This window comes from Delphinapterus leucas, chromosome 1, assembly GCF_059928025.1.
Source record: "Delphinapterus leucas isolate spDelLeu-1000000601 "Yukka" chromosome 1, BTC_Dleu_Yukka2, whole genome shotgun sequence".
In the NCBI taxonomy this organism is placed as follows: Eukaryota; Metazoa; Chordata; class Mammalia; order Artiodactyla; family Monodontidae; genus Delphinapterus; species Delphinapterus leucas.
In genome coordinates, this window is record NC_143129.1 from 168,199,741 (window position 1) to 168,271,829 (window position 72,089).

Here is a 72,089-nt window from a genome sequence, read left to right on the forward strand (position 1 = left end):
ACAGGAGGAAAATCAGGAGGTATGCTGTGCTCGAATCCAAGTGAAGAAAGTATATCAAGGAGATCACATGCCATTTATAGGTTAAATAAAGGCTGAGAATTAACAATGTGAGGTCACTAGTGACCTTGACAAGATCAGTTCCACCGGAAAGCAGAGGATGAAAGCCTGATTGGAGTGGTGTAGAGAGAATGAAGAAGAAATGGAGCCAGTGAGTAACAGCTTCCTCTTTGGGGTCTTGATGCAAAGAGGAATAGAGAAACGGGTGGTAACTGAAGGAAGAAATGGGAGAAACAGCGGCACATTTTTACGCTGATGGGAATGATCCAATAGAGGTGAAATTGGGATGTGGAAGAGGGAGGTTTGATGGAGCCATGTTCCTGAGTTGCTGAGAGACAAAGGTCTGGTGCACAAATGAAGGGACTCTTTCTAGACAGAAACATGCATAGTCCCAAGGGCATTAGTTCGCAAACTAAGCTTCATCAGAATCACCTGGAGCACTTATAAAAGCACAGATTGCTGGGCCCCACCCTCAGAATTTGATTCAGTAGGTCTTAAGTGGGACCCAAGAATTTACATTTCTGACAAGTTCTCCGGTGGTGCTGATACAGCTGGCCCAGAGACCAGGCTTTAAGAAACATCGATCTACAATTATGTGAGGTGAGGTAAGTACATGTAGTGGAAGGAGTAGGTTATGTCTCGTTCTGATTGCTTTATTTTTTCTCAGTCAAGTAAAGTCATTGAGAGTAAAGGTGGAATACAAGGTGTTGGAGGTTTGAGGAAAGGAAGAAGGTATGAAATGGTTGTAAGGAGGAAACTGAACAAATGGGGCAAATGTTGATGATCCCCCTCCTGAGGTTGCTGATCATGAATTTAAGACACTGGTTGAATGTTTTCTCCAACCACTCTGAACTGCAGAGGTGCGGGTAGATGCAGAGTTATATGTAACCAGGATTGTGGTTTGTCAATTAAAATAGATGAAGAGAAAGGGGCAAGGGGATGATGGTGAAGACAAGGTGGGAGGGGGATTATGATGGACCATGGATTTCATCTGGGAAAGAAGACAGGTGCGGTAAGGTGAGGTAAAATGAAAAGGTGATGATACACTTTTCTCAAAAGTGAGTGCTTCCCTCTCAAAGCCTTACCCAGCTTGTCTTCATCACTCACCTCTCTGAATTGATTAGCGTGACTCTTCCAGCCTCATTTATCTTGTGTTACTTTTCTCTATAGTACTCATCACACCTGACAAATGTGCCTGTCTCTCCACCAGAATTGACGTCCCATTGAAGGCAGGAGCTCTTAGCTTTCTGCTACCGCCCCGGTGCCTAGAATTCTGCCTGGCATTTAGCAGCGCTCCCCTATCCACTCCTGGCCAGCTTACTCTTCCCGCACGCCCAGGACATGTCCTATACTTCTGCAGCAAAATGCCTTGATTTGGAATGACATGCCTCTAAAAACAGAGTGCCTAGAAACTCTTCACACTGAAGAGAAACAGAAACTCTTCACATTGAAAGGCTTTGGGGAAACAGAAGTCTGGAAAAGTTTGGGTCCCAGTGCTTAAGAAGAACAAGATGAAAAGGTCAGGGTTCTGCCAGGTAGCTGTTGATGACAGAGACCTAGGCCCTTGGGGCACTGCTCACTCCAGGATCCTAGAAGGCCAGCCATATTAAGTTGTTACAGAAGACCTGGGTCCTTCTCAAGCAGACCAAAACAGAAATTCATGGAATTGTGATGGGGGGAGGAGGGGACACTGTAGATGGTCTTGTATTATTCCATTTTTGTAAAATAACTTAGAATTATATGGGTTACTTTCAGGAATACACACATGCTATATACTATATACTGAATTTACATGTATCATAAAGCAATTTTTTAAAAGGTTTAGAAGGACAGCAAAGTGTTATACCAAGATATATATATTGTTTTATTCTATATGTAACCGTCTGGACTGGTGGTTTTGTTTTAATTAGAAAAGCACTAGTAGTTAAAATGAATTTAAATCCCTGCAAAAATCATACATCAAGTGGCTTCAGAGGTCATTTCCTCTTTCCAATGAGGAAGTATGTGCACAGAGTATTTCCCTGACTTGCCCAATCAGACATCTCAATGATGGAGCAGAGTACCTAGGAGAGCGGAAACTGCGAAGGAAGATAAAGAGGCAAGGAGCTCGTGGTTTCCACTGATTAAGAAAAAGCTAGGAAGGAAGATCCAATATTGAAATAGCAATCTGCTGGGTAGATGCCCCTCTTCTCTTCCTACCCTGTATTTCCCCAACTCTAAACCATATTACAGTGTAATCCTTAAATTCTGAGGACAAGAATATTATTCATTTCCCTTTCCCCCAGTGCCCAATAGCACCAACAGGGGCTCACAAAACACAGAATGAATGAACAGATGGGAAAAGCACATGAATACACTAACACGAAAAACTGGACAAAGCAGCAAAATAGGGAGTTTCTTCAGGGAGCTTCCCCTTAAAAGGCAACTCCAAAGTAACTTTCTTTTTTGAGCACGTGAACGTTGCCTATGGCCAGCAGGTGGGGCCACAGTAACAGTTTTACAAACTTTAGCCAGCCACGCGGTCGATCATTATTTTAAAAGGTAGAAGAGAGCAACAAGCCACGCATGGCACTAATGTCATCTTTGCCCTGCGAGCAGGATAGCGTGAAATTCCAGTTCCCCGTCCCATAGGAGACCTAGCTCACCTATGAAGGTAAAGGGTTTGGCACTGGGAGAGGCTTTTGCGCAGGTGCAAAGGCAATGGCGACACAGTCTTAAACCCACATTTTTCGCGGTAAAATAGGGCAGGGGAAAAGCACACAAAATGAACGGGTATGCTGAGCCCCCCCCCAAGCTGCAGCGGGCTAGAGTTGACGGGGTCGCGGGAGTATGGAGAGAATCACGTTAGCAGGACAGAGGTTTGCCTCCCTGCGGGTCACGATGCAGTGGCCACCATACACGGCCGCCGACGTGCTCGCGCCGTCCAGTCACCGAGCCCAGCTGCTGGACGGGACAGGGCAGGCGGGGCCACCCTAAACTCTCCAGTAGGCGGGGCTACAGAGCCAGATCAGGAAACCTGTAAGCAGGTTTGTGGGACCTTCTCCAACCCACTTAGTCTCGCTATGGATGGCTTACCCCACAGCCATGTCAGCTTTCCACGTGCAAAAAACCCTGCAGCTGAAATTAAGTATTAGTTTCAAAGAATGGCTTCTCAGGGGTAAGGAGTTCCACCAGCTGCCCAGAAACCACTAGCAGTGAGTGATACAGTCTTAAGTAGCAATACTACCCAAGGCAAAAAACAAAAATGATTGTAAACTGGCTTTATCATATCTGAATCCTAGGGACACTTTTACTCACTTTCATTTTCAGAAGGAAGGGTCCTACATTCATGACACAAGATTACTTCTCCAGAAAAATTGTTTTTCAAATAAAAGCGGCAATATTCAAGTGCTATCTGCTCCCTAATGAAAAACAGAAAACTTCAGTATATGACCATTTATTTTTTCACAGGTAGAAAAAGCTCTGAACCCCTAAAACAGTTTAGATGCGTTGGAAACCAGGCCAACATTTTGGGTCTCTATTTACAAGGCTAAAGATAGAAATTATGGAAGGGTGCAAACCAACCTACATTCATTGGACCTCACTCTAGGTGAAGTATTATGCCAGGTGAAAAGCCCTCTCCACAACTCCAGAAGACTGGTATAAAAGCTCAACAAAAGTGGAGGAAGAGATGAAGTGGTTAGGTGTTTTGATTAGGCTAAATAATTCTTCACCTACAGGAGTAATAAAAACTCCACTTTAATAATCTGTTGCTATTTAAAATGTTGCTTTAAAAAAGAAATCAACGATTGGTTTCTAAATATTCTCCAATAAAAGGAACCTTTGTTCCTTTTGAAAAATGGGGCTGGGGCACTAAAAATACAAGACTAGCCAAGAACATCTTACAGAAGGGCTCCAAAAAACATTGGGGGCATGTCAAAAAGACAAAGGAGCCAACTTGAAGGAGGTCCCAGTGGCCAAAGGTGGGACAATCTGAGCAAGAAATTAAATGATAGCATTGACCTATGGAATAAAATACAAAGTCCATACTGATATCACTGAATAAATAAAATGGGGAGAAGGGACAGCTCCTCCTTATAGCAGAATTCTAATTAGTATGAATGTAGAAGAAATAATAGACATAATGAATTAACATTAGGCAAACGCCACAGCAGTACTTGTTCCGGGGAATAACAATTCAAAGACGTCAAAATTAGTGAACCAAAGATTGATGGTTTAAAATTATATTCCTCCACAAGTTACTTATTCATTACAAAGGGAAACAATAACTTTACAGTGGAGAAATACAGCAAATACTACCTTAATGTGATCAAAGTTAACATCACCAGTAATAATACATATGGACATCATGTACCCTGATATAATGCACTAAGAAGGCCATATGATTTTTGCAGTATTCTTACAAAAAAATAATTTCAATAGTGAGAAAGTATTAGACAAATTCAACTCGAGGGGCACTCCATAAACAACTGGTCAGTACTCTCCAAAAGTGTCAAAATCATAAAAGATGAACACTGAAGAACTTGCAGTCTACAGACTAGAGACAACTAACCATACTGTGGGATCCTGGACTGGATGCTGAGCTAGAAAAGAGACATTCCTTGAACAACCGGCACAATCCAAATATGGTCTATAGATTAGTTAATAGTACTGTATCAATATTTACTGTTTTTGAAAATCATTCCATGGTATGTAAAATGTTAACATTTGGGGGAAGCTGAGTGAAGGGTGTATGAGAACTCTTCACACCATTTCTGCAAAATAAGTTTTTAAATGGAACATGTTGGGGGAAGGTAGCCCATCAAGTGTAACTAAGATTAAATCTAGTGAATTAAATCTAGCAACTTATACATTTTTTGATATTAAAGGTTTAAAAAATGCTTTGAATTTAACACTGATGGCACGTTGTGAGACTGTTCAGTTTCCCCTCATATTCAATAAAGGAGAACAGTAAACAAGCATGGCTATCCAAAGTCTTACATTCACAAATGACAGAACAAAGCATTAAGGGCAAACAGTCAAAAGTCAACACTTTCCACTGGCAAAGTTGTTGTTAGCAAATAAGAGAACTAGTTGAGCTGCATTTTGGGATCTTCACCAAACCAACTTCTGGACCAACTCTTTAAGAGTGAATATTATCTAATTTTTTTATACATTACAAGGCCAGTATGGTTTTTAAAAAAATACACAAATCCAACACCCTGCCTCCCTCAACACTCACTCAGGGACAGCTGGGTGAGCAGCCTTTTTAAGGGCTCCAAATTCCTTTCAGCTTGTCCTCAAAGCCATACCAGTAGTTTCTATGTGATGTAAAATAAAGACTGGGAAGGACTGGCTTAAATACTGAGGCACTAACATTTCAAACTGTAAAAAAGCATATTGAATAATCTCATATCCAACTTGAATACAAGGTAGGAAAATCTAGGTAAAACTGATTTTGAATTTGCTTTTCTCCGGATATTTTTTTCTCTTTCAAAGGTGAAATACTAAACCTCCATCAAGCCCATGGGAGTCCTGTAGAAGTCACAGAAGTTTCAGCTAAAATTGAAAGCAATAAATGCTACATTTCCAATTCAAAATTGCGCATCTTCAAACCGATGAAAGCACAAAGAACTCCCCAATCTGGGGGAAATATACTTCAAAAAGCTTAGCAAATAGGAATATCTAGGTATATTGTGCGATGCTTCAGATAGGCAGAGTAAAGTTCTCAACTCAAAGTGTCAACAATAATGCTAATTACAAAATCAACATTTATTAATTTTATCGCACCCTTGATTTAGTAGCCTGGGCTGTGTAGAATAGGATGAATAAGTAATCTGTGGGCAAAACAGGGTCCAACAGTATTATAATCCATTTTCAGAACCCTTTCTTACTACAGAAGTTTTTACACATTTAACTAAATCTCCAAAATTGGGACATCTTAAGGGCTAAAAATCTTTAAGGCAGAGAAGCTCCAAACCTTAGGAAATAAACAAGGATGAATCAATTACCATTATGGTTATATGGTTCACAAAGATTCAAGCCCATTGGAATTTCTTATTCTTGGACCACATGGAATCCTGCCTAAATAAGTCATATTTCAGATTAAACACTTAAAACCTCGATACTGGGCTCTACCTACTCTGCACGTAAGATATGTGGCCAGGTTTCCTCAAGGTCATTAGCACAATGCCTGGCACCTAATAAGCACTCACGATCAAATATTTGTTGAACAATTTAGCATAGCAGTGGCTCTACCTTCTCAGGGAAATATCCAGAAATAAAGCATTATGAATGTTGGCCCATCTTGCTTTGCAGAGGTCATGGTTATCCAACCCTGGGTACCAAAGCAAGCCTGAACTATTCCATCTCAGTGAACTTTCTAAAAATGGTTGCTGTCTCACCTCTTAAAACTCCTTATACTCCAAAGCTTTCATAAAATATAGCAGATTCAAATAATACTAATAAATGGTACTAGAAGTGATGCTCAACAGGATCTCACGTTTATTGAGAAGTGATTAATGGTAAAAAGAAAGGCAATGCCCTTTCCTCATTGGCTGAACAAGAAACTGAAGAAACATTCACTACACGTTTTACAATATTTTTCTCTTCCAAAATGCATTTCTGTAAACAAGTTTTTACCACTGTTCTTAGCTTTGAAATCAAATTAATCCTGACTTAATCAGTATAATGTACAAGAACAGAACATTTCTTAGGACTCCTAGTATTTTACTTTGAATAACAAAGGGTCAGAGAAAATGAACCACCCTTAAAGACACAACCTTGGGTAACACTGTTAAATTCTCCAAGACAAAAATTCTTCATAAAAATGTTCTTCCAGTTCAGAAGGGAAAAAACAAATTCCCACTTTCTGGGGTGGATGCCGAAAACCTTCAACACTCAAGTGTTCTCCAAGTGCAAATGTCAAAATGGGGGGAGGAAAGGGTTTAAAAATTAGAGAAAACTGTATGCACTTACGGACTTTAAAATCCGAAAAACATAGTAAAAAGACAAAAAAACAAAGCATTATGCTCTGAAATCACAACCAAAGCCAAAATAAAAGGGACATTTTTCACCTAAACTACCTAGAGGGATTTTTTGTTTAGTTTTTTCTTTTTCTTTTTTTTTTCATTTTCCAGTTAAGTCCTATGTCTTTTGTGAAATTCCAATACTTAAACTGCAAGTCTGCAATCGTCTCTGAAGTCAATGAAATTAAGAAAAAAGTCCTAATTCTCTTGAAGGTCAATTTTTTTCCTCTTAGGATATGCAGATGCAACCGTTGCTGCAGTCTGTGCAGAACTGCCTCTTATTTCCCACGACCTTGACGTTCCTATAAGTTAAAAAAAAATTGAAATGGTTAGTTAAAACTTATCTGAACATGTTTAAGAATTACAACTTCATAGAATAACTCAACAGAAATTTAATTATTTGTGCTAAATAGAATATTCCCCACAAATAAAAACTGATTTTTACTTCTTATATTTTAAACCAAAGTACTTGCACTCAAGCACCCCAATTAATACAAAATTATTTTTCTTTGACTTTAAAATTCTTAACTGACTAAACACATTTGTTTTCCTATTATAGTTGGTTTACGCTAATATGTGTCAGTCCCCCCAAAATATGGGCCTAAGTAACTCAAACATATATCTATCAACGGCCTGCAGCAGGGAAGCCGCATAAGCCCTAACAGTACTAGAGTCATCCCGTATTAGTCCCAAGGCCTTAACCATATTCATAGGCCTTAATTTCCTTCTTTTTAAATAAAGTGAGGATATGTATCTGGGCTGTGGGAGAATTAATGAGTCGACATATAGAAAGCTCTTAGTTCATAGCAGGCAAGAAAATCATCCTTTTCCCCTAGGGAGAGTTTAAAATACACTCAGAAGTGGATTTTGAAAACTGAATGCAATACTTACATTTTCCCTGAAATAGATCTAAATGCTCCTTCCTTATTAAGAATCATTCTTTATAAGCCTTTCCTAAATGTACCCCCACAGACCTGAACTTAAGACTCGATTCATCAAGCCACATGAATAGAGTCATTTGCTCCCATTCACCTTATGATAACTATGGTTCTGAAGTTAAACATGATTCCTATTAAAAAAGAACAGCAACTACTACTTATGGGCGTCCATGTTCCAGGCACTGTACATAATGATCTTGATAACCACCTTACAAGGACTATACTATTCCTGCTTTAGAGATAAGAAAACTAAAGCTCAAAAAAGTTAACTGACCAAGGTTACCTAAGAACCAAGATTCAAATCCATGGCTATATGGCTCTTTACCTACACCATGTCATTACAAATATTTACGTAAAAGTCAACGAAGTTAAGTGAGGCTCTGTGATGAACTGACTACCACCACTAAACTACTCCAAGGATATAAAAACAGTAAATTTCAGAAGGAACAGTTATCTTTTTGTGATGTCCCACTTCACATATCTGGAATTCAGAGATAAACTCACCAACATACAAGGATCTGGGATACTTTCAAAATAAGTCATTTTGAAACTTCAACCTTTATAAAATTAATTTAATAAAACAATTCACCCACACACTGTTTCTGGAAATCAAACTCAATTCAAGAGTAAGAAAAAGAAATTCAATCCAACATAAAAGGGACCTCAAAAGTTTTGATGTTCCTGGGCTGCAGTACTGACCCTCTCCTTTCTATAACTCTCCCAAAGTTTTGATAATTAATATTGTTTATAATAGGAAAATCACAACTAAAAAAAAAAACCAAAACCCTCTGGCATTGACCAAAATGAAACTTACAAAAGCACCTAGATTCTCATATCAATCTTTTTTTAAAAAATTGTAGTTGATTTACAATGTTGTGTTAGTTTCAGGTATACAGCAAAGTGATTCAGTTATACATACATATACATATTCTTTTTCAGATTCCTTTCTGTTACAGGTTATTACAAGATACTGAATATACAGTTCCCCCCGTGCTGTGATAGGAGTAGGTTCTCCTATCAATCATAAACTCATCTACCTCGTTCAGTCTTTCTTAATTTGGATGGATACTATTTATCTAACCTCTCTTCTATTGCTAATCAAAATCTACCTTTAGTTTCAGGAAATATGGACTCTTTTCTTCGTGTTTCTTGATTATATCTCATTCCCATGCTTTTAAAAGCCAAGAATGCCTGGCCTTCTGGCCCTGGGGTACACTTCAAAACCCCTTCCTTCTCTGAGACTTCCTCAACCACTGCAGTTTTCAAGGTGCTTCTAAATCTGCATCCACAATTGAAAATCAAATTGTATTGACTTATTTCATATAAAATTAGTCCCAACTCAACCAAAAGCTCCTAGAAAGCAAAGAACAGTTCTTTAGCTAAGCTCACTCACAAACTTATTCATGAGTTTAGCAGTGGATAACAGGCTACAGTTGACTTTTATGTAAAATTCTGGTTCTCATCACAAGAAAAAAAAATGGTGATGGATGTTAACTAAACTTATTGTGGTAAGCATTTCACAATAAACACATATATCAAATCATTATGTTGTAGTACACCTTTAACAATGTTGTATGTCAATTGTATCTCAATAAAAATGGGAGAAATCGCTAGAGGCAACTTCTGTTACCAGTTTCTTGTGTCCTTCCTGAGTTATTTTAAGCATATAAAAGCTTATTACATCTTTTGTTTTTTCTTTTCACAAGTAGCATACAAAACACACTTCATTTTGCTTTTTTTCCTGTCACTTAATATGTCTTGCAGATTATTAAATTTTAGCACATACAGATCTGTTTTTTTTATGGGTCTGGGAGCACCCTCCTTGCTCTGAATTCAAGAATTGAAGATCTAGGGCTTCCCTGGTGGCGCAGTGGTTAAGAATCCGCCTGTCAATGCAGGGGACACAGGTTCAAGCCCTGGTCCGGGAAGATCCCACATGCCATGGAGCAACTAAGCCCGTGCACCACAACTACTGAAGCTCATGAGCCTAGAGCCCGTGCTCCGCAACAAGAGAAGCCACCAAAATGAGAAGCTCACGCACCACAATGAAGAGTAGCCCCTGCTTGCCAGACTAGAGAAAGCCCATGTGCAGCAACAAAGACGGACGGACGGAGAGACGGACGGATGGAAGGAAGGAATTGAAGATCTAAAAGAGAAGCAGTTCTCAAAGACATTATGATGAATGAAAGAAGCCTCAGACAAAAGAATACACACTGTATTGATTCCGATTATGTGAAGTTTTATAACGGAAAATGAATCTACGGTGGGGACAAAATTAGAACAGTAGTTGTCTGGGGTGGGGTGGGGGTGGAAATTTCTAGGATGGTAATGTTCTATATCTTCATTGGGGTTTGGGTTACACAGATGGGTACATTTGTCAGCACTCAGCAAATATACACTTAAAATCTGTGCGTTTTATTTAACTCAAAAAATACGTAAAACAAATACTGAGCTCTAGTTAATGATACGCATGCTGAAATGTTTAGGGGTGAAGTATACTGATAATGACAATTTCTTTGAAATACATCAAAAAATAAAACGGACTGGCAGAAAAACAAAAAAAACTGGAGAAAAAATTCTGCCTATTATCTCATTTTAATGTAATGTAACCCCAGGAATACAAATAAACTTACATGCTCCAAATTGTACCATTAAATTAGAAAACCTAGACTTTGCCAAATCCATTTTTCCCTAAGAAACACACTTATGGGAATTCCCTGGCGGTCCGGTGGTTAGGACTCCACGCTTCCACTGCAGGGGGGGCACTGGTTCTACTCCTGATCAGAGGACCTTAGTTCCCCACACGCCACGCAGCTCGTCAAAACAAACAAACAAATAGAAATACACACTTGTAAGTTCATCACAATGCTTAGTAACAGCATTTAAAATATTTAGTCAAAAGAAATGCAAAATAGCACTGTGAAATTGCACTTATTAAGTCATCTCATTTTTAAACACGAAGTTTGTTCCTCTATAATGTGATACTAAATCCACCTGTGTTCAATTTTGCCTCAAACGTAACATAAAACTATTCCTGGGGCTTCCCTGGTGGTGCAGTGGTTAAGAATCCGCCTGCCAATGCAGGGGACACAGGTTTGAGCCCTGGTCTGGGAAGATCCCACATGCCGCGCAGCAATTAAGCTGGTGCACCACGGCTACTGAGCCTGCGCTCTAGAGCCCCCGAACCACAACTACCGAAGCCCATGCGACTAGAGTCCGTGCTCCACAACGAGAAGCCACCGCAATGAGAAGCCCGCGCACCACAACGAAGAGCAGCCCCCGCTAGCCGCAACTAGAGAAAGCCCGCGCGCAGCAGCGAAGACCCAATGCAGCCAAAAATTAAATAAATACATAAATTCATAAAAAAAGAAAAAACGAGGGCTTCCCTGGTGGCACAGTGGTTGAGAGTCTGCCTGCCGATGCAGGGGACATGGGTTCGTGCCCCGGTCCGGGAAGATCCCACATGCCGCAGAGCAGCTGGGCCCGTGAGCCTGCGCGTCCGGAGCCTGTGCTCCACAACGGGAGAGGCCACAACAGTGAGAGGCCCGCGTACCGCAAAAAAAAAAAAAAAAAAAAAAATTCCTGAATCTTAGCTACACAATTATACCAAGAGGGCAAGTACCACCTGTGCCCTAATGTAAACCTGTGTGACAGAAGCTTAAATTATGGAAATTACATGCAAACAACAAATGGCACTAGCTGCCTTAATCTCCTGATCAACATCAAGAAAATATTACATTGATACAATTCAGCAAGCTGATTAAACTGCTCTTCTATTTCCAGATACAATTTTGATGTGTACACAAAAAATAAGCTTATATATTTACAGATGATAAAGATAATATCCATCTTCTCAGAGATTATAAAGATACTTAAGCATTCACATCATACCATCTTGAAAAGTAAAATGAATTTGGCACCAATAATAAAACTGTAAACGATTCACAAGATTTTAAATACTAGCTATTTTAAACATTTTTATTAAAAAAGAAAAAAAAAAAAGGGACTTCCCTGGTGATGCAGTGGATAAGACTCCACACTCCCAAAGCAGGTGGCCCAGGTTCGATCCCTGGTCAAGAACTAAATCCCACATGCATGCCACAACTAAGGAACCCACAAGCCTCAACTAAGGAGCCAGCAAGCTGCAACTAAGGAACCCACGTGCCAAAACTAAGACCCGGCACAACCAAATAAACAAATATTAAAAAAAATAAAAACCAAACAAAAAGAACACTTGGGAGAATTCCCCAGAGGTCCAGTGGTTAGGACTCTGAGCTTCCACTGCAGGGGGCACAAGTTCAACCCCTGGTCAGGGAACTAAGATCCCAAAAGCCACGCAAGCACAGCCAAAAAAAAAAAATAATTGGTTGAAAACGGGAATGAATCAGAGGATCCTGCTTGAAGGGCCTGCCATTGCCCAATTTGAGCATTACACAGCCTTAATGATAAGTAAACAACTATCGCAGTAATATCTTAATTGGGCAAGAACTGGCAATGGATGCTAAATCTAAAGGGTGAAAATTTGATGAGAATAACTGATTCACTTTGTTATAAAGCAGAAACTAACACACCACTGTAAAGCAATTATACTGCAATAAAGATGTTTAAAAAAATGTGATGAGGAAAAAGATATTTATATAGAGTCTCAAACTATTTTCCCACTTATTAAAAGGAAAATAGTACCTTTAAGTGGAGAACCAGGATACCTTAAATAAGTGATCAAAGTAAACATTACTAATAACGGCATAAACAGACCATCTTATACTTCCTACTGTGATGCACTGAGGACACAAAGTCACTTATGTAGTATTCCTGCCAGAAAAGCATAATCTGAATATACACAATGAGGAAAGGAAACCTCAGACAAGCAGCGACATCTACAAAAATAAATAGCATATACTCTTCAAAAATGTCGTATCATAAACAAACAAAAGGGATGAATGGGTGGGATGTTGGTGTGTGAGTATGTGTGTATAACAGCAGATTAAGAGACTTAAAAGACATAAAACTGAAAGATCCTGGACTGGACCCTGGACCCCCCACCACCACCACCAAAAAATTGCTACCAAGGACATTAAGACAACTGGTAAAAATATGAGTAAGATCTGTAGATCAGATAATCATATTGTGTCAATGTTAAATTTCCCGTTTTTGAAAACTGCATCGTGCTCATAAATGCATGTTCTTGTTCTTAGGAACTACACAGCAAAATATTTAGGAGAAAAGGTCATGATGTCTTGGAACTTACTCTCAAATGGTTCAGAAAAAAATTTCACACACATCTCCGAAGAGAAGATGCAGCAAATGTAGCAAAATATTACACTGGTAAATCTGGGTGAAGAGTATGTGGGAGTCCTTTGCACTATTCTTTAAATTTCTCCAAGTCTGAAATTATTTCAAAGTAAAAAGTTAATAAATTGGGGGATAATTCATTTAATTCTTCTGCAAAAATTGGCTGCATTAAAAAGTTATATTTGGGACTTCCCTGGTGGTGCAATGGTTAAGAATCCACTGCCAATGCAGGAGACACAGGTTCGATCCCTGGTTCAGGAAGATCCCACATGCCATGGAGCAACTAAGCCCATGTGCCACAACTAGTGAGCCTGCGCTCTAGAACTCACAAGCCAGAACTACTGAGCCCGCACACCACAACTACTGAAGCCCGAGCGCTCTAGGGCCCGTGTGCTGCAACTACTAAGCCCGCATGCTGCAACCACCGAAGCCCGCATGCCTAGAGCCCATGCTCCGCTAGAAGAGAAGCCACCGCAATGAGAAGCCCACACACTGCAACAAAGAGTAGCCCCTGCCTGCCGCAACTAGAGAAAGCCCGCTTGCAGCAACGAAGACCCTACACATCCAAAAATAAAAATAAAAAGTTATGTTTAACAACTCATGAAACTTAGAAATGTGTTTATTTCCTCATACCTACACTAAAATCACCAAACATGAGGGTATTTTAGCAAAAGAAAAAATCTGCCTATCAGCTTTTTACAAGTCTTTTAAAATGAGAAAAAAAATGACACAGAGAAGATTCTAACACAAGCACCGTTATTTTAACCACTTTGGGACATTAAAACCTTTTAGGTTTCCATAAAAGACTTCTCTTACAGCAGGTCTTTTCTTTCACTTTTGTGACTATTTCCTATTACCACTGGGAATTCCACTAAATTGCTTTGACAATTTATGGTCGAAAGACTTCACTTGTCAGATGTATTTATTAACATTTCTAATTAACCAGTCCTACCTTGGTAATATTTAATAAAGAAAAAGCTGGGGTTGGGAGGGTGGGGGACAGAAGAATGATGACAAGATACACAATAAAAGGAAAGAGCAGAACACATAAAAAAAAGCTGGGACCTCCAATGGGTCCAAGTCCCAGCTGGAACTGCCATAAACACAACATGCATTTGTGTCTTGTTGGACACTCCAGCTTTTATACATGAAGATGCTACTAACCCACCGTAGCAGGGGAAGTGGTGCAGCAAACTGGCTTTCCCCGTGGTGGTGGTGTCATGTTGCAGCCTACCTACCACCTTTTTTAACCTAGTGCTATGTTCAAGGAAGCTACAGTGAGATTTGTGGTAGGAACAGGCTGGGCTGGCTAGTCTAGGTTAAGCTCCTGCATAAGATCCTCAAGCACAAACACACAATTAATCATAAAGTCCCAGTTAACCAAAAAACAGACCAAATGCTAAAAGGAAGGGAAGAAGCATTCCTAAAGCTTGAGGATACTGTGATGGTAATAAAGAAAAAAGGAAAACAGCAGAGCAAGATTTTACTGAATTCACACCTCATCACAAAATTCTCACTAGGACATTCATCCTAATCTTTAAATCAGTCCACAATCTCATTGTTCATTGTAGAGACTAAAAAATTTTTTTACAAAATAAAAATAAATTTAAAGATATTAACTAAGAATGTATAAACCAGGGGAAGAAGTTTCTAGGCCTCAATATCTGGTCTGTCACTTAAATAACTAGAGGTTAATATTCACACCATTCACCCATCACATCTTAGTCCCTCCTCACCTTATATCTATAACTATAAAATGCAAAAGTTCATCTCTAGAGGAAATATCCTAAAAGCCACAAGGTGGCAATGTTACTTAAAGTCTGCACATTTGAAATCTCTTCCTACGATATAAATCTGCTTAATTTTTCCTCCATTTAGCTTAATATCCTTTCTCATTTCTACTACCACCCCTCTCCCCACTTTGAAGTGGGCCATAAAACACAACAGGCACACATATATTTATTTGTCGGATAGAATTTTATTAACTTTAAAATCTGATGTCTACCCCTCAGATAAAATCCACTTAATAGTCCTCAAGTAAGTTTTCTTATATCCCCATGGTCCCTGATAGAAAAGAACACAAATTTCAGGGTCCCTGGCTGAAAATAAGACAATGCTTACATAGGTTAACATGAAAAAATAGGATTATACTAATATGACTTTCAATGCTTTATATGGCTTATGAAGTCAATCTTTTTTTGGGGGGCACTGTGCTGTGAGGCCTGTGACATCTTAGTTCCCTGACCAGGGATTGAACCCGGAGCCACGTCAGTGAAAGCGCGGAGTCCTAACCACTGAACTGCCAGTGAACTCCTTGATCAATCATAACAGTCTCTGATGCTATGAATATGAGTTATACACACACACACAAACACACATATATTCCCTCCCTTTTAAGATTTTCTAGGTGCAGAAATGGACACTTACTTGAAATAAATTTCTGGGAACTGGCATAGGAGCACTAGGATGAAGTAAATGCATTTAACTAATAACCTTTCCTACCATCAAATTCTTTTCCAAGATTGTTAGTAGCTGAACTCCTATATACATTTCACTAACAAGGTCAGAAGTAAAAGCCTGGATAATCTACTGTTTTCAGGCCCTGAATCATAAGTCTTAACTAGTAACAGAAGAAACGGTAAGACAGATACATTAAAATTTTTTCAGTTATTCTTTGAATCACTCCTTGGCTCTCCAGTAAGAATTACATTTGAACAAAAACTAATTTCACAATAAAATCAATTTCTGAAAACACTTCAGAATACAATTAAACAAATAAGGTTTTTTAATAGCTTGTCAGTCAAACTCCCCCCCCACTCCCAGCATTTGACAGTAGGTTCAGAAAGAATGAAGCAATCACTGAATATGCTTTCCAGATATCTGATAAATGATATAACCTCCAGTTCCACCTTCAAAAATTTCCAGTCGAACCATCCTCAACACCTCCATCAATACCTCTCTAGTCCAAGCTACTGTACCCTCTCAATACGACTTTGCCACAGACTCCTTTTAACTGATCGCCCTTTCAGTCTTGTGCCCTCCTCAGTCTATTCCAAGGGTGGGACCCCAAAATGGAAACTCAGTAGCATTATTAAGTACCATGCCAAAAGTTACTGAAGAATGTGATGACTGATCTGAAATAAATGAAGGTGTATTTATGTGTATATATACATTTATATGCCTGAGATTATGGATCACAACAATCACTCATAAAAGACCTGTATGCAAGTACTTCACTTGTATATATACATTTAATCCTAATAACCCAGTAAGTTTTTTCCCCCATTTTCATAAAATACTGAGGCTCAAAAGTTTACTTACTCAAATCACTGATAGTGGCAGATATGACACCATCTTCTGAGCTCCTAGCCTTTTCAATACTATGCTAACAAGGAAACAGAATCTAGGATTCATGCTTATTAATAATATCTACCTAATGTATATATACACCTAAACTTTTTTAAAGGCCCATCATACGTAATATACTTAATAGAATAACAGAATCCCTTCCCACATCCCAAAAAACTAATTACCTTTAAAAATCAGTTAACGGGCTTCCCTGGTGGCACAGTGGTTAAGAATCTGCCTGCCATGGGCTTCCCTGGTGGCGCAGTGGTTGAGATTCCACCTGCCGATGCAGGGAACACAGGTTTGAGCCCTGGTCCGGGAAGATCCCACATGCCGTGGAGCAACTAAGCCCACGTGCCACAACTACTGAGCCCACATGTCACAACTACTGAAGCCCACGCGCCTAGAGCCTGTGCTCCGCAACAAGGGAAGCCACTGCAATGAGAGGCCCGCGCACCGCAACGAAGAGTAGCCCCCACTCGCCACAACTAGAGAAAACCCGCACACAGCAACAGAGACCCAATGCAGCCAAAAATAAATAAAATAAAATATATAAATTAAAAAAAAACAACTCGGTTAACATCTTCGGGCAACTTCAGGATGGTTAGTGGCCACTAAATCTTATTGCTTAAAATTAACAACTCAAAAAAAAAAATTAACAACTCTAAACAATTAATGTGCTCACAAAAAGATACAATAAAATAATGTAAAACTTAAAACATTAAAGCCTCTTAGAAGTAGCCATAATGTCTCTGAGGAGTAGATTATAACAAGTAACACGGAGGATATTCAGCCAAAGACATCTGCACCTTTTAATGAACAAACAATACAGGCAATTCACTAGAGGCTCATAATATTGATAGCTGATGAAAAACACTACTCAAAAGACCCTTTCAGCCTTAAGGTAGGCCACAGTATAAAAAGTTACAGCCAGACTTATCAGACACATTGTGAATTCTAACATTACTTCTAAAGATGAAGTCTTTTCTGACCCAGAAATATGGCAGTTTCATATGGTTCTGATTAATATTTAATAAAAATGAACTCAACATCTCAAAAAAAAAAGATGAAGTCTTGAGACTAGCAGGCAGAGACTGGAAGGAGGACTACACAGCAAAGGAAGAAACTTACAGGAAAAATAAGCATGAGGAATTTGAGGTGGGGGACATACAAAACACTAGCTAATGACATTTATAATTTAAATACAAGAGAATCACCTACAGGGCTGATAAAATGCAGATTCCAAAGCCTCAACTCCAAAGGTGCCCACTCAGTAGGTGAGGAAACACAAGAACCTGCAATGTAAGTAACTCTCAGATGGTAACCTGTACAAACTGGGAAACTTCTCTTCAACTGCTTCTAATCCTTTTAAGAACTACCTAGGGAGCTTACTAAATAAAATTTCAGTTTAGTAAATCTGGGGGTAAACCTAGTTATCAGTATTTTTGTAAATACTTTCCAGGTGACTCAAAGTTTGCTTTAAATTGTTGTTACCATTTTTTTTGGAATTTATACTCTGAAGCTCTCACACCACGTCCACCCTGCTCCCCTCCCCGGGGACCCCTTTGCAGGCTTACGGACTGCAAGTAAGGTAACATTTGTCATAAATGATTTTGAATTACCCAAGAACTTGTCTAGGGTTCTAGTTCTGCCACTAAAATGAGGTAATCTTGCAGTCTGTGTACAAAAAGAGTTAGGTAGCCTAAAACCTTCCCATTCGATTTTATAACCTTAACCATCCACAGTAATTATTCAGAACCATTTGTGTTCTCCCTTACTCTTGCTGCCTGTCATTAGCAGCAACTCTCTCAGAAGGTTAGGTAGAGTAGATCCAATCTGCTCCCTTTTGATGCTTGTGATGAGGGAGTTTTAAACCTAAGTGCTTAAATGAAGGTTTAAGTTTCAACCAATTATGCTCTCCTCATATAGCCAACGAAGAGTTGACTAACTACAGGCATTAGTAGATAATAGAACATTGCAGTTAGTTATTTTAAATGATAAATGTGAAGATGCAGCAAGGCCTAAGAACAGAAAAGCTTTGGGGCAAAATGAATTCCAGCTCTTCTACAACCTAGCTAGTGATCTTAACAAAATTACTCCTTTCTGAATCTCAGTTCCCTAACTGTAAAATGAAGATAATCTTGGGGACTCCCTGGCGGTCCCGTGGTTAGGACTTGGAAGCTTCCACTGCAGGGGGCCCCGAGTTTGTCAGGGAACTAAGATCCCGCAAGCCAAGCAGCGGGGCCAAAAAAAAAAAAAGAAGAAAAAAGAAAATAATCTTATTCTACAGGATTGTTACAAGGGATCAGAGATAAGATATGGAAAGCGCCTTATGTATAAATGCAAAAAATGGCTAAATATGGGTAAATACCTGAAGTATTAAGGGGGAAAAGCAGGATAAAATACTACATAGAATATGATTATAACTGTATAAACCACTAACTTGTGTCGGAAAATAAGCCAAAATGATGAGCGGTTTTGTCAGGGTAGAGGAACTATGAGTGAGTTTTCTTTTACTGTCTACACATTTTATAATTTGGTTATTACAATGAAAAACAAATGCACACGGAAAATTTGCAAAATGCTAATATAAAATTTGCACGTTGCAAATTTTTTTTAACATGCAAACAGTTTAAAAGCTCTATATGCTATCTATACCCTGATTGCGCAAAAGGTCCACATGAAGTCAAAAGCTTACATATAAGTCTACCTTTTCTAAATGGCTTCACATATTACACAAGTGATCTGTCCAAATTTTTAGCTTTGACACATGTAGCAGAGTATTAAATACCTCATAAGAACCACCAGGTATTACAACAGCAGTAAATGCAAATGAGTTGGAAAGAGCAACTGCCTGCCTCTTCCCGCTCCCCACATACCCAACAGCTTAAACTTGAAGGTTTATAGCCATTTTCTTCCTTCATCTTTCTTTCCACAATCTTTTCCTATATACATCCTTCTAGACCCAACTCAAAGACGGTCTTCCAAAAAAATGACTCAACTCTGGTCTTGCTATTCTTTTCTTCTGTACTTGGTCTCATCCTGTAAAATGAGCACTTTTTTGTTTTTTTTTTTGGTGGTACGCTGGCTTCTCACTGTTGCGGCCTCTCCCGTTGCAGAGCACAGGCTCCGGACGCGCAGGCTCAGCGGCCATGGCTCACGGGCCCAGCCGCTCCGCGGCATGTGGGATCTTCCCGGACCAGGGCACGAACCTGTGTCCCCTGCATCGGCAGGTGGACTCTCAACCACTGCTCCACCAGGGAAGCCCAAAATGAGCACTTTAATACCCACTATACTATACTGTTTCACTTATATTTCCTCCCTATGGCTAACTGGAGTTAAATCAGTTCAATTAGCAATTGCTTATTCAGCAAGGGATGAAAAGCATTAGGGCACACTATTGAGCTAGTTGTTAGTCTATACTGTCTAGTTGTTATAACTAGAAAAATTTGCTTTGGAGGTGGTGGCAGCAGGATGCAAATTTAAATTGAATTACCTGTTTCTGTGGAGAAAGGCAGAAAGGATGATCTGAGCCTACCACACTCTTCTTCCTCATTTGCAGACTTGCAGATTTCAATGGTGAAGAAAGAGATCTTTTGTTTTCCCTAATTCAGGGAACAGAGCTTTTCCTCCTCTACATGAAACTCCTATATAGTGCAGGTGTCAGTCCTTTATCATACAGTTCCTTAAACTAAGGCAGTCAAAGCCAATGCTGTAGCATCGCCAGCTGCTGTGAGATGTTTTTCTAATCCCTCCCTTCCTCCAAGACTAAATAACCAATACACCTAAATGAGATGCTGAAGCTGCAGATTCCTTACATTTCTTCAATTTCAAAATAGATTCCCCCACCCCCAACTCCACCTCCATGCACCATTATTCCATTTTTTGAAAAATTCCTGTCATCCAGTGGATTCCAAATTATGCTTCATAGAGGAGATGCTTCGAAGATCACCCAGGGAAAAAAAGAGAGCTGAGCGTGTGAAATTAGCCATTCATGGGGCTCTGAGTAAGGTTTTGTTTGGAGGAGAAAAAAACAATTCCACTTTTTAAAAGTTTGAAAACTGTCATAGGACTAATCTTTACTTCTGGCAGGTAAGCAGAATGGTTCACATCTGAGTAATTCTTGATTTAAACTATTCAGAGTAAATACTAAATGATTCTAGAATCGCTAACTACCCCTTGTCCCAAAATGTTTAAGTCTGGAAAAACAGCAGTCCCCTCTGGATCAATCTTTAGCCATAGCAAAAACAGAATACTGACATTTTTAATACCCAACTGCATTTCAGACATTGTTATATGGTCTAATTCACCAAAACAGCCCGTACTAACTAAACAGAAGCTGGTCTTACTTCATTAAATCCCTGAAAGACTTGGAACAGACAGCTTAGAAAACTTCACAGGTTGTGAAGGGCTGGAGCACTATAGAAACAACAAATGCACAGTCTGTTGAATGATGTATGGAGACCAAAACCTTCAAACCCCTAACAAAGCACTCTCATGTTACTTTTATTCAGATAGTTGTTGGCATTTGCAGTCATCTGCTACCTCTCTACAGTCTCTGAATAAGCTGATTATACCCCACTGCTTGAAATTCTACTCAAGATATAGCCCTTTCCTTGTTCTCTTTCTAAAGCTCCAAATACTCCCTCTCAAACCCTTTCACTTGGTCCCTCTTTAATCCATCCTTTAAATTGTGTTATTGCTGGGGGTTCTTTCTTTGGCCCTCTTCTCTCAATGCATGTTGGCTCTGGAACCGCACTGAAGTAGAACATCAGCTCTGCTTTCTTAGTTTGGGCAACTGTGCAAAAAGAATGTACTCTTTTCTGTGCTTCAGTGCCTTCATCTGTAAAACTGAGATAGCTGTACATACCTCACAATGGTAGAATTAAATGAAAACGTACATAAAAATATGTATTCAGGGACTTCCCTGGTAGTGCAGTGGTTAAGAATCCACCTGCCAATGCAGGGAACATGAGTTCGATCCCTGTCCCGGGAAGATCCCACATGCCGAAGAGCAACTAAAGCCCGTGTGCCACAACTACTGAGCCCACGTGCCACAACTACTGAAGCCCGTGCGCCTAGAGCCCATGCTCCGCAACAAGAAAAGCCACCACAATGAGAAGCCCGCGCAGCACAACAAGGAGTAGTCCCCGCTCACCACAACTAGAGAAAGCCCACATGCAGCAATGCAGACCCAATGCAGCCAAAAACAAATATTTATTTTTTAAAAAATGTATTCAGGACAGGTGCATATTAGACACTACAGAATGAGCAATAATTTCAGCCATTATTTTTATTACCAATATTCTTGAAGAATCTTAAACTCATCCATGCCTTTACCTATACTGAGAGCTGGAAACTCCCAAATTTCTATCAACAGATCTTTCCTGAGCTCCAGATCCTACCATCACCTTTCTGTCCTACAAGCACCCCAAATACTATTTCCAAAAGCCAACACATCTCCAAACCCTAACCTGCTGCTCATCCCACATTCTCTAAATTTTTTTTTTAAGTAACTAATCAGCAAATATTTCTACCACATTTTTCAACTGTAACTTCCCCATTCCCACTATCTTGATACAGGCTCTGTCTTTCTCCCAACTATTGTAAAAGACTCTCCTTTGGTATTTGAGTCACCTACACCTCTCTCTCCTCATTTAATAGATGACTTCAGGTAAGTTGCTAACCTGAGTTTCCATTTTCCTACCTATAAATATGGGATACTGCCTCCGGGAGTTGGTGTGGGGATTAAAGTAAAACTATGAAAGTACCTAACGAAGTCAGTGCTCAGTAAGTATTTCATCCTTCCCATCCTCTAAACTGTCACTCTACACTGACTATCCTCCCTTACAATCTAAAAACGTAAGTACAGGATAAAAATCCAAAGCCCTTCTTATACTAGGCCCAACCAACCTCTCCAGCTTTATCACTTATTCTTTCCATATTAAACTTCTCATTTCACAAGACCCAGTTTTCTATCTGGCAAACTCCACATATCACACCGTGGTCCATGGGCTTTGGGACTAGAGAGAGACTATGGCTTTGGGTGGAGTTCCAACATATTTTCATTTACTGATACTAATGACTTAAAGACAAAAGTGAAATAACAAAGACATATGTCAGAACTTCACTGGCTTGTCAATTTGAGCAACTTCCTTGCTAAACTGGATAATAATTTTCAAATTCTGGAAGACTAATTCTTCAAATTTTGTTTTATTCAAAATATGTCAGGGATAGAGACATGACACACTTAAGTTTAATCTGCATTAAGGGAATTCCCTGAGTGGTTAGAACTCCGCTCTTCCACTGCAGGGGGCACGGGCTCAATCCCTGGTCGGGGAACTAAGATCCCACATGCCTTGTGGTAAATCTACATTAATATTTTCTCCATCCCTTTAAGTCTAGACAATCAAGAAAAATCAAGTCCTGACTTGTATATAACATTTGCCAATTTCCGTGGTGTCAATAACATGGCTGACCTCAAACTACCAGTGGAATACAGGAATACAGTGGGGCTGAGAAGACATGTGCAAAAGCACAATATTATATACTGATACAAACATAATAACTTTAAGAGTGATGAATTTAAATATTACAGTTTAATGGTAATCATAATGGTATTCTAAGTTTATGCAGTTTAACTGTAACATATTACTAACTGTAGTATACAATGTAATTCAATGTAAATAGAAAGGCATTTAAAACACCTTTTAATACAATGTATTTAATTTTTTTTTTTTTTTTGCGGTACGCGGGCCTCTCACTGTTGTGGCTTCTCCCGTTGCGGAGCACAGGCTCCAGACGCGCAGGCTCAGCGGCCATGGCTCACAGGCCCAGCCGCTCCGCGGCATGTGGGATCTTCCCGGACCGGGGCACGAACCCGTGTCCCCTGCATCGGCAGGCGGACTCTCAACCACTGCGCCACCAGGGAAGCCCGTATTTAATTTTTAAGTTTATGCAATTTGACTGTGCTTAACAACTAGCTTGCTAAAATTCTTGAAAGCTAAACAACTGGCTCACAATTAGCTAGCTCTAGCACATTATTGGACTTGGACATTGAATTACCAACTCCACCACTTGTTAGCTATGAGACCTTGTATAAATAACCTCTTTGAGCCTGCTTCCTCATCTAAAATATGAGAATGATACATTAGATGAGATAGCTAAACTTTTATGTATACCATGTGCCAAGCACTGTGCTATCATTTAAGTGCTGATTACCCAATTACTCATTCTATTTGATATAGATCAAATGTTCTTTCCCCCATGAAGGCTTTCTTAATTTCCCCAAATTTATCACTTCTCCAGAAAGCCAAAATATTTCTTCATCCCTCTATTACAGCTCTGATCTCGTATTTTATCCATTTTGTTGTCCACCTAACAACACTGTCTGGTCCTAAGCCAAAGATGGTGCCTTGTTTATCTGTTCTATCCTAGCAATTAACACAAACATTTGGGGGCTTCCCTGGTGGTCCGCCTGCCAATGCAGGAGACATGGGTTCAAGCCCTGGTCCGGGAAGATCCCACATGCCACGGAGCAACTAAGGCCCATGGGCCACAACTACTAAGCCTGTGCTCTAGAGCCTGCGAGCCACAACTACTGAGCCTGTAGGCCACAACTACTGAAGCCCACATGCCTAGAGCACGGGCTCCCAACAAGAGAAGCCACCACGATGAGAAGCCTTCGCACCACAATGAAGAGTAGTAGCCCCCGCTCGCCACAACCAGAGAAAAGTCCACGTGCAGCAAAGACCCAATGCAGCCAAAAATAAAATTAAATTTAAAAAAACCACAAAACATTTGTTGAAAGATGGATACAAACAAAGGGCATGCTTCAAAGAGATCCAAATTCAGTGTCACCTATTCTCTTTTGGTCCTCCTTTAACAAGGCTACAGAAAGGCATTTTATCCACAAAGCAAGGAAGGTGGTGAGTAATACAAATAGAATTCCCTCAATCCTACTGGCAGAAAAACAAGTAAATTTATCTGCAAGACAGAAGACGACATAGACGGCCTTAGAATTTTACAAAACGTTCAGGTTTGCCATCCTGATTAAAACAGGATGCCCACTCACTAGCTCTGAAGAAGCAATTTAAAACAGTGGTGGAGTGGAGTAATGTTAAATGGAAAGAACAATACTGCATGGTCATTTATTTCCTAAAGATTTAATAGTAAGAAAACAATATATTTGGCTAAAGTGATGTTTCTTTCTTTTCTGATTTTTGTATCACTAAAACTTGGATATTTAAAATTTTTTTCTGAAGTTGAAAATGGAGCCAAGATGATTACCTCAAACATTTATAAACAAGGGACTAAATGCCCAAATTAAAGGGTTAGAAGGAAAAAGATGGCTGTAAGGAAAAAAAAAAAACTTCCTTATATAAGAGAAATATTACTTATGCCAACACTATAGGAAAACTAGATTTTTTTTTTAAAGGGAACATTTCTCAAGTAATCACTTCTATGTTCCTTTGCTAAGACTTTATTACATTTTAGGTAATAATTTTTTTCATTAATACACAGTAAATATATTAATAACTACCCAAATACCTAATCTATACTACGATTCACTGAGAATCCACAAATCCTATCTGTCATCTATCTCCTTCTGTTCTCAAGTCCTTTCTTATGTTTTATATGTAATTAGTATTTAGGTCAGAAATTACAGAACACAAACAAAAATAAGGTCTTACTAAAAACACCTGTTTTGTACCATCAATTCCTCTCCATGAACCTCAAATGTTATCCTGGGCCACCTAATCCTCTTTTACTCCTCAGTTTCTCTGATCTAAACTACCCCATGTGTGAATCTTCTCTACAATTTACCTAATAAAAGTTCTTTTAGTCTCTTCTTGAAACCCTCCTGTGACTAAGACTCCATTTTTAGAAAGTTCCCCCTTTACAAAAATCTCCCTCCCTATAACCTTTACCTATTGGTTCCAGTGCTGTCACTAGCATGAAAAATCATTTGATGACAGCTATCATATTCCCCCTTATAAATCATCTCTACTAAGCTAAACACTACGATGAGAAATAAGATAACATGTATAAAGCACAGTGCAGGAAGAAGTGAGCTATATATATATATACAGTAATGATACCTATTATTACGAAGTACTGGTTCACCTTTACAAGTTTCCCATTGCCTTTCACTGAAGCTTACATCAAGGACCTCCGCCATCCTAACTCAAATTAGATCTTACTCCTCATTCTCTTAAACTCTAGTACTTTATTTTAAGCCAACTTTGTATCTCTCTCAGTAGATTCCTTCTATATCCAACTAACTGCATAAACATTTCATTTAACTCCCTTTTCCTAATCTAATCTCCAAACTTCTCTTCCTGGAAACCCATTCCACAAACTCCAATTAGACTTGTTCTTGAACTGTACAGGAATTCCTATTCCAACTTATTACTTCTACAGTGTTATTATCGATACAGATTTGGGCTGTTCTGAACCATGTTCACTCTTCTCAAAACACCTCTGGCTATCTTCTATACATCTTCCAAGGCTCAGCTCAGAGATCACTTCTTGCAGGATTCTTCTATGATCAATCAACCCACACCCCAAGCTGGGTTAGGCAATCTTCAAGCTTCCAAACTGGCACCTTGTGCATACCTTGAGAAAACACTTTTCATTTTGTATTGTTACTTGTCACTAATATAAGGCTCCCTGACAAATACATTTGTGGTTTCTCTGTAGTATCTAGCACACAGTAAAGTTGTTCCAAGAAAAGATAAATAGCTTCATCTCAATTCTTAAACACCATAATAAATTTTCAGTATGTCCAAACACACTCCAAGTCACCATTTTTAGGTCTTCTGCCTGAAAATCAGAATAATCCTAAAGGTAAAGAAATCCTGAGTTCTTTTTCCCATCTTGCAAGATGGCAGGTGAAAAGGCTGAGAAGCCAGATACTAAGGAAGAAATACCTGAAGCCAAGAAGGCTGATGCTGGTGGCAAGGTTAAAAAGGTGAAGCAGGTTAAGAAGGGGAAGCCCCAATGCAGCCAAAACCCTGTCCTGGTCAGAGGAATTGGCAGATATTCCCGATCGGCTACGTATTCCAGAAAGGCCTTGTACTAGAGGAAGTATTCAGCAGCTAAATCCAAGGTTGAAAAGAAAAAGAAGGTGAAGGTTCTTGCTACTGTCACAAAACCAGCTGGTGGTGACAAGAATAGTGGTACCTGGGTGGTTACACTTCACAAAATGCCTAGGTATTATCCTACTGAAGATGTGCCTCAAAAGCTGTTGAGTCACGGCAAAAAACCCTTCAGTAAGCATGTGAGAAAACTGCACGCTAGCATCACTCCTGGGACCATTCTGATTATCCTCATTGGGTGCCACAGAGGCAAGAGGGTCATTTTCCTGAAGCAGCTGAGCAGTGGCTTGCTACTTGTGACCGGGCCTCTGTCCCTCAATCAAGTTCCTCTGCGGAGAACACACCAGAAATTTGTCATTGCCACTTCCACCAAAACTGCTATCAGTGGTGTGAAAATCCCAGAACATCTCACTGATGCCTACTTCCAAGAAGAAAGTGCGTAAGCCCGGGCACCAGGAAGGTGAGATCTTCGACACAGAGAGAAATACGAGATTACAGAGCAGCGGAAGGTTGATCAGAAAGCTGTGGACTCACAAATTCTGCAAAGAATCAAAGCTGTTCCTCCAAAAAAAACCAAAAACAAACAAACAAAAAAAAAGCTGTTCCTCAACTCCAGGGTTACCTCCCCTCTGTGTTCGCTCTTACAAACGGAATTTATCCTCACAAAGTAGTGTTCTAAACTTCTTACAAAGAACCTAATTAAATAATTCAGTCAAAAAAAAAATCCTGCTATTCTCACTTAATAGCAATGAAATTTTTAAAAATATACACCTTAAGCTGTTGTCACTATAGTAATATTTACTCTAGATCTGTCTCTCCTCAATCTCCCCTTAGCTTTCCAGTTATTCAGAAAAATCTTTACTCAAGTGCCTGATCGAGTCTAATGTTGGGCTAGACATTAAGAGAATTACACAGCCCTTAGTCTCCCCTACTAGACTATCTTATTTTTACCTTGAGTTAAAAAGCTAGAAAGATAAGACAAAACTAAACCAACTAGGGACTTCCCTGGTGGCACAGTGGATAGGACTCTGCACTCCTAATGCGGGGGGCCCGGGTTCAGGGAACTAAACCCACATGCATGCTGCAACTAAGAGTTCGCATGCCACAAATGAGGAGCCCGCGTGTGGCAAACTAAGGAGCCCTGGAGCCACAACTAAGGAGCCTGCCTGCTGCAACTAAGACCGGGAACAACCAAATAAATAAATATTGTGGGGGGGGGGGGACTAAACCAACTATTTTATGAGGTTTCTTTAAAAAAAAAAAAAATCACTATTGCAGGGAGTACCTCTCCCTTTATGCCCCACTATTCCAAAGCTGAGACAGAGAAAAAGATTAACTGACTGCCATCATCTTCTGAATAGCTGACAGTAATACTCAACGACAACAAAAAAATTTTAAGAAAAAAGCTCATATGGCAATATAGCACAGGCAAGACCTTCAAAAAGCATATATCCTGGGCTTCCCTGGTGGCGCAATGGTTGAGAGTCCGCCTGCCGATGCAGGGGACACGGGTTCGTGCCCCGGTCCGGGAAGATCCCACATGCTGCGCAGCGGCTGGGCCCGTGAGAAATGGCCGCTGAGCCTGCACGTCCGGAGCCTGTGCTCCGCAACTGGAGAGGCTACAACAGTGAGAGGCCCGAGTACCGCAAAAAAAAAAAAAAAAAAAAAAGCATATATCCTTTGACACAGCACTTAAGGATAGGTATTATTTACAACTGTTATTTTAGCTGGAAAAAAAATTATGAAGAAGCTATTCAGTAACGGGGACTGGTAAATTACAATAAATTTTTGATAGAATACTATGAAGCCATCAAAAGTGATGTCACAGCTATATACACTAATATGCATAAGACAGATAACTAGTAAGAACCTGCTGTATAAAAGAATTAAATAAAATTTTTTTTAAAAAGTGATGTCACAGGGCTTCCCTGGTGGCTCAGCGGTTAAGAATCCACCTGCCAATGCAAGGGACACAGGTTTGAGCCCTGGTCTGGGAAGATCCCACATGCCGCGGAGCAACTAAGTCCGTGCACCACAACTACTGAGGCTGCGCTCTAGAGCCCGTGAGCCACAACTACTGAAGCCCACACACCTAGAGCCCATGCTCCTCAACAAGAGAAGCCACTGCAACGAGAAGCCTGCACACGGCAAGGAAGAGTAGCCCCCGCTCGCCACAACCAGAGAAAAGCCCGCGCGCAGCAACGCAGACCCAATGCAAACAAAAATAAAATAAATTTTTAAAAAGTGATGTCACAGAATAACAATTAGAGGAAAGTTCTAAATAAATGCAGAAAGCAGTTTACAAAATAGTATCTAAAGTATACAACGAAGTAAATGAAGTCACTAAAATTTGCTGGAAGTGTCAAGCCAGACAGATCCAAAATATCCAAGCCAGACAGATCTTGAAGGTTCTATGGGATTGAATTAGATCATGTGACAGAACAAGGCAAAAATGGCTGTAGTTCTGCTTCAGTGTGTTCTGCCAAGAAACATGCCCAATCACGGAACTTTAGAACAGCTGTGACATCATTTTCAGGATGAAGTTTTAAGTATTTCCCTACTGACTGAGTTTCCATTTGGCTGGAAGATTTTTTTCAATCTTGTAAATAATACCAAGGCACATATACAAACACCCCACTTAAGGGAGTCAGTGCTTCAATGAGCTATCAGTCCCATTATCATGAAACTTGTTTTGTCTTGGAAGCCTAATAAAAACTGGAAGAACAGTTTACAGTCAGTTATGTAAGGATGTTAAAGGGTAACAGTGGGCAACACAGGAGTAAGGCAATACTGACTGAAAGGGTAGCTGGGTTTGGAAGCAATCATAGGGACCTTCCTGAAACCCCAGCAAGCTCTTCTTAAAGAAAGTAAACTAAAAAGTAATCTGACACAAGTATAATTGAAGCTTTTAAGTTTTTACCTTTGGTGGTTTGTTCACCAGCCTCAGAACAATTAGGATACTCATTCATCAAAAGTCTTTACAGAACGGTTTTAAGAGCCATTAGTTAGCTTAACAAAGACCCTAAACCTTGATTATTATTACACTCACTGAAAACACAAGGCTAGTCAATGAATCTTACACCTACTTATGAAGTTTTATCATTCACTGAACCACTCAAGTGAATACAGATATATACTTGATTAAAAGTGCACACAAATTAACAATCCTCAGACTTGCTACTTCACTTTTAAACACAAGCTTTCCCACTAGTTCTAACAAATACAAATTTATCTTAGCGGCTATGCTGCACATTCCAAAAAATACTCCTATCTTTGCCTTCCTGCTTTTAAATCACAAGATGTAGGACAGAACTTTGCAGATGAAAGTAAGCAGATTCTTAGTATGTGACAAATACTATGCATATTTCAAGTAGTTAAACCAAGCACCTGGATGCCCCCACACACGTTCATAATCTGCTATGCCACTACATGATGCCTAAAAGGCCACAGCCTCCTTCCTTGTTCCTCTAGAAACAGAAGCCTGTTAAGACATCTTTAGAGCCTTTCAGATGTTTGGCAAAAATAATCAAGTATCTTTTTTCTATAGATTCTGGAGGATTTTAAGTTAAACTGTTAAACTCTGGGAAAGAAAAGAGTTTAAAGAACTAAAAAGTACCAAGTTTTTTCTGACAGCCAACTTTCCAGTAACCTGGCTCTATCTCCCCAATACTTTCAGCATCACTGACAAGCATACCTCTATTTCTTATTTGTCTGTACACACTGGAAGATAAAGAGTCAACCATCCTGGGCTTCCCTGGTGGCTCAGAGGTTAAGAATCCACCTGCCAATGGAAGGGACATGGGTTCGAGCCCTTGTCCGGGAAGATTCCACATGCTGCGGAGCAACTAAGCCCGTGCGCCACAACTACTGAGCCTGTGCCTAGAGCCCGCACGCCTAGAGCCCATGCTCCACAACAAGAGAAGCCACTGCAATGAGAAGGCCGCTCACCGCAACTAGAGGAAGCCCGCAAGCAGCAACGAAGACACAATGCAGCCAAAAATAAAAGTCAACCATCCAGCTTTAGTTAGACAACTATGGACCTCTGATTCTGTGTTATGGAGGTCAAGAATCTACCAGAGCAAACTTACTTCTCTGAGCAGTCTTCCTCCCACTGCTCAAAGGAATAAGTCTTTATAAAGGCATAAGTGCCTCAGGTCCTAGATCAATTACATAAGATCCCTATGAATTTATGACAAATTCAAGGAAAATGTATTTACATTAAGTCTGTTAGGTTTTGTTTATTTTACATCTGAAGCTAACCACTCAGGATTCTATCATTAATATATACATATGTTTTAAAAACATTTTCCCCTTGCCATTATCTTTTCACCTACTTCCTATACTTCAACATGTCTAACTTCTGGATAATATGATCTGCCCCAACCACTATTTTATCATTTTCTTATGGTCCTAGAGTTTACACTCAATACATGGGATCAAGCATTACCAACCCTTTCAAATAAATTCAACTCTTTACTTTGGAACTATTCCCTATCACTCTGTCCAAGATTCCCACTTGTTACAGAGGAAAAGAGAAAGTGAATCTTTAGGAATACAACCAAATGTTAAGAACAAGAAGCCAGCTCTTTTGGATGATCTGCTTTCCAAGTTTTATATAATTACCTTTTCTAATGGGAAAAAGATTTTGAAAAAAAAAAAGTGATTAACCAGAACACTACAAAAGACAGAAGGAAGAAAGGTCTGAAAAACATCCTCTTAACACTGCCAGTTGTCAGCAGGCAGGCAGAAATGTCAGGGCTTCGTGACACACCAACTCTTGAAAATAACTACAGTACCCCAGCAAGGCCAAAAGTTAATTCCAACAGAATTATCTTTTTCTCTGCCACATTACAGCCTCAATCTTCTCCTACTTTCATTTCTACGTTTCTATCACTTCAATTATTCCCTTTGTGTTTTTTTCAGACTCATTCTTCACCTCTTTCTGCATCATGTAAAGCCAGTTTCTCTAAGTTTGTTTCTGCTTTAACTTAAGCCCACATTTCTGTCCTCCATTAAGGTTCCCGTATTCTTTCACACTAAGGTTCAAATAATAAGACCAATTATCCTCCATTAAGGCTTGAACTGTTAAGTGATACTTGTGTTATTTACAAAGCTTTTATTAATGGCCCGGTATAATACCTCTCCTGTTCTCTCTAGTTCCTTCTCCTTCCTTTAAAGTCTTAAGAAGGGTAAGCTGGTTACCTTTTTAACACTTTCTTCTTCCTCTTGGCGTTTCTCATAGTGTGAGAAGTCATCAAAAATGGAAGTGGTGTGCTTGTAGCTGGCTATGATTTTCAACACCTGCTTAGCCTTTTCCAGAGGCACTTCCTGAGTGTCCCTGGAGTTGGTCACTGGTTTATTCTCGTTGTTCTCTAGGCGAATGTGTCGCAACTGGCTATTGGGAACGTCCTTCACAAAAATCCACCTGACATCAAAACGACCCTTCCATTTGTCCTGGGACCACACACCTGCACATGTGTTGTAGTCCACAGCAGATTTCATTTCTGCAACGCCACAGAAGTGTCCACTGCCGTTGACACTGAAAAGTAAGTAAACGGGGCCCTTCCCGTTCATGGAGCGATAAGCAGCATCCAGTCTCTTGTTACCATGCTCTGTGCTGCACCAGATATTATACTTAATGGAACGGTGGATATCGTCCTCAGAGTAGCTCTTAATGATGAAAACCCGGCCATGTTTCAGATTCCAGTCAAAATCCTTGGGGTTATAGTTATTAATGGACCGCAGCTTCTCCAACACTGGGTGAGGTTCTGAAGGAGTAGATCCAGATCCAGCCTGAGACTGTCCTACTCCATTACCATCCACCCCATTATGACCGAACCCACTGCCACGGTTCCGAGGTGCTACCCAGCGGGTTGGCTGAGCTGCCTGTTGCTGCACTGAGAGCTGGGCAGGCTGTGGTGGTGGTGGTGGCAATGGCTGTGTCTGTTGCCCTACTGATGCCTGAGCCGCTGGTGGGCTACTGTTAGCCTGCTGACCTACAGGCTGGGGAGACCCCTGGGTTGGCTGCTGACCTATGTTCTGAACCAAAGGCTGTGAGGGGGTTTTTGCCACAGGACCCTTGTTATCCCAAGTTCCAATATCCATGTTATGTTTTATTGGAGGTGGTGGAAGACTTGACCCTGCAATGCCATTCTTGGTCTTCAACTTGGGTTGCTGTTTTGCAGGCTTGCTAGCAATATCAGCCCAAGATGCTGGTTTTGGAGGAGCAATGGTAGCTGGAGGCAAACTATTGGAAGCCACGATGTTACTAGTAATGGACCCGCTACCAACAGCAGAGCCTACAACTTTTGGAACATTGCTTGCAACTTCTGTGCTACCCAACTTCAGGGCTGCCATTCCCTGGTCTATAGTATTCATGCCAGGAGCCTTATTGAGGGTCTCACTGGCAAAAGCTGACTGTCCATCAATCATGGCTCCACCTAAGGAGCTAGGTGCATAAGCATAATTGCTACTATATCCAGAGCTCTGAGTAGACTGTCCCTGAGAACTGTTATTTCCCCAGGCTGAGAAGTCAATCCCACTGGGAAAGAAATTAAAACCATGCTGACCAAGAAATGGAGTGCTACCCAGGGCTCCTGGTTGTCCAAACATTGCATCTGGTAGGAAGTGAGGCTCTCCGTTGCTCAGCTGTCCATAAGAAGTTAGATAGGGCATGGCTGTGTCACCCCCAGTAGACCAAGCAGCTTCACCCAAAGAATAGGAGAAGCCAATGGAGGGACTGTAGTAACTGGGTAAGTAGGAATCTGACATGGCAGTATATGCATTATTCTGTGGAAGAAGAAAAAAGGGTTAATTAAAACTAAACACAAAAATACATAAAACGACCAGAACATTTCCTTTCCCAATTATTCACACAATTCAAGTATTTCAGTCATTACCATAAAAAAGGAGAGTGACCTTTTCAGATGGTCTCTTCCCATAAACTTGCTATTTTTATAGACTTAGATAATATTTTGGTTTAATAATTGAACTGCTTAAACATTTAAAATTAAACTGACATACAGTGAATACCAGCCTTACCTTTTAGTGCTACAATTCAGAAAAGTGCTACCCGTCATCTCACTAAGTTTAAGTCTTCCTCTATAGATGTACTGAGATGATGCCTTCATTAAAACCACTATCTCTGGACTGAAGGAGTGGGAATATTGGCAGGAAGAAAAAGTATTCACAAGAGTTTCCTATTAAAACTTACTATATAATAGATAAAACAAAAATAACTGGAAATTTCAAGTTCTACCCCAAAAATGTGTGCAGCCATTCCTCAACCATAAACCAAAAATCAAGGTTCAGTACACCTACTCTATAGTAAAGCCTCCTGGCAAACCATCTGGGAACATCAAGAGATGCCACTATTTAATTATAACCTGGAAAGAAAATGCACAGTGGCTTCCAGTGGATTCAAAACCAAAAAAAATGTTGCTACCTATTTTGCTTCACCTATAAAAGTTAAGGCTGTAAGCTAAAATGCACACCTAACTTTTTCATTAAAAACAGCAATATAATTCTAAAGACAGTACAGTCCACATCTTTATAAAAGGAATCATCCTTCAGAAGGACAACCAGAAATAAAGTTATACTCAACTAGTCCTCACATTAGAAGATAGATTACATTGCAGAAACATTCTTACTTTCATTTATGCTGACAGTTCTTCTTCATAAATCCTAGTAACTCACAAAGTACTCCCTTAAATGAGAAGCCAGAGATATATAGAATTGGTTTCTATAGATATAGACTCAGCTCAACTCAAAAACAGACTACTTTAACTTCAAAACAGCTCTGGTATCTAAGAATCCACTAACTAGTCAATAGGGAGTTTTGTTCGTAAGAGACTTGGATGACCATAACTATGTCAGGCCTTAAGTTTGTATTACCAAAGCCAATAGTACTTCTTCCTAGCCACTAAAACACATCTCCTGAAGATTAAATATTTCAATGAATATAGTTTGATAAAATGGTGGTGCTTCTCTCTGCCAATTCTAAATTTTCTTTTAAAAACCTAACTCTTCCACATATACTCTCAAGTTTAAGAGAAGTCTATTTCTCGAAGACAGTGTTATAATTTTAACAGCCCCAAATCCATTATGAATAAGAAATTCAGACCACCCTTAATGGATTAAGCCTGAAGAATTATTCCAATATAAGGTGATGAAAAACTGGTTAAACTAATAAGAATCTGCTGAATAAAAAAGTAAATAAAATTCAAAAATTAAAATAAAAAACTGGTTAAAAAGTAGATGAAACCGCCTTGACAGACTACAGAGAGTCTCAGATTATGTCTATTCAACCAAAATTTATATTTCCCCCCAAATTTTTCAAAAATATTTAAGCTTTAACTTACTTAAAATAGAAAGCCAACTCCCCCACAAATTTTTCAAAAATATTCAAGCTTTAGCTTACTTAACAAATAAAAAACAAACACATTTAATATCACAGGTTATGCCACTATAGAGCTAAATGCCTACACCTGAACTGGCAGGTTCCCACATGCCCCTGAGCTCAAAAATCTGAATTACACAATGTTTCACAAGAACTACCTAGAATTATGTTTCCAAATGCTCCCACTCTCCTTGTTATAATGATTATGTAAGCAAACTACCTCGAGAGCAAGAACCCATTAATAGTTCATTCCTCCACTTCCTTCCCTACTTTTCCTGATTAGCTGGTTGTCTTCTGCAAAAACTTTTTTCCAATCACTTGCTTAAGCGGTTTCTACACTTTCAATTCAGAAAATTCTACACAAGGGATCAAAAAGTTTTATGTAAGCATTAGGCCCAAACATGCGCACGCACTGTCAAGTTATTCAAGACTGTTATGCATATCATACACCATCTGTTCGGAATTTATATAAATGTTCCACAAACTTTTTCATCTTTTAGGATATTCTGGATGAGTTGTCAATTTTCCTTTTGGTTTATTAGTCTGGTGAGTTATACTTATTAGTTACAACTTTGTGACTGTCTTTGGGATCCAAGATAGTAACACAAAAGAACTGCTGAATCAAAGAAGTCTCTGTGCACAGTTCATGTTCATATATGGACCTACATGCAACTAATCTTCACATTAGAAGACAGATTACATTGCAAAAACTGGAATTCCATCATTCTTGATCTCTGTTCTCAACAGTATTTTATTTTCCTTCAACTCCATTTTGTAAATACAGCTCCCCTAAGAAGCCAGATATATACAAAATTGCTCTTTACAGATGAAGATGGAGCTCAACTTGAAAGAGGACCCAGCTCCAAAATAGTTCTGATAACCTAAGAACCCACTAACTAGTGACTAGACAAAACGAAGATACTCAGTTCTGCAGCACTGAATAAAGTTCAGGTGATTTTATGTTAGTTTTTCCCATTACGTATGAATCCAATTTTCCTAAAAGAAAAATGTTTGGGAGGTGAAAACATTTAGCACCAGAAAGTATTCTTAAGTTTTACATTGTTACATTCTTGCTAAGGAGGAAGAACTACTCAAGCAAGTGTTGCTGTTAGTACACTGTAAAATGTTATCAGTACTAGCCTCAGAGAATGGTATGTTTGCTCACAACACAGATAAGGCCCTTAAGGGCCTATGACATTTGTAGCAACTGGTTTTATAACATATTGACTGATATTAAGAAAGTCATCCCCTGAAAATGAAACTTATTGATAGAGCAGAGAAAGAATAATGGTATACTGCATCCTCTGATCAAGCACGAAAATGGTTAACTACTCACGGGCCTTGCCTGTGGACTCAAGTAAGGTTCAAAATCATCATCATTTAATCCATCCTTTTGATGTACAGATCCATTTTGTACTAAAGGAGAAAAAATTCAAGTTAGGAGTGTCTCAATCGTACAATCCACCTCCCAAACTAATCAAATACCTCCTAACCAGAGAAAAACCATACTACACAGAGCAAATAAGTTTGGGTTTCGAAAGGATAAAGATGAGAATGAATGCTGAGCAACATTCGTCAGTAAAAATGTCTCCCTCCACCCAGAGCAAGTTGATCTAAAAAGGTCATTTTATTGGCTCCTCTAGATTTCTATTCCCTCCCGCTTCCCCTCCCCCATCACATGTGAGCACTTCCAGAGTGTGATCCACGAGGATGAAAAACAAAGGCCTTCTAAGACCTACAGGAAACTAAGGACCTGGGACATTTCAAAACCGAATCCACCCCCACCCCTAATGAATTACTCCTTGTTCACTACAAAGCTGTTCGCCAGCTGCAGGAACACACCGAAAGGGTCAAATACTTAACTGTGAGGCACCTGCAAACTAAGCGGCTTCCGAAAGGTCCTCTCCCCGGGGCGCTTCCCGGAGACCCCGCCCCCCCCCACGGGGTCCCCCGCCCGCCAGGGGCACCGGCGGAGCTGGGCTCACCTTTGTTTCCTTGACCTTTTGGTCTCTGCGGGGGAAGGAAACGTCGCCGAGCAGCACATCGTCCGAAGAAAAAACGGAAAAGGAGAGACAAATTAAAGCCGGGACCGATACGGGAATAAAGGCGCAGGCCTAAGGAGAGGCGTCAGGAATGGGGTGAGGGGGAGGCTGAAGATGGGAGGCGGGGGAAGCGCGACGCTGGCGGGGCCAAGGGGGAGGAGGGGGGCAGCGCCACAAACAACGCGAGGGGACCAAGGCTTCAAAGAAGGGGAAGGAAACAAGAGAAAAACGAGGCCCGCTGAGAGGAGGGGACGCGGCGCGGCCGGCGGTCTCCGAGGCCCAGTGAGGAGCGAGGAGAGCGGGCCGAGGGCGAGGCGCTGGGCGCGGCCGGCCTGAGAGCCTCAAAATGAGGCCCGCTAAAGGCGCCGCCTCAGCTCGGCCCGACCGGGGGCGGCGGGCCCGGGCCTAGTCGGGCTCCCTCTCGCCTCACACAATGGCCGAGGCATGCGGGCCGGGCCTGTACCTGCTCCAAGAGGCTGCTGGCCGACATGGCTCTCGGATCCTCACGGGTGGCGACGGCGGCGGACTCTCCTCAGGGTGGCGGCGGCAGCGGATGAGCCCCGGCGACGGGAGCAGGCGGCGCAGCGGCGGCTTTTGTCCCTGACACTCGGGGGCCTCGGCGGACGCAGCGGAGACACAGCGCGCGGCTCGGGCTCCGGCTCCGACTCGGCGACGCTCTAGCCCGACAGCTCAACGCCCGTCTCTATGCCTTTACGCGCGCGCCCGCGCCTCGCAGCCGAAATAAGGGCGCCGAGCAGCGGAGGCGGACGGCGCGCACGGCGCGACGCTGACTCTCACATTCGCTCACACACGCTGAAGGGGCCCGGCGCGAAGCACTCCGGGAAGGCAGAGGTGGGGCCGCAGCGCCCTCTGGTGGGCTGGAGGAGCGGAAGCGGCGCGCGCGGCCTCCCCGCCCCCACCGCCTTGGGATTGGGGCCTAGGAGGGTGGGGGCGGCCAGGGTCGCACCACGAGGTTTTGACTAACAGCTGGAGGGAAGGGAGTAGCTCTATCTTGGGGGAACCCACAAAAGCTGGGTTTTCAGTGAAGAAGCGAACCCCGAAGGCTGAGAGGCCTTAAAATAAACCTGCTTCCCACTTGCAGATGGCACCCCACCCCCATATGGGGGGGAACACGAACAGGAGTCACAGAGCCCTCAGGGAAAGTTCAAGGGGGCCCTGCCCTGAGAAAGACACCCCCTCACCTGGTTATCCTCCTCTGTTAGCAGGCTACAGAAAGAGGGCCCAGAGAACAAAAATATCCAGAAAACATCCGGTCCCCTGAGAAAGAGATTCACCCTTCGGCGTTGCAGGGAGGAGAATCCACAATTCTTTTTTAGGGATGTCGCTGGCCCCCATGATAATCTGTTAAACTGTGGACTTTATTTCCAAGAAAAACACACTTCACACATCCACACAAAATTTTACATGTTCCTTCAACGAGTCCTTACCTGGGGAAGAAAGGAAATAAATGCTATTTGAATACCTGCTGTAAACTAGGCTTCGTTGTTAGGTGCTTTCAAACATATTAAAGGCTTTCAGCATCTTCAATGTAGCTGTCAGCCAATCCGTTTTATAACTGAGGAAACAGAGAGGTTAAGTCATGTGCCCAAAGTCACAAAGCTATTAAATAGTAAGGTTTGCCTGACACTGAGAGGAACATAATAGTGTCCCTCCACCCCCAAGAGAAATCCTGTATTCAGGAACCAGAATCCTGAGGCGATCTAAAAGATGGATGGGCAGAAGCATTTTTAATCAGAGGCAAACCTGACTCCTGCAGGGATATTTGATCCCAGGACAGTCCATCTCCTAATAGCTTTTGTTATTGCAAATAGTAGTAAACAGATAAATAATGCACTCAAGTGTCAACTTGATATCATCCCCTCCCTGGATACAGGAGGCTTGGGTAGACTCAGTAGTAAAATAAATAACACAGCATCTTGGATTTTGCATCATAATTTTGCTTAAAGTGCTCAACGCATTTTTTCTGCCCATAATCACATTTATGGTTGGAATGAATAAGGTCAGGCACCAAATGTGATAGACTTCTGGCAGAGTCCAGGTTCAGAGCATAGATCCCACCAAGGGAAGAGAAGAAACATAGTAATCCTTTTTTTTTTTTTTTTAATATAAGTTAACCAGTTAACGCCATGGCCCAGGTTTGCGTGTAAACCGTAAGCAGTTGCCTACACTTACCCTTGAAGGCGGCAGTGGTATATGGTGAAAAGAGGATTAGACCAGGAGTCATAACCGGGGAGGGGGAGTGACTAAACACTGGCCTCCCCAACAGATTGGCGACATTAGGTAAATTACTAAACCTTTCAGAGATTCCCTCATTTGATAAAGGGGATAATAAAATCTACCTAACAGGTTTGCTACAAAGATAAAGTTCAAAAAAATAAAAAAAAAACATTAAAGTAAATCTGGTACATTGTAAACTTCTTTCCTATAATCCCATTAAGGGATGATAGTGAAAATTCCCTCCTTCCAGTATTTTTATAGTGCCTGAAGTTTTGATTAGTTCCTTTGAGATTACGTTCTGTCCTACAGGATTTCCCAGTGAAAACGCAGACATCCTGGGGGAAGGGTAGTCTCTAAACCTGGATTAGTTCACCAGATTGGCTTTAACAGGCCCCTGAACAGAACACACAAGACTGATACATTTAGTCACTGGGAAGAGGGAGAGGAAGTCTGGAGTGTGGGATATCATCTTAGGGGGCAGACTGCTCATGGTTTGAGAAAAGAATACCATATCAGAAATGAGTTTGGGTTCTAGTTTCACCTCTGCCACTAGGTGCATAAAGCACTCAATCCCTCTTCTAACAAGCATTTATTGAAGGCCAGGCAATGTGCTAGAGAGAAAGTCTTAAGAGTTCACTTCTGGGCTTCCCTGGTGGTAAAGTGGTTAAGAATCTGCCTGCCAATGCAGGGGACACAGGTTTGAGCCCTGGTCCAGGAAGATCCCACATGCCATGGAGCAACTAAGCCCGTGTGCCACAACTACTGAGCCCATGTGCCACAACTACTGAAGCCTGTGCACCTAGAGCCCGTGCTCCACAACAAGAGAATCCACTGCAGTAAGTCCACACACCGCAATGAAGAGTAGCCCCCGCTTGCCGCAACTAGAGAAAGCTGGCACACAGCAATGAAGATCCAACACAGCCAAAAATTAATTTATTTATTAAAAAAAAAGTTATTCACTCACAGTTGTTACAGTGCAATGAGAAAGCACAGACGGACCTCACTTAGTCGGAGGACCAAGAAGTTTTCCCTGAAGTCCTGAGCTTCAGCTAGAACCTGAAAGATGACCAGAAATTGACCAGACAAGGAGGGAAGGGATGTGAGAGACAATATGTGCAAAGGCCCCAGGCGGGGAAGGATCTTGGCACTGGTGAAGAACTGAAAAAAAGGCCAACATGACTGGTGCATAAGGAGAGAGAGGGTGGCACCAGATGAGACTCAAGAATTGGGCAGAAAAGAGAAAAATAGGGCCTTTAGTTGTTAGCTACAAACGATGATCAGTTAGTAAAGGGTTAATAGAAGCACAGCATTCTCAGATTTATGTTTTAGGTTCACTCTGATTGCAGTGTGGTAAGTAGATTCAGGGAGAAAAGAGTAGACTAGGAGTTAGAAGAATATTGCAGCAAGTCCAGGCAAAAGATAATGGTCTATTATAGTGATGATGAAGACAGAGTGAAGTGGACAAAATGGACATTTTAGGAGGCAAAATGAGAGGTCTTAGTGATTGATTGGATTGTGGGGAGGGCATTAAAGGAGGAGATATCAACATAATATCTAGTAGTTTGATTTGAGCGATTCGGTGGGTAAGGTGCCATTTTCTAATGTGGGGAATCCTAGAGGAGATTTTGTGATCATCAATTTATCTTTGGACATGTTGGGTTTCAGAAGAACATAAAACATCAGATAGGAATGTTCTGTAGACAATTAAAAGGTTTGGGCTTAGAGAGTAACATCAAGCTGGAAATACAAACCTTAGAGTCTCTGGTATGGGGATGTTCGTTGAAGCCAAAGGAGTCCCTGGGATTTCCTCAGAAGAGAAGGAGGGTGGGACTTCCCTGGCGGTCCAGTGGTTAAGACTCCACGCTTCCATTCCACTGTGATCCCTGGTTAGTGACGCAGCCAAGCAAAACAAAACAAAACAAAAAGAAGAGGAGGAGAGCAACAGGCCCAGCACCAAACCAGAGATGGAAGGGGAGACACGGAGAGTAAATCCCTTCCTAATCAGAGTCTATTTCCAAGACTGTAAAATAGGGAAGTTGGACCAAAATAACTTCGAAGGTTCCTTCTAGTTCAACCATTTTAGAATTCTGGAAGGTAGAAACCAAGCAGATCCTTCTGGATATATGAAGGGGGCAGTGGGGATAAAGTGAAAAGAAGCAGGAAAGGAGGACAGATTTTACATACTTTTCAGAATTTTGCTATGGCCTGGGCTGGGCCCTAGAGTTCTGGTTCTCAAACTTTTCCAGCCTTCAGCAACAGCAGACCTCGCTGCCCAAGCCACTCCCTTAGTAAGGCAGGAATAGAAGGGACCTCCTTTGAGAAATGTTTATATACTTCACACAACTGACAGTGTAAAAACCTATTTTTAAAGATTTCTGCTGGTTCTATGTAGTCCACACAGTTTTCAAAGCTTGTCACTCCCTAGCCCTGTATATTTCTCACCATGCACTCCATGCTCCAGCCACATTGCATTTTTCTCAAATACACATTTTGTTCTGGAACCCATGACTTTGCACATGCAGTTCTTTCTGCCTCAAATGTCCTTGCCATCCCCCCTCCCCAATTCCTATCTGTCCTTCGAGACCCTGATCAATGAAACCATATTTTTTTCCCTCAAGCAGAAAGAAAGTGTTCTATTCTTTGTTCACCCATAATATCGGTCACATTTCCTTATGGTAACTTAGTGTATTAAAACTATGTTTGGGGCTTCCCTGGTGGCGCAGTGGTTGAGAGTCCGCCTGCCGATGCAGGGTAGGCGGGCTCGTGCCCCAGTCCGGGAAGATCCCACATGCCACGGAGCGGCTGGACCTGTGAGCCATGGCCGCTGAGCCTGCGCATCCGGAGCCTGTGCTCCACAACGGGAGAGGCCACAACAGTGAGAGGCCCGCGCAAAAAAAAAAAAAAACACAACTATCTGTTTGGGCTTCCCAGGTGGCCCAGTGGTTAAGAATCCACCTGCCAATGCAGGGGACACGGGTTCGAGCCTGGTCCGGGAAGATCCCACATGCCACGGAGCAACTAAACTAGACCCATGCGCCACAACTACTGAAAGCTCCGCAACAAAAGAAGCCACCGGAGAAGCCTGTGCACTACAACGAAGAGTAGCCCCTGCTTGCTGCAACTAGAGAAAGCCCTCATGCAGCAACGAAGACCCAACACAGCCAAAAATAAATTTATAAAAAAAAATGTTTACATCAATATTTTCCCTTTAGAAGTCTTGGACTCAGTTGAAAATCTAATGAGAATAATGAAGCTTCTCAGAAAAAGGAACATACACCCAAATTTTTGCCTACAATCTCATTAAGCACTCCCTTCCCCAAGCCCATCCATCCCATGGACTCCAGATTAAGAGAACCAACTCTCAACTTATATATTGCCTCTTTAATAAATCTATAACTGCTTAGATGACAAAGAACTTTTTTATTATTAATCTTTATAATCCAACTCTAAGTAAATGTTTGTTGAATTAATTTATCTCATTCATTTTCAAAATTCTCCCTAGTAATGTCAATCCACATTTTATTAATGAAAACCTGGTGGGGTTAAAAAGTCAAATGTGCAGATTTAACTAGCTTAATTGAATGTTAAAGGAAAGGCACTGTGGAAATCCCAAGATAAACTGATGGTTGGCTTTTAACTTGCAGGTGTGTTTTATGACTTGCTGAATGGAGTTTTGAAAAGAGCAACGTGAGCACAAAGCTAAAGGAAGGAAAGACCTACAGCTGGGCCAGGTGGCCTAAGGACACTAGGAATCAGCAGCTGTGTATATACAAGGGACCCTGTTGGAGATGTCGTCAAGGGCAGAAAAGAACAAGAACCAAGAAAGAGCCAGCAGGAAAGGAGCCTTGAAGTTTCAACTTAGAGTCTAGAGGTGAAAGCTGAAATTTTCACCAGTCCCCCAAGAAATAAGAAAGGTAATGATAATGTAATGAGCTTTTCATAAAGCTAAATTTTCTCAATGCAGAAGACTGTTCTTTATTCTGAGATTATTTCCCTCCTAACTTTTTTGATGTGAAAATGCCCTTTCTTCCCAAATGATGCCAGTAAAAATTAGCCATTTTTAAAAATATCCTTATTTGGTAAAATATAATGCAGAGAACCCCATGTTGGTTCCTAAGACCTTCTTTTTTTTTAATCTCTTTTATTGATCCATGGGATCTAAAAGTCTGAGCAGCACTGTGCTAGGAAACAGCTTACAGTCTCAATCTAAGACAATAGGCCAGAGAGAAAAATGGAGTGTAAACAAGATTTCTGGAGATAGTGCCAAGGGGAAATGAAGCCAGGGAGCCCCAGAAAGTGCTGGTTCAATTTTAAGTCTGTGCCAAGAAAAAATGGTTAAACCAGTGAATGTGCATCTAAACTATTTGTGACAATGTTTTATAGATAAATCCTTCCCTTTTGGTCCTTGGGTGGCAGCTACAGAATGTGAGAGGCAAGAATATGAGAAGCCCTGTCCAGTTTGCTCAGAAAGGCTAACCAGAATGTCTGTCATGGAAATGTTAACTTAGCATTTCTGAGGCATAGTGGTTCCATTTTTGTTCCTGGAGCAGGGGAATATCTTTTTGCTCAGTGGGCAAAGGTTTTACAATATTATCAATGTTCTATGGAATAGGTTCCCTGTGTAACAAAGCACATGGGGTTGGGCTCTACACAGTAGGAGCTTAGCGAACAAATGAAGGAGTTCTAACCAGGGACCCTGACATCAATGTCATCTCAAACAAGACAAGACCACTTTTAACAAAGTGATAAATCAGTACTTCCTGTGACTGATGGACAGGACAGATGATCTGGGTTCTAAAATCCTTTCTCAGGTAACTGGAAGTTCCCTCCCTCCACCACTCCTTCTGCAGTACTGTGGCGAGATGGTGAACTGGACTGTAAACAAAACAACCTAAGTAGCGACTAAACATGTTATCAGCAAAACATCATCCTAATAAAATGGTTTGTTGAAAGTTTCCTTTTAGGTATTAAGCTTCTCTAGTACATTTAAAGACTCTGTTTAATAAATTTGATCCGTATACAACGTTTCAAATATAGTTATTGTTTAGAGTAGAATATAAGTGTTAGTTTCCTCATTGTAAAATGAAGTAAATAATGCTCTTCACCACATAGGATTGTCCTGAGGATCAAATGGATTAACATATGTAAAGTGCTTAGAAAAATGCTTGGTACATAGTTACCCTTCAATAAGTATTGGTTATTATTGTTCTTCTTATTATTCATGCATCAAATATCTATCCAGTTTCCGCTACATGCCAGGCACTGTTCCAGGGACTGTAGAAACAGCAGTGACTAAGAGACGAGAATGGTCCCTGCTCTCACGGAGCTTCGATTCTACTTGGGGGAGAAAAAAATACATGTATGTCAGGTGATAAGTAAAAGAAAGAAAAATAAAGCAGGGTAAAGGAAAATAGGAAGCATAGTGCAGGAGGAAGTTGCCACTTTTCATAGGGTGGGTGGTCAGGGAGGTCCTCTCTGATAAGGTAACATGTGGATAGAGACTTGAAGGAAATGAGGTAATAAGCTTTGCAGTTATCTGGGGGGAAGAGTGTGCTTGAGATTATTGAATGAAAAAAATAAGCTACCAAAAATAAGTAGATCTGGGTTTGTAATAGGGAGTGACAGTACGTGAAGAAGCCACGGCCCACCTAAGACACGCCTCAGTTCCAGTCAGGTGTTGCTGTGAGGAAATGTGGACCCAGTGTTGTCAGATCTTCTGGGCTTTGTGGGTTTTTTTTTGTTGTTGTTGTTGTTTTAAGAAAAACTTTATCTTGAATTTTTCATGTGAACTGTCGTAGGCATAATGCATATATACGTTCGTCAAAAGACACGTACAAGAATGTTCAGAGGTGGGCATTCCCTGGCGGTCCAGTGGTTAGGGTTTGTTGTTTTCACTGCCAAGGGCCCAGGTTCAACCCCTGGTCAGGGAACTAAGATCCTGCAAGCTGCACGGCGTGGCCCAAAAAAAAAAAAAAAAAAAAATATTCAGAGGCATTATTTATAATAGCCCTAAACTGTAAGCTACCCAAGTACCCATTATTAGAATGGATCAGCTGTGGCATAGTAAATAATAACAGTCTCTACACAGCAATGGGAAGCAATCAACTACACTTCACACAACATTATGGGTGAATCTTACAACATAATGTTGAGAGGAAAAAAGCCAGTCCCTAAAGAGTTCAAAATAGGTAAAACTAAGATATGATGTTAGAGAGCTAGATAGAGGTTACCCTGTCTGGGTGAGGTGCTGGTGACTTTTTTTTTTTCCCCTTGATCTGAAAGCTGATTTCATGGGTATGTTCAGTTTATCAAATTGTACAGTGATTTGTGCACTTTCCTGTATGCATTTATACTTCAATAAAAAGTTAAAATAAAACTAAAATGTGGGCCAAAGTAAATCTTAAGGCTGAATCAGAGCTGTGGGCTTCCAATTTGCTCTACAATATGTAGATTTCTTTAGAGAAAACAGCAGAGAAGTTTTTTTTTTAAAAAACTTATACTTTGAGGGGACTTCCCTGGTGGTCTAGTGGTTAAGACTACGTGCTCCCAATGCAGGGGGCCCGGGTTCGACCCCTGGTCAGGGAACTAAGATCCCACGTACCACAACTAGAGAAGCCCATGTGCCGCATCAAAGACCCAGCACAGCCTAAATTAATTAATTAATTTAAAAAAAAAAACTTATACTTTGAAATGCAGGTAACATCCCCCACACCCCCTCTTACAGAAACTCCTACAAAGCCCAATGAGGAACCCATCTTTCCTTCTGGGTCATTACCCAGCCTCACATTTTCCTTTAGATGTGATCCAATACTAATGTCCGCTCTTGTTCTCAAACTAGAGAAATCAACCCACATATACCATATTATAAGCCCAATACTAGTAAAGGTACAGAATTGGAAACTATAGATACAGGAGGAGAACCCAGAGGCAATTTCAAAGTAGGGTGTGGCCTACTTTAGGTTGAGAGAGCACCAGGAGTCTTCAGGTTGGGAAGCTCATAAGACATAACAGAAGAGGTAGTAGGAATCATACTGGGCTGAAATAATTTATCCAGGAAACAGGCATGTCTTAGCCTGGGCCATGGACCATAGGTAGAGAATCAATCAGGTGTAAAAGATAGGTTTTACAATCTGTGTGTTCTGGGGAACTTACAAGCACATCTCAAAGGTGCTTCAATTCAGGTGATGGATGACGAAGGCTGTTCTAGGCAGTGAAGACTGCAGTCTATGGATGTATGCTGAGGTTTGGGTCTTGGGGGTTTCTTGGGAAGAAGTGATTGTCTCAAGAGTTGAGTTACTGACATAGCAGAAAGGCAGTTACTAACATGGCAGAATTTGGGAACTAAGTCACATTTGGTTCCCCAAAGCAAGGGCTAGAGAAGCAGGAGTACGATAAGGATGTTCAAGGAAAGTAGAACCTTCTAGGGGAAGTGAAATTGCATAGCTCAGGACTAAGAAAGGTGTTCCAGGATTGGGAAGGAAACCTAGAAATGACTGAATAAAGGCTAAGAAGAGAAATTCCAGGGGCAGAGAGTTCCAATCTAGCAGAACTGATCCCTTGTTTAGGGCAACCACCTTGGTTGTTATTGTAGTACATTACAGACTACACGAGAATATCCCAGGGAGGAGGCATCCAAGGTGTGAGGGATCTGTGATCAATTGTACTGGGTTAAGTTGACTGAAAATGCAGGGGCTAGCCTAGAATCTGATTTTTTGTCTCAGAGAGGACTATTTCCTCAGGAGTATTACCCAAAGTGAATCACAACCTCGTACGTATTTTGAGAATTCAACCTTTTCTTTGTCCTTGCTACCGCCTTGATAGTGGTGGACCAATTATAACTCAATGAACTAGTAGTTCCATATTTCATGCTTGATTTTACTATCTTTATCATCAAGTGTTACCAGTACTTCCCACCATACAGACTTACCTTTAATGCTTTCATGAAATGGATTAAAATGCCACCACTAAAGGGTGTCTCAGACCACCTAAACTGGATATTAATTTCCAAGGTATTTGGATTAACTCTGGTCCTCCTTCCCAAATATGGACAGAAGCATGAAAGAAACTTCACATGAAGTAGCTTTAAATCTTAAATATTCAAATCTATTGTCCCTTTTTTACTTCAGGACGCCAGGGAGTTTTTGTTTTGTTTTAATTTGGAGAGGGGGGCAGGGATGGAACCTGGAAATTGAAAAGGGGAAGAGAACAGGAGAGCGGGGGTCAGACAGGGACATGGCCAAGGCAAGAGTTGACTCTGAGGCCTTTGTGGAAACCACATGACAGGAAGGTTTGGGGCATTTACCTGCCCTGGATTCATCTGATGGAAGCTCAGAGAAACTGACACATGACTGGGCTTTCACCAGTGCGTTGCTCTCAGAAGAGACTGCCTGAGCTGCTGACTCTGCCTAGCTCTGGAGACAGAAGCAACAAGAGACTTAGGATTTTTTTCCCCTCTTGTATAAATAAGTACAACTACTTGAAAATGGAATGCAAAACAGTAGCCAAAAATGGTCTCTCCTAAATCAGGTTAGGTATACATCTTCTCCAGGAAGTACTCCAATATTTGCTGACCCCTGCCTCCAAGCTGGGTTAGATGCTTGACCCCTTGTTCTCTCTTCTCCCAGCCAATAGCTCTATCACTGCACTTACCCCAATATGATGATTTCAGTATCTCACTAGAGAAAGGCTTAAACATTTTGTAACTTTGGTAGCCTTCTGAAACATACGGACCAACTCTCGGAACAATGTTTATCAACGCATGAAATAAAATACATAGCATTACAAAGGAAACCAATTATTATATTGAAATATAGTTCTTAACTCCAGACAACCTCTGGAGAATGAATCCCTTGAGTGCATGGACTGAGCCTTCATCTCTGTACTGCCAGTGCCTAGCACAAAGCCTAGCACATAGATGGTTCTTACAAATGTTTATTTAATGAATGAACAGAAAGATTAGATGGCTACTGCCAACTCAGCCTGAGGAATGATTCATTGTAACTGCTTGTGTATATACCAGTGTCTTGCTTGTGCCTCACCCTGTCTGAGATCTAGACCAGGATTGTGAGGAAACCCACACTCAAGAATGGGTGCATAGCATCTAGCAATAATGACAGGCTACTGGAAGACCAGGAAAACAACAAAGCTCATGTATTTCCACCAGCTGGAATATTCAGGTAGTGAAAGTAAACAGGCTCTGTCTTAAGGAGGTGATCTCTTGACTTTGGAAGCATGACGCTCACACTACTTTAAAACGCTACCAACAGCTCTGACGGAGGAAAGAAAGGAACCTGAGCTAGTGGGTAGGTGTTCTCCAAGGCTCCTCCTCTGTCCTGATTTGAGCCTCTTGTCTCTGGGAAAGATAAAAGTGTCCCTAAAAACCGCAATAGAGATGACATGTGCCTTTCTAGGTTCAAGTAGTAGTCTTAGGCTTAGGCAGAAATTTTGCTTTTATGTACCAACAGACAACCTAAAGAAGCAAGAAATAAAAGCCACTTCCTTCACTAAAGATATATAAAGGGCCAAAGGTTTGTTCTAAACTGATTGCTATGTCTATTAGATATTTTGAAAAGAAAAATAAAACCCCAATTTTAAAGCTGAAAACCACAACTGTATGGGGTTCAGAAATCTCACCCATAAGGCTTTTAAGATTGACCCTTTCAAGTTAGAGGGCTTCTCTAGCTATACACAGCTATCTGAGGGATGGCAGGATGCAGTTTTCACTTGCTTAACAACAGGGTTTCCAACATCTGTTGGAAGAAACATAGCTTCAGGTGGGTGCCTTCAAAAAAAAAGGAAACTACAGGTTAAAGTTTTGTATTTAATTAAAAAAAAAAACTCTCCCACTCCTAAAGTGTATGCTTTCTTTTTTGACCTATTTTTCTTTTAAATTGTCTGCAGTTTCCCTATATTTTTCCTAGTGCAGTAAACAATGCAATCAAAGAAACAAAAAACAGACTCCACTCTTGCCCCAGACACTGAAGATGGTCAAAGAGAAGGAATCACAGCATGGAAAATGGGCCCATCTCTAAATATACAAAAACATTAAAAAAAAGAGAAGAAAACAAAATAACTCCCCAAAAGATATTATTATTACATTCCTGGTACATTTCCTATAATATAATGTTGCAGACAATGCTTCTTTCCCAGGGAGTCCAGCTCGCTCAGGAGGAGACATCTAGTCGGTGCCTCAGGATAGGGTGGGGTGTTGCCAAACCTAAGGGTTTTTTATGAGCTCAATATCTCACAGAAACATCTGTGGTATAAATGGTATATATGAATCTAAAAGGGGATGAAGGCAGGCAGGCACCTGTCACTGTTCTCTGAATCAGCCAAAAGTCTGAAGAGCGTGGGATCCAGGAGACAGATGCCATTAAACACTGAGGAACAGGGGGTAGAACAGAGGAAGCACCAAATGAATGGCTGCTTTTGGTTCCAAAGCCAAAAAAGGGCCCCACAAAAGAAGGTTAGCTGGTCTGGATGAGGAACTCTCCTGCTCCTGGAGTCATGCAATAAAAATGATGGCCTGGGAGTCCCACCCCGAGAACAGCCACAGTCCAAGAACCAGAGCAATTTACACCACATCACAGTTTGCAAATGAATGGACTAGGAGGGTAAGTGTTTTGACAGAGTGGGGGGCAAGGTGAACCTGAACCCCAAAGCACAGCTGTGACGTCTCTGGATTTCTATTTCTGCCAAGCCACAGGCCTCTGACGCCACTTGCTCGGTGGAAATGTACCCTTCTTCTTAACACTGGCCTTGCCTCAAAATGGCAGCCATGGTAGTAACCCTCAGAGATATTAAGAGGCATCAGTTGCGCTTCTGGAAGTAAGATAATTTCCTTGCCCCATCCTGGCCAAAGCACTTCCCTTTTTAAGCCGCTGCTGGTATGCTACCTTCCCCTCCAAGCAGAGTGCAACTTACTTTTGTTTCAGACTTTTGCATTGGCCTCTGAGGGCCCCTTCCAGGATACAAAGTAAAGTATCCTTCTGCATCCACGTGTGAGTGGGTTGCCTTCCAGGGTCAGATTTGTGTTCCCTGGTTTGGTCAATGCACCTTTATGAGAATAAAACCACATGCGTACACAGACAGACTAGCCTGGAAAGGGCTTTCTGGATAGGGTTTCTGGTTATCTTGATGCCTCCCCTAAAAGAAATCACTTTCTTGGTGTAAGAGGATTAGGACATAGAGTGACCTACTCTCAACTTCCGGAAGGGCAGCTTGTTTTGTCCATTTTTCAATGAGGGGGTGGAAGGGACCCAACCTGTTCAGTTACAACAACAAGATTTTGTTTTTTTAAAAAAGGATCCTATGTGGAAATGAGTGGGACAATGATAAAAATAAACAAATAATTAAAATTCCAAACCAAAACATATCTCCTGGCCCCGAGACCCCCAGTTAATCCTCTAAGACCACAATCTCCACATTGTGGACTTGATGCTGGTGTTCTTCCATCTCAGCCACGACTTTCTCCTCAGTCCTCAGTTCTGTCTCCAAAATGACTGCTTTGCCCTCAGTATCCTCAGCCTCTGGGTCTGGGGCTGGGTCAATCTCAATGATGGTCTGCCCATCCTCTGAGGTGCTTTCAACAGCCTGGATGGCTGAGGTCAGGCCAGACTCCATGGCCACCAACTCCACAGGGCTCACCATGGTGGTCATGTTGCCCAGGGTACTCCCATCCTGCATGGCGGTGGAGCTTAGCAGCGCCAGGCTAGATGAGGGGTGGATGGTCACTGTGTCTGGTGAGCTGCTCTTGGCAGATGAGACCACTGTGGCATAACGGAAGAGCTGAGGGCCAGAAGGAAGTGCGTGGACAGTCACAGGACTGGAGCCCTGGCTGAGGGTGGCCACTGGAATATTGCCCATGGAAAACGACTGACCCACGGGGGTGATGGTGATGGGTGAGATGACTGTGAACTGAGGCTGCTGGACAGGAGGAGAAGGGCTCAGGACGGTGGTAGAGGCTGGCCGCTGGAGCCGGGGCCTTTTGGGAGGCTTAGGAGTGCTCACAGGCATCAATACCACGTTTTGAACCGTCTGGGATTTCAGCCTGTGATCCTGAGCTTGCTTCTTCTGCTCTTCCAACTGGCGTTCCAAGTCTATGGAAAAAAGACAGACTTTATGTGGAGAGAAGTATAATCTTGGGAACAGTAAACTGCGAGTGAGGAGACCTGGGGTCTTGCCCTGGTTTTGCTACTATGTAGCCTCAGGCAAGTCATTTCATTGTTTTCAAGAAGAAACTAGACTGGATGGTCTCTAAAATCCCTCCAGTTACTACATGTCATTGTGTGATTATAGACAGGTCAATAATTCAGAACCTTTTCGTGCTGTGATCCTACTATAGCTCAACTCTAGAAGCTCCTGTGGCATTTTGTCACCTGTCACCAAAATGCAAACCAAAGAAGTCTCCAGTTGGTCTACCAGCTTATATATGCCCTGCCTGGGTCTACAGATGAAAATCATATCTGCATAATCCCTTTGCAACTGCCATGGACCCACAAAGGAGCTACAATGGCCACTCTGAAAAGCAGTGATTCCCAAACTGTCCTTCAAGGCAGGATCACTTGCTGGTGACCCAGATGGCTTTAGTCTACCATTAGCCCCCAGAGAAGTCTACAGAAAGTTATAGAGGAAGTCCCTAAGAATTACAGAACTGAAGGAGGTCTTAAGAGTTCTAACACATTCATTCTGACATAGATCCAGAGAGATAAAGCGATTTCCTTACGGTTACAGAGCATGGGCCAAAACAAAAGTCTTCTGAGAGTCAACTTGGTGGCTTTTCCACCCCAATACACCTATCACTATCCCTCTCCCAAGGGTCCAATCCAACCTTGATGACCACTGGTGAGTCTGGTTCTACACCAGAACTTCTCTATTGCTTAGCACCTGATAAGCATCCAATAAATAACCAGTCACACCTGTAGAGCACCTTGCTCACTGTGGAACACCCAGAGCAAGTCAACTCCTTGTTTGGAATAAAAGGAGTAGGGAGTGATAAAGAACACATTCAAAAATTTTAAAACATTGCCTTTTACGGTTATAAGATAATGCATTTTTTCCAACTTTAGTAGTAATCAAAGAAATGTGAACCTAAACAAGATACCAAATCTATAATTTTAAAAAGTTAAATCAGGGTGTATTGTAAAAAACAATGCCCATTGTTGGTGAGCTCAAACTTGTGATGTAAATTGGTATAATCTTCTTGAAAATTTGACAATAGGTCACAAGACTCCATAAACAAATTATCAATACCATTTAACCTCAAGCTTAAATGGTATTGATATTGTGAACTAGTTTAAAAGAACATAAGAAGAAAAGTTATATTCATACAAGTTCACTGCAACAAAATAAGCTACTGAAGAAAATTTTGAAAATTTAAATTCATCCCTAGAAGAATGTCTAGGTAAAATACTGTGTAGCAACTTGGAAAAATATTAGTATGTCACAGTGAAAAAAGCAGAAAACACAACTTTATGTATACTGTGGTTATAACTAAAATGATACGGACAAGGGACCAGAAGCCTACATTTCTAACAAAAACCATTTTTCAGATGGTGTAAAGTTTCAAGGTGGAAGACAGCATTGGACTATGAATAAGAAGACAGAGTTCTACTCTGGGCTTCACTGTCAAGGAGTGATGTGGTCCCAGGCAAATCATTTATCCTCTCTGTGCCTCTACTGGGTTATCTGTAAAATAAGGAAACAGCCTATAATATTCCTAGAAAGATCAAATGAAAAAGGGCATCTCTGAGAATACCTGGTAAACCGAATTTAAAATATAAACTGGGCATAAAAATAAGTTTAAAACAACCTAAATTGTTCTTCTCTTACCAAATGATCTTTCTTGCCTCTTGTCTTCATGACCAACTATTATAATATATTCTATGTCATTTAAGACTGATAATCCATACCTCCAACTTGTTTTGCATCCTTCACTGCCTTACCTCCTCCAAAAGCTTCTCTTGATTCTTTTCTGGGTAAAAATGATAACTCCCTTTGTTCCACCACTATACCTGCTACATGCCTCTGTTACAAAACTGACTACTTTTCGCACTTATTTCTAAGTCTGCTTTCCCTTGAGTTCCTTGAAAGCCCTCAAGAGACTGAGGCTACCTTATTCAACATTTTATTTCTAAAACCTAGCTTGGAGACCAGCACAAAGTACTTATTAAAAAGAGTTAAATTATCCATGTGCTCATAATTTCTGATTACCAGAAATAATGAAAGTGCTAAATGTATATCAAAAGACTCAGTATTAATAATGTAAAAAAGACAAAGGCCAATTTTTTTCTTCTGCCACTTATATTACTGGACTAATGGAGCGATCTAGCAGACATCTTAATCCTCCAAAGATACAGAAGGAGGATCATGTTGCTGGCTTTCTTTTCTTTTCCTTTGTGCTTCCTCTGCTTCCCACCACTCCACCTCACCTAGGACTATGTACAAAGAAAAAGCCAAATCTGATACTATGTGAGTTGAAAGAAAGAAAGAGAGAGAGAGACAGAAAGAGAGACAGAGAAAGAAGGAAGAAAGGACAGAGGAAGGGAAGAAGGAAGGAAAGAAAGAAGAAGCAAGCCAATCCAGTCCCAACAGAAGTCAACAAAGAAATGGCAAGACTCAAGGATATTAGTATAATATCGCCTAAGAAAAGACAGAAGTTATACATACCTGTCAGAGTATAGAGAAACTGCTCTTCTCCCTGCTCTACTTGGTTCCTTCTGTTGTCCAAAACCTTCTTGACTGTGTCCATTAGGCCAAATGTATGTGCTACATTGTTGAGAACAGCAGCATCTATTTAAAACAAAAGACATGCCTGTCCAGTTAAAACAGAAATGTTCCACCAACTCCCTATTGTGCCGCTTATAAATATAAAACAATCCAGGGCTTCCCTGGTGGCGCAGTGGTTGCGAGTCTGCCTGCCGATGCAGGGGACACGGGTTCGTGCCCCGGTCCGGGAAGATCCCACATGCTGCGGAGCGGCTGGGCCCGTGAGCCATGGCCGCTGAGCCTGTGCGTCCGGAGCCTGTGCTCCACAACGGGAGAGGCCACAACAGTGAAAGGTGAACAGTGAACAGCAAAAAAAAAAAAGAAAAAAAAAAAAAATTGGGAAAAAGAAAAATAAAACAATCCAGAAATTAGAATACTAATAGCATTTTCAAAATATTTTAACAAAGATTTATCACATGTGTAACTAATTATTATTTAATTGTTATATCTTTATACATGTTTCCATATAAATAAATACAAAAATAAGGAAAAAAATCTTGCATCTGGTTATAGGTTCTGACTTGTCTTAGAAAATATGGTCATTCTACTAGACAGAGCTAAGTTTGAACCTTGGTTTTGATGTTGCCTATCTGTGTGACCTTGGGTAAGTCATTTTCGTCATCAGTTTTCTCATCTGAAACAAATGCGACTAATAATACTTACTCTGCAAGATAGATATGAAGATTAGAAACATCATATTTTAAGTGCCAAACATGGGAAATGACATGCAATATTATTAATAGTATTATCTCTGCTCCTCTTTATTATTATTATTATTATTTTTTTTTGGCTGTGCCACGCGGCATGTAAGATCTTACTTCTCTGACCAGGGATTGAACCCGTGCCCCCTGCAGTGGAAGCACGGAGCCCTAACCACTGGACCTCCAGGGGAAGTCCCTCTGTTCCCCTTTAAACAAAACTTCTTGAAAGAGCTGTCAGTAACTGGTCATTACTTCCTTAACTCAGACCACTTTTCCACCTACAACTCTCTTCTACAGTTGTCTCATCCAGTTCCATGGTTTTGAATATCATGGACATGCTAAGAATTTCCACATGTAGATCTCCAGCCCAGACCTCTTTCCTGCATTACAGATTAATACTTCTGTTGAGCCAAATGACTTCTCCATTTGAAGCCCTCATAAGCATCTCAACTAAACAAGTCAAAAACCAATTCTGATTTCTTCTCCCAGTGGTCTTCATCTCAGGAAATTTTACCACCGCTCACAGCTCAGACCAAAAATATATGAGTCATCCTGGATTTCTTTCTTTTTCACCCTACATCCAATCCATCAGCAAGACTTGTCAGTTCCACATTCAAAATATAAGCCCAATATGATCCCTTCTTCCCAGGTCTACCACTACCCACTCTAATCCACGCTACCATCATCTCTTGCCTGGACTAATTCCTTCAAGAGTTTCCCAACTGGTCTTCTTGTTTCTACTCTTGCCCCATATAATCTATTCTCCCCACAGCAACCACAGTGATGTTTTAAAAATATAAATAAATCTGAGGGACTTCCCTGGTGGTGCAGTGGTTAAGAATCCGTCTGCCAATGCAGGGGACACAGGTTCGATTCCTGGTCTGGGAAGATCCCACATGCTGCGGAGCAACTAAGCCCGTGCACCTAGAGCCTGTGCTCCACAACAAGAGAAGCCACCACAATGAGAAGCCCACACACTGCAACGAAGAGTAGCCCCTGCTCGCCGCAAACTAGAGAAACCCCGCGTGCAGCAACGAAAACCCAACGCAGCCAAAAATAAATAAATAAATAAAATAAAAATTTTAAAAATTAGTTAAGACTGTCATGGGGTCATTAGAAATTGTCAAACGTGATAACTCAATTACAAACAAGAAATAATCTTGAAAATATTAATGAGTTTGCTTCCATTAAAGATATAAAAATTAGGGCTTCCCTGGTGGCGCAGTGGTTGAGAGTCCGCCTGCTGATGCAGGGGACACGGGTTCGTGCCCCAGTCCCGGAAGATCCCACATGCCGCGGAGCAGCTGGGCCCGTGAGCCATGGCCGCTGAGCCTGCACGTCCGGAGCCTGTGCTCCGCAACGGGAGAGGCCACAACAGTGAGAGGCCCACGTACCAAAAAAAAAGATATAAAAATTAAAAACCTATATTAAAAATATATAAATATATCTGATCACTTTACTCCCCTGCTCAAAATCACTACGATGGCTTACCATCACCTTAAAATAAAACCCAAAGTTCTGACCAAAGCTTATCTAAACTGTCCCCTCTGCTCCTGTGCAACCTCATCACCTACCACTCTCTCCATTAATTAGTCCACTGGAGCCACGTCAGTGCTTCTCTAATTCTTTGAACCCACCAGGTTCATTGTAACTTCAAGATCTTTGTTCCCTCTGCCTGGAATGCAGACAATCGTTCTGGAGGCTTTAAACGAACAGAATATGAGAACTGTCTAAAACCAGGTGGATTTCTCCAATTTTCAGACTCTATATATCTACTTTGTATCTATATCGAGAGAGAGAGAGAGAGATTGCTTTCTGGCACCATTTACAAGGCAAAAATTACCTGTGGAAAAAGCAATGCCAGACCTGAGTTCAAAACCTAGTTATGCTAAAAATAGAGCTACCATATATGATCCAGTAATCCCACTCCTGGGCATATATCCAGAAAAGATGAAAACTCTAATTTGAAAAGATACACGCACTCCAGTGTTCATAGCAGCAATTTACAATTTACAGTAGCCAAGACATGGAAGCAACCTAAGTGTCCATCAATCAGATGAATGGACAGAGAAGATGTGGTATACATATCCAAAGGAATATTACTTAGCTATAAAAACAGAATGAAATATTGCCATTTGCAGCAAGGTGGATGGACCTAGAGAATAACATACTAAGTAAGAGAAAGACAAATTACACTTACATGTGGAAGCAAAAAATAATACAAATGAATTTATTTACAAAACAGAAACAGACTCACAGACATAGAAAAAAAACTTATGGTTACCAAAGGGGAAGTGAGGAAGGGATAAATTAGGAGTATGGGATTAAGATACACACTATTATGTATAAAATACATAAGCAACAAGGATCTACTGTATAGCACAGGGAACTATATTCAATATCTTCTAATAACCTATAATGGAAAATAATTTGAAAAAATACACATAGGGGCTTCCCTGGTGGCACAGTAGTTAAGAATCTGCCTGTCATTGCAGGGGACACGGGTTCAAGCCCTGGTCCGGGAAGATCCCACATGCTGTGGAGCAACTAAGCCCGTGTGCCACGACTACTGAGCCTGCGCTCTAGAGCCCATGAGCCACAACTACTGAAGCCCACGTGCCACAACTACTGAAGCCCACACGCCTAGAGCCCATGCTCCGCAACAAGAGAAGCCACCACAATGAGAAGCCCGAGCACCACAACAAAGAGTAGCCCCCACTCGCCGCAACTAGAGAATGCCCGCACGCAGCAACGAAGACCCAACACAGCCAAAAGTAAAATAAATTAAATAAAAATAAATTTAAAAACACACACACACACACACACACACACACACATAACTGAATCACTTTGCTGTACACCTGAAACTAACACAATATTGTAAATCAACTATACCTCAATAAAAAAAAAAAATTTTACAATTCAAAATAAAAAGCCCTACTTACGAACTTTGGATAGTAACTTTTTATGAGCCTTAGTTTCCTATTCTGTAAAATGAGGATAATAATACCTATACCTCAGTGTTTCATGAGGCTAACATGATCTGCCTACAATGACCGCTATTGTTAGGATTAGTGTGTTTACCTGTGACCTGGAAGGGAGCCTGGATAAGCCGCTGCTGAACTCCCCTGAGTAGCTCCTCTATTTCCTTCTGTATATTGCAGACAACCTCTTCCATCAGTCCTACATCAGCTATTCCTTTCCAGAACATCAAAGTGTCCTCTGGCAAAAGAGGGATAAGACAGAGGGTAAACAAGGGATGCTACATATACTTAGGCATATCTTTTCAATGTTAAATTCAAAATTATTTTGATTCAAAATGATTTTTTTTTTCCGTGCTGCGCAGCTTGTAGGATCTCAGTTCCCTGACCAGAGATTGAAACCGGGCCACAACAGTGAAAGCCCAGAATCCTAACCACTAGGCAACCGGGGAACCCCCCTCAAAATGATTTCTTATTGGGCTATTTCTGGGAAAAGAAAAGAAGCCTTTGGAACACTAGCTGCCTCCCTGAGTTGGTATCTAATTATTTGAACTCTGCAGCAAAATAGGGACTTGTGATAATTGCCTCAATTTGTCATGCCTCTGGCTACAGGGAACAGGTATCTTCCTCCAATAAAAATATTAAATTAAATATTTAATAAATACTAAAGCATTTATTTAAATAATTTAATTTAAAATTAAATAATACATAATATTTTAAATGTTAAGTAATAAAGAAATTAAATTAAGTTAAAGATATACTCCCTCTAATCCTATACTTAAAAAACCAAAATAAAGGGACTTCCCTGGTGGTCCAGTGGGTAAGACTTCGCACTCCCAATGCAGGGGGGCTTGGGTTTAATCCTGGTCAGGGAACTAGATACCGCATGCATGCCGCAACTAAGAGTTCACATGCTGCAACTAAGAAGTCCACATGCTGCAACGAAGATCCCATGTGCTGCAACTAAGACTCGGCGCAGCCAAAATAAATAAATATTTAAAAAAAAAACAAAAAACAACGAAACAGTTGAATAGGTGGGGTTATAAGCTCCCTGGGGGCAGAAGCTATGTCTTTTCATCTATCTAGATCTAACAACAGTACCAGCTAAAAACAGGCAGCAATAGATATTTGTTAAATAAATTAATGAATGAAGGATGATGTGAAGCTTCTCCTGTCCCCTCTAAGTGAATCATCATTAATCACCATCCTCTACACCACCTGCTACCTAATTTTTTCTTCTAACATCTTGCAGCTTGGTTTCTCTAACAAATGGGCCAAAGTTGGAGTCAGTGTGACAGGATAAAAAGCATGGACTTCAGAGTTAAACAGATGAATTCAGTTAAACAGCTGAATTATTAGTTGTGTGACTGGTCTTAGGCAGGGTGCTGACCCTTTCTGAGTATCAATTGCTTCATAAAATCTGACTTTACAGGGCTATTGCTTGGATTAAAATAAGGTGTTTGCAGCTGTAATTAGTATTAATATGCATAAGAAAAACCAGCACAAGTAATGAAGAGGCCTTCTGTGTCCATAATCATAATGGTGATAAGAGTCACAAAACCTTACAAGAAATCTGAGCCCCATAGAAAGTACCTGAAATTTCCTCTGAGTCTTTCTTCATGCCCTCCTCTGTGGCCATGCTGACAGCAGCAGTGAGAGCCGAGTTCCATTCCAGCCCTGCCTCCTCCATGCTCTCTTCTGAGATGGCAATCTGTGTGATGCTACCTAAAAGCAGTCCATTAGAGGGAAGGCCCATGAATTTTATGAAAAAGTCACAACTATCCTCTATCTCAGACAGCCAAAGAGATCCTGTTATTTAACTTTCTAACCTTTTGCCTGCGTGTCCCTATATTTAAAAACTAGAATCCTAGGTAATCCAGGATGAATATTTGATTTCCTAAATAAAACCTGCCTTGCAAAAGAAAATGCTTTCTTCTTACTCTGAATAGAAAGTGAAAGCTAGGAGCTTCCCTGGTGGCGCAGTGGTTGAGAGTCCGCCTGCCGATGCAGGGGACGCGGGTTCAGGGGACGCGGGTTCGTGCCCCAGTCTGGGAAGATCCCACATGCCGCGGAGCGGCTAGGCCCGTGAGCCATGGCCGCTGGGCCTGCGTGTCCGGAGCCTGTGCTCCGCAACGGGAGAGGCCACAACAGTGAGAGGCCTGCATACCGCAAAAATAAATAAATAAATAAAAATAAAGAAAAAAAGAAAGTGAAAGATAACTTACAAAATCACAAAAGAGCAATCTGCTTTCTGAGCAGTTATGTTTTCGAAAGAGACAGAAGGTGGGCACGATTGCCAGGCTGCAGGCCCCAGACTTGGTGAGGATGAGGAGGACTTGAAATAATTTAAAAGAAAATTATAGTCAAGAGCCCTACTACAAGCATGTTTGATACTAACCATCTAGAATTCATGAAGTTGCTGTAACTTATTTATCAGGCTATGTAAAAGAAAGCAAGAGAAATGAGACCAAAATAAATCAGATAAGAGATCCATGAATAGCAGATTCACAAAGGAAAAAACTACTGCTATCAATTTTATATTAAGGTTTTAAACAAAGAGAATTGAGAAAAATCAAACTGATCCAGACAGAAATATAGACAAGTGTGGACTCTCCACATTGAAGGATATCAATAATCAAGCAAACAAGTAATATCAATATGGATGATCAAGTAAAGAAGTTTTGGCAAAATGAAGTAGATAATTTCACAGCATTTTTCACTTTTCAAGTGAAAGTATCACACCACCAAATATTCAAACTGCTAGATATTGTACACTTTCCTGAAAGGAACTTAGGTTCCAAGAAATTTGGCTTCTACTCACCCAGTGGTTACTCACAGAACATTAGGACTGACCAAAAGAAACCTTGATAAGTCATTTTTAAAGCACAATACTTCCCTGACATCCTTTAGCGTTCTTGTGTCTCTGTCAGGCATATTTATAAGTCTCCTGGAAGTAGTTTAGACATATTCTATCTAAGAATTTTAGCTGTGCTAAGTCTCCAGCTGAACTAAATCCTTAATAATAACCTCATATGGCTATATCTTTCCTAGAGAGCCCTTGTCCCAAGCTCAACAATACTGAAGTTAAGTGTGTGCCCATCCTATCTCATTTGTGAAGAAGCCTCAGCTTGCTTATCTGAATTCCTTACAGACAGAGCTCTTTGATCCTTACAGCAGTCTCCAGAGTCCAGCCCAGCCAATGACACACTGTCTTTGATAAACCTCAGTTCAACAGCTGAAAACCCGTTCTCCGTTCTAATCCACCCGCTTGCCTTGCCACTAGAAGAGCAAAGGATTTTTAAAACAATCTGATTTCAAAGATATGTCAAGTGGCAAAGTGAGACTGTTAAATAAGCATTATTTGGATCACCTTTCTAATGTTTACCATGCACTGTAATAAAGAAACAAGGAAGGAGGTCTGGCCAATAGGAATCATTTGGGAGAAAACAAAGAGAGTTCTTTCTAAAGCATGGACTCCCACCCAAGATTACCATGCCTTACATTAACGCTCTCGAGAATTGAAAAAAGAAACACAAAGAAGAAATGAGAGGAAAAGTGCTACTGAAAAACACAGTGGGTTTTCAGGTGGTTTCCTACCCCCTACCATCGGCCGAAGTGGGTGTCTGCACCACACTTGTCTGCTGTCCTGGCACTGGAGCTCTTGCACTGCTGATCAGAAGATCAAATTTGGTGCTTCTGCAGGTATTGGAGCAAACCTTGTCATGTTGGTAAAAATCAATCTGTCCGGAGTCCATCATTTTCCTGTGCAAAGAGAGACAAGAAGTACCAATTCAGCCTGCACTTCATCTTGAAGGGACAGATAGAGACAAAGTTGCTGAGTCCCTTCTATATGTTAATGAAACCTAATAGTATTAAAAGTCATTAGGTTGCAGAAATTCTAATTGGGGCTATAAAATGTTCATTGGTCCTGCCCACATTTACAAGTACTCCTCTTCCCTCCTTCCTCTACTCATTATGAGTACTCTCTTGTATTTCCCGTTATCACTAAGTTTTAGACATATACTCCTGACAATAGCTAAATTTCCCCATAGAATCTCAGTGAAATAAAGCCCAAAAGGGGAAAAGACTAACTCATATCCCAGCACAAATGAGAAATGCCACAGGGGGATTAGAATTTTGTGATTAGATTCTGATGTATTAGTACTTGTAGACCAGCAAGATCTGTTGCCACTTCTGGAGACATAAAACTTCAGCACATTTCTTTCCTTTAAAAAAAAAAAAAAGAGATAACTCTCCTATAAATACAGAGAAAAGTTGATTATACTAAACCCCTACTATAAAATGTCCTTATAACTAGATTCACAAGACGTTATTATAGGCCATGAGCAAAGCCATGAGGTATTTTAATTACAGTAAACTCTATGCTATAATGTTACTTGGCTTTCACTAAAGATTTTTTAGACACTCTGAGTCTTTTACATTTGGGGAAAGTTGGCATACACTTGTTTTTCTGGGCAAATAAAACAAGCCAAGAACAAAAAAAAAAAAAAGAAAGTTAAAGGTATTCACCCCCAATTTCATTCAACTACTGATTAATGGACACAAATCATCTGGAATGAATTTTTTTTAATTATGCCTCTGACTATAAAAATCATACGTAAAGAAAAAAACATTTTCTGTGGAAAATACAGAAAACTATAAAGAAAACAACTGCTCTTTAAAAAAATATCCAACACAGAGATCATATCAACATTTCAGCATATTTTTTTCTACTAAATTTACTTACATATGTGTGTTTTTTGAAACAACTATATCAATTGATATTACATTTTGTTTTCTTCCTTACATTACATCATAAGCATTTTCCATGTAAAAACTCTTTAGAAATATTTTAATGACCTCATAACGCCCCATAGTATAAACTCATATACATTTAGATGAGCCATAATTTACTTTAGATACACCTTGATTGTATATTAAAGCAGACTGTAATTTTCACCATCATAAATTATGTTGCAATGAACATTTTTATACTTGAATCTCTACAAGCACTATAGATTTCTCTTAAGACAGATTCCTTAAAAAAATTAAAGACAAAAGGTAAGAGGTTTTTAAGGCTCATGATACATGTTCTGTGGGGAACTTTTAATTCTTAACCACATTTTAAAATTTTCTATCAATAGTTGAGTGCTCAAGAAACACCAACTGATGTTAATTTCACCGAGGAGTGGGGTGGATTACAATGATAAACTTGCTGCATAAAGAGATGGGAGTGGGGATACTATACATTCTAAAGTTTATTTCTGGGACTTTCCTGGTGGTGCAGTGGGTAAGACTCCACGCTGCTAATGCAGGGGGCCCGGGTTCGATCCCTGGTTGGGGAACTAGATCCCACATGCATGCCGCAACTAAGAGTCCGCACGCCACACACCAGGCGCAGCCTAAATAAATAAATAAATATTTTTAAAAAACAAATAAAGTTTATTTCAATGGTACAATGACGGCAAGGATTGCATTCGCTGTGCATAATTGTTACTTACGAACAGCACCCTTCTACTCTACCAGATTATCCCACGATTTGTCCATCAGCCCACATCTCCGTTGTTGTCAAGCTTTCTTAGCACCAGGCTTAGCTCTGCCTATGCTGAGTGATCTCAAGCTGGACTGTCATCTACTCCTGAGCTTCTCTGCCCAGAGAAGATCCTGCCCAACATTCTGACATCAGAAGAATTTGTCCTAGATGCTGGGAAGAGTCAATTTAATTCAATTTTTCTTCTCTCACAGGGATTTTAAGAACAAGTTGATGAAGGTCAAATAATACATGGATTGTTTAAGCCAATCCTTCAGACAGAATAAAAATTCAAATTAAGAAGACTGGATTCTCTGGATTCCACCATGATTAAGTGCCCCACAGTCAGCTGAAAGGTATGAACTTGCTATCAGAGCTCACCTGAGCATGATTCCACCCAGACGAATAGCTCTCTTCCAGTCCTTCAGGGTGGACTTGCCAGCCAGATGAACAAAATGCTTGGGGCTGATCAACTGATCATTAAACTAATGTAAAAAGTAAAGTCCAAAATAATCCAATGTTAATTTAGGCAGGCCAAGAGGGAAAGAAAGACATAACTCTACTTGTTATGAACAAAAAATACCCAAAGGACATCTTTAGTCATAGCCTTGTATTCTCCATCCTCCCACCCTATTGTGCTAGAGAAGATGATCCTTCTCTGGACACAGTGCCCTGTCCTGGTACGAAGCTACGGAAGACACAAGGAGGGTCAGAGATTAATACACTGATTAGGATCTAAAATCCATTTATGCCCTGAATCAAGCAGACGGGTCCAATGTTGCAAAGGCTATTTAAACTGAAGTAATCTATTCAGCCCTAATGACAAGATTCAGGATCTGGTAGAAAGAATAAGGATGGTAGAAACCAACAGCACTACAAAGCCTCGAAGCTCTGTAATTCTTAATGATTCTAGGATGATGCCACTGATGGTGACTACTATCTACATAGGTCAGCTGTGGCTACCAGTGGAGACAGAATAAGCAATTATTTCCATATTGTGCTCTCATGAAGATTACTTATTTTTATCAGTAATAATTTTTAATAAACTCTACCAAATTACACACCAGTGTAAGGCATTTTACATATATGATCTCACTTCCTCTTCTAGCAACCTTACTGTGTGTGTATATAATTATTTGTATTTTAACATATGAGGCTCTGAAATATTAAATAACTTGATCAAGGTCACCCAGCTAGTCAGTGATAGAGATGGGACTCCATTCATTCAACAAATATTTACTGATAAATATGCCAAGCCCTATTCTAGGTGCTGGGGATACAATGGTGAACAAGATAGACAAATTCTCAGCTCTCAAAGGACTTATATTCTGGTGGGACTTGAATCCAGGTCATTTTCACTCCAAAGTCCCTATTTTTTTTTTTTTTTTACTGTGACACAAAGGGACACCACAAAATTAAAAACATTGACATGGTGGAAGAGAGAGAAGAGGCACTAAAACCATACCCTTTGAAAACAAGGAGACCCAAAATAGGCCCCAGCAAGGAGAAAAGACAATTACCTTGACACACTTTACATTTATTCCTGGGCATACAAACTTCTTCCAAAGGAGCATGGCTTTGCTCTCCCCACAAGTTATGGGGTAAGCGATTTCCATATCTTCATTTGCTTCTATAGTGCTTGCATCTTGAAAATGGAAAAAATATCATTTATTTATCAAACACTCTTCCCCAAAGCTTAATTCAGAATCTCTAGTCTCCTGGTTCCTCTGAGGGGCTAACAGTTCACACTGGTTGGTACTGTTTAGGAATCTTCTGGAAGAAGTTTGGCATAACAGCTCTCTTACCAAGCTCCCACTATGTGCCAGACGCTGTGCTGTGTGCTTTTATAGGCTTAATCTTTTTTAGTTCTTAAAACAATCCTGTGAGGCAGTGATTGTTTCCTATTGTCCCTGTGTAGGACTCAGAAAGGTGAAGGGACTTTCCCAAGGACACACAGCTAAGCAGTGAGAACGTGGGATTTAAACTCAGGTTTGTCTAATTTCAGACAAACTCAGGTTTGTCTAACTTCAGTTTCTTTTCCACTCACTGCCTTACAATCAACACCTCATCAGCAACTTCCCTAATGACAGAGTTCAACCTTGAGGCTCCAATTTCTTTGAGGGATTTCTATTGATGAAAAATCTTTTCAGCAATCCTAGCAAATTCACGTTAAACATCAACAGACAGCCCTAGCATCTCAGGCAGCGGTGTCTCTAGATGTGCCATCATCAAATTGATGGCTACAGCACTGGTAGGGCACACTGGGTAGGGGGGAAAAATAAGGCACAAAAGGCAAGAAATCTCAACCAAGGAAGCTAAGGTCAAAAGTACTAGAACAGGGTTTCCCTGGTGGTCCAGTGGTTAAGACTCCCCGCTTCCACTGCAGGGGGCACGGGTTCTGCATACCTCGAGGTACGGCCAAAAAAAAAAAGTACTAGAACAACAAAAAGACTTACCAATCCCTTCTTCAATTTTGTGTATCGTGTGAGTTTCTACTGCCACAACTGCCGTGTTGTTCTCGGATCCGGCTTCATAAATCCTGTTGTAAAAGTGTCCATCGATAAACAAACTACATAAATCATGAAAAAATTAATATTCACAGCATGGGGTTAAAAAATTTGTTTTAATCTATCTCAAAAGGAATAAAATAATATACTTTACAACTCGATGTTAGTGCTTTGACTAGTGCCCCAATGTATTTAAATTCTAAGCTGCCAGGAACTGCTTAGCAGCTACTACCATGGAAATGAATCAACAACTTTCCTCACCCCAAAGGAAAGTTCCTCTTGCTACTGTATTTACACCGCCACTTGCTACTCTTCTACACCAGACTTTTCCCTTCCTAACTTTAAAAGCTCATGACATAAAGTGCTGCTTCAAGTATAAGATTAAGTCACATTATAGATTTATCCAAATAAGACTAAAAAGTAATACTGTTAGTTCAAACCAGGAAGAACCTGCTGACCACAGAATTGATGTCCCTTGTTGGAATCTAGGAACTTTAGTCATTTTTACACTTTAGCATTTTTTAAGTCACCATAATCAAACTACAGACATGAGCAGAACCTAGTTAAAAAAAAAAAAAGTAAGAGAGCCATTATGCCCAAAGTAGCTAGCAGTAACTAGAGGTACCACTTAAGGAAAATCTCTCTCCAAAACGTTTCTACCTTCTAAGAAATGGGCTCAGAATACCTAACATGATACATTGACATCCTTTGTTCAATTTCCATAATAAACCTAACATGTTAATTATTGCACTTGCTACCCTAAAGCACTGCCTGAATAATCTCCTTTGCATCAGTGATTAGCCACCTGCATGGTGACACCTCTAGCACAGACCTCCCTTCTGAATTCCACACCAGGATACAATTAACTGTTAAATAAATAAATAAATACATTTGGATATCCCATAGGACTTTATTGAATTCATTATGTCTAAAATAACCAAGTTCTCTTTCCTCTCCCACCTCCCAAACTACTCTTCTTCCTATATTCCCCATCCTTGTAATGGCACCACCCAGCACACAGCAGCCTAAAACAGAAGCCTGGGAATTACACTGAATTTCTCCCTTTTCCTCCTCCTCAACTCCCACATAGTCACCAAGTCCTGCCAGATGCATCTCCTTAACACCAGCCATCCTCCCTGTCTATTTCCACTACTACCGCCTTAATTCAGGCTGCATCATCTCTAGTCTGAACTGGTCTCCTTGCATCTACCTGATCTTCTATATTCCTTCCACAGTGATCATGTAACACCCTCCTCCAAACCCTTCAAGAATCCTCTCCTTGCTGCTAAAATAAAGACCCAAATCCTTAATATCATATTTAAGTCCCTCCAAGATCTGGCCCCTGGTTTCATCTCTCACCAAATCCCACCAGACAATCCAAGCCCCAATCATACCAAACTATTTGTAGTTCCCAAAATTGCCACCTTCTTTTACACCGTCTATTTTTGCTCTTCTCCCTCTTCCCAGAACATCCTTCCCCATCTTTTGTTTTTTAATGAGTAGCCTGTATGATGCTTTTCCTTCCATTTCAACCCTCCAGTATAATCACCCACTTCCTCCTTTGTGATGCAACTGTGCTTTAGTCACAACAACTATAACACTTCATACTATATACTTGTTTACCTGTCTCTCTCTCTCCTTGGGCATAGTCTAAAAAGGTCCCTGAGAGGGAGTTCCCTGGTGGCCTAGTGGTTAGGATTCCAGGCTTTCACTACCATGGCCCGGGTTCAAGCTGAGATCCCGCAAGCCACGTGCAAAAAAAAAAAAAATGTCCCTGAGAGCAGAGATTACATTTTATTCATTTTGTATACCTGGCATGTCGTGTGCTAACTGGAACATGGCACAGCACATAATAAATGACCGGTAAATGAATGAGGAATGTGATACACATGAGAAACTGCTGCTTCTGGAATTCCGTGGTAGTCCAGTGGTTAGGACACGGCGCTCTCACTGCCAGGGGCCCAGGTTCGATCCCTAGTCAGGGAACTAAGATCTGGCAAGCTGCAGCGTGGCCAAAAAAAAAAAAAACCACTGCTTCAAGTAAATTTGATAAGCTCATTCTAACTTGACCAGTATGTGCAAAATTCTTTAAAAGAATAAATTCTTGTCTATACATAATTTCAACAACCGGAAAATTGCACTTGGGGTGGGAAGTCAGGGAATAGTCTATATTTTTACGGGCAAACAAGATTTTATCAGGGAAAATCTTTCTAAAGCAACTCAGGATAGTGATGGATTTAGCCTAATTCTCTATACCTACTATGATTATGGTAAAAAATCATAAAATATGTTTAAAATGTTAAGGCGTTATGAGATACCGACATACCTTATGAATCATCGAAGTGAGGTAAAATTATGTTTACTAGAGTTTTAAAGTTAAGTCTACATCATTGTATTCTAATTTACTGAAAACTGAAAATCCAGAGTTAAGTTCTTTTTATCTTGAATGATAAGGAAAGATATTCTGATTAATTGAATGGAATGTGGGATTATTACATAAACTAATGGGTACCCTACTGATCTGAAAGAGTTTATACAGCTTCCTAAGGCCTTAAACTTACTACTAGGGGGCTTCCCTGGTGGCGCAGTGGTTGAGAGTCCGCCTGCCGATGCAGGGGACTCGGGTTCGTGCCCAGGTGCGGGAAGATCCCACATGCCACGAAGCGGCTAGGCCCGTGGGCCATGGCCGCTGAGCCTGTGCGTCCGGAGCCTGTGCTCCCGGGGAGGGATATGAGCATGATAAGGAAAGTAAGGTCACTACTCCTCAAACTGAACTATTCCACTCAGCACACTGAGTAAATTTATGTAATACTAAAATCACCAGTTCCTCATCTCATTGTTAAAAACTCTGTTATGAATCCAAAATGAATTAGAAAGCCAAGAATGGTGATGGAATCTTAGTACCTTCATTCCTCCTGAGGACTTTTTAAGTATGTTTTAAAGGTTTTATTTGAAAAAGTTAATAACCATCTTTTTTTGTTTTTAAAGAGAAAGCATAGGCTGAACAAGCCTTCTTTGTTGAAAAACTCCCAGAATTAAAAGTCTTCTTAGTACCTGAGTACCTCAGTATCTATGTTTTTTTTAAAAAGTTGAATGTGGACATATTTTAAAACCAATCTAGGGACTTCCCTGGTGGCACAGTGGTTAAGAATCCACCTGCCAATACAGGGGACACGGGTTCGATCCCTGGTCCGGGAAGATCCTACATGCCGTGAAGCAACTAAGCCCATGCAACTACTGAGCCTGCATGCCACAACTACTGAAGCCCACGCACCTAGAGCCCATGCTCCACAACAAGAGAAGCCACTGCAATGAGAAGCCCGCGCACCAAAACAAAGAGTAGCCCCCGCTCGCCGCAACTAGAGAAAGCCCGCGTGCAGTATTGAAGACCCAACACAGCCAAAAATAAATAAATTTATAAAAAGAAAAAAAACCAATCTAGTATTATTATGAAAGTATCACCTTACACGATGCGTCAGGTTCTATGTATTCATATTAAAAGACTGTTACCAGACACTCTACTTTTGCTTCACAATGTATTCTTGAAAATGTGTATATGATGAAAATTTGAGAAAGTATTAAATGTCATATATGTAAAAGCTAAAAAGATGGGCAAGAGGAATTATATATTGAAATCTAAAAATACTTATATAAAATCCCTAATTATTTCTTGCCTTTTAAATATAATCTTTACCAATTTATTCCCAGCAATTCATATATATTCTTTGATTGTTTCTCTCCTTCATATTTGAACTGTAGCCAAGCAGGTTAAGTGTGATGAGGCTGAAGACTGACACCTGATGATTTCCATCTTTGTCTCAAGTGTATTAAAATTATGAGACCAGTGTTTCTTATCACTAGAATCAATGCTTTTGTACCCTGCTCATTTTTATAAAATTAGGCTAAAATGCAATAAAATATTCAAATAATAAAATAATACAACTAGAAAAATCAACTGACAGGCATCTCAAAATGCAATACCTCAAAAAAAAAGAATGCAATACCTCAAAATGTTTATTCACTAGCTCATGCACTAAAATTCAGTGTAAACAGTGGAGTGGGGAGTCAATATATGTTGTACAAAGATCCTCTACCTAAGCAAGCAATGAGAGGTTTCCAGAAAAAGCAATATCATTTGGAAAATAAAAAAGACAAACAGAAAAATAAGTGGAACCAAAGCTTCAAAAGAATTAAGTCTCTAAGTAGCAGAGAAGTTTCTTCCGTCTCTACTGGGGATAGGACAAATGACAACTGGAGTACTTTAGGAAAGACAGAAGAAATGATGACTCCATAAGAAAATAAATTCTAAAAAAAAAAAAGAAAAGAAAAAGAAAAAGAAAATAAAGCTGCGGAGAACTAAAGAACCTGCCCTTTAATTCTTCCTGATGTTACCCTACCTCAAAAGGTAACAACTACAAGTATGTGTATGTGTATCAAACAAAATTCCCAAACAAATGAGTTTGAATAAGCATGCATAATCTGTTGGTGCCAATAAAAATTTAAACCGCTCTATAGGCTATATGTTAGGCATTATTTATATCAACTTTCCCTTACAGACCTTAGAATATTTCCTTTATGCTCAACAATATTCAGAAATGTCAGCAAACTATGTTTATATTTTAAAAACTAAAAAGTCCTTATCTTTTACAGATACATACTAATGTCTGGGATTTGCTTCAAAAAAATTCAGGAGTGGGTGGATGTAGAGATGAAATAAGACTGGCCATGTGAAAAAAAAAAAAAAAGGACTGGCCATGTGTTGATAACTGTTGAAGCTGGGTGATGGATGCTTACACGGGGGTTCATTATATTTTCTTTATTTTGGGGTATATTTGAAATTTCCTATACTGAAAAGCTTTTTAAATTATCAAGATAGGTTAACTGTTTTTCTCCAGAAATTTTTAAGGCAAGGTACATTACTTAGTAGACTGGAATTGGATTACAGCCATCCCTTGGTATCAGTGGGGGATTGCTTCTAGGACCCCCCCTGCAAATACCAAAATCCACAGATGTTCAAGTCCCTTATAAAATGGCATAGTACTGAATATTTGTATATAACCTACACACATCCTCCCATATACTTTATTTTTTTAATTTTTTATTAAAATTTTTTTTTTTTATTTTTGGTTGTGTTAGGTCTTCATTGCTGTGCACGGGCTTTCTCTAGTTGTGGCGAGCAGGGGCTACTCTTCATTGAGGTGCACAGGCTTCTCATTGCAGTTGCTTCTCTTGTTGCGGAGCACAAGCTCTAGGCACGTGGGCTTCAGTATTTGCAACACACAGGCTAGGTAGCTGTGCCACGTGGGCCCTAGAGCAAGCGGGCTTCAGTAGCTGTGGCCCATGGGCTTAGTAGTTGTGGCTCCTGAGCTCTAGAGCACAGGCTAAGTAGTTGCAGCACGTGGGCTCTAGGGCGCACGGGCTCAGTAGTTGTGGCTCGCAGCCTCTAGAGTGCAGGCTCAGTAGTTGTGGCGTACGGGCTTAGTTGCTCCACAGCATGTGGGATCTTCCCAGACCAGGGAGCGAACCTGTGTCCCCTGCATTGGCAGGTAGATTCTTAACCACTGAGTCACCAGGGAAGTCCCTCCCGTATACTTTAAATCATCTCTAGATTACTTATAATATCTAATACAATGTAAATGTTATATAAATAGTTGCTTTCATGTGGCAAATTCAATTTGCTGTTTCAAACTTTCTGGATTTTTTTCTTTTTTTAATATTTTTTATCCAAGGTTGGTTGAATCTGTGGATGCGGAACCTACAAATACAGAGGGCCAACCGTATATGCTTGCCCAAGAACACTTCTGATCCTTGAAGAATCTTTTATACATTCCCCCAAATAAAATAACTACCCCCCTGGGACTTCCCTGGCAGTCCAGTGGTTAAGACTCCATGCTTCTAATGCAGGGGGCACGGGTTCCACCCCTAGTCAGGGAACTAAGATCCCACGTGCCACGCGGCAAAGTCAAAACAAACCCCAAAACAAAAAAAACTATATTTGACAAAACAAAAAAAAAAACTTTAAAAATAAAAAAAAATTATTTTAAATAACTACCCCCCACTTCCCTCTGCAGATGTAGTTCCCATTTAACTTTCAAGACCACCAGAAAATCTTATATCTTCTTTCAAATTCATAGTGATCCTCTGAATTCAAAAGCACATCCTAACCATGCCACTCTGCACTTCT

The 72,089-nt window shown here is 40.6% G+C and overlaps 2 protein-coding genes and 1 pseudogene across 10 annotated transcripts in view; 1 reads left to right on the forward strand and 2 right to left on the reverse strand.

The window, feature by feature from the left end:
• Nucleotides 1-6,517: 6,517 nt before the first annotated feature.
• YTHDF2 (YTH N6-methyladenosine RNA binding protein F2) lies at nucleotides 6,518-37,977 on the reverse strand. Of its 3 annotated transcripts, XM_089897621.1 has the most exons (6): nucleotides 37,646-37,977; nucleotides 37,126-37,150; nucleotides 36,477-36,556; nucleotides 31,954-33,531; nucleotides 22,556-22,563; nucleotides 6,518-7,366 (listed from the first exon to the last, which is right to left on the reverse strand). In XM_089897621.1, the coding sequence occupies exons 1-6, from the start codon at nucleotides 37,670-37,672 to the stop codon at nucleotides 7,294-7,296; spliced, it is 1,791 nt and encodes a 596-aa protein (XP_089753747.1). In that variant the 5' UTR covers nucleotides 37,673-37,977; the 3' UTR covers nucleotides 6,518-7,293. The 3 variants fall into 3 exon arrangements, with proteins under 3 accessions (XP_089753747.1, XP_022407563.2, XP_089753743.1); XM_022551855.3 differs by lacking the exon at nucleotides 22,556-22,563 and having other exon boundaries at nucleotides 31,945-33,531; nucleotides 37,646-37,974; XM_089897617.1 differs by lacking the exons at nucleotides 22,556-22,563; nucleotides 36,477-36,556; nucleotides 37,126-37,150; nucleotides 37,646-37,977 and adding an exon at nucleotides 33,784-36,470 and having other exon boundaries at nucleotides 31,945-33,531.
• Nucleotides 26,517-27,436, forward strand: LOC111163290 (large ribosomal subunit protein eL6-like; annotated as a pseudogene).
• Nucleotides 37,978-48,546: 10,569 nt separating the features above from the next.
• GMEB1 (glucocorticoid modulatory element binding protein 1) overlaps nucleotides 48,547-72,089 on the reverse strand; it is a 31,086-nt gene continuing 7,543 nt past the window's right edge. For 6 of the 7 annotated variants that reach the window (XM_022551883.3, XM_089897653.1, XM_089897646.1 and 3 more), the window contains 8 exons: nucleotides 65,855-65,967; nucleotides 64,919-65,043; nucleotides 63,780-63,883; nucleotides 61,473-61,630; nucleotides 59,462-59,593; nucleotides 57,972-58,109; nucleotides 54,088-54,210; nucleotides 48,547-51,518 (listed from right to left, as the gene is read on the reverse strand). In XM_022551883.3, the coding sequence (XP_022407591.1) occupies nucleotides 50,818-51,518; nucleotides 54,088-54,210; nucleotides 57,972-58,109; nucleotides 59,462-59,593; nucleotides 61,473-61,630; nucleotides 63,780-63,883; nucleotides 64,919-65,043; nucleotides 65,855-65,967 (1,594 nt within the window). In that variant the 3' untranslated portion in view covers nucleotides 48,547-50,817. The remainder of the gene's footprint in view (nucleotides 51,519-54,087; nucleotides 54,211-57,971; nucleotides 58,110-59,461; nucleotides 59,594-61,472; nucleotides 61,631-63,779; nucleotides 63,884-64,918; nucleotides 65,044-65,854; nucleotides 65,968-72,089) is intronic. The other variant, XM_022551884.2, reaches the window with a different exon arrangement.

Excerpts from the sequence above, each read along its gene's own strand:
- YTHDF2 (XM_089897621.1), bottom strand. The coding sequence starts at position 37,672 with ATGTCGGCCAGCAGCCTCTTGGAGCAG. Across the intron at positions 37,151-37,645 it reads CCAGCAGCCTCTTGGAGCAG|AGACCAAAAGGTCAAGGAAA; the intron begins GTACAGGCCCGG and ends CTTCCCCCGCAG. Across the intron at positions 33,532-36,476 it reads TGAGTCCACAGGCAAGGCCC|AATAATGCATATACTGCCAT; the intron begins GTGAGTAGTTAA and ends CTTCTTCCACAG.